Source organism: Mobula birostris, chromosome 5 (genome assembly GCF_030028105.1).
Source record: "Mobula birostris isolate sMobBir1 chromosome 5, sMobBir1.hap1, whole genome shotgun sequence".
In the NCBI taxonomy this organism is placed as follows: Eukaryota; Metazoa; Chordata; class Chondrichthyes; order Myliobatiformes; family Myliobatidae; genus Mobula; species Mobula birostris.
This window is the reverse complement of record NC_092374.1, coordinates 196972739-197044827: the sequence shown is the minus strand read 5'-3', so window position 1 is coordinate 197044827 and position 72089 is coordinate 196972739. Positions and strand designations below refer to the sequence as shown.

At 46.7% G+C, this 72089-nt stretch overlaps 2 protein-coding genes across 2 annotated transcripts in view; both read left to right on the top strand.

Annotated features, from left to right (window-relative positions):
* LOC140198455 (valine--tRNA ligase-like) overlaps positions 1 to 5242 on the top strand; it is a 21778-nt gene extending 16536 nt beyond the window's left edge. Inside the window, exons 11-13 of the mRNA XM_072259539.1 lie at positions 1475 to 1630; positions 2593 to 2799; positions 5186 to 5242. Coding sequence (XP_072115640.1) covers positions 1475 to 1630; positions 2593 to 2799; positions 5186 to 5242 — 420 coding nt within the window. The remainder of the gene's footprint in view (positions 1 to 1474; positions 1631 to 2592; positions 2800 to 5185) is intronic.
* Positions 5243 to 13213: 7971 nt separating this feature from the next.
* On the top strand, positions 13214 to 57594 carry LOC140198454 (uncharacterized). Its single transcript, XM_072259538.1, is given in 14 exon segments — positions 13214 to 13655; positions 13735 to 13757; positions 13759 to 13828; positions 29665 to 29898; positions 31089 to 31111; positions 31199 to 31317; positions 36356 to 36885; positions 40354 to 40604; positions 45742 to 46117; positions 46196 to 46291; positions 46712 to 46945; positions 47658 to 47680; positions 47777 to 47895; positions 55770 to 57594. Coding segments are annotated over 14 exon segments (3042 nt in total). The 5' UTR covers positions 13214 to 13244; the 3' UTR covers positions 56303 to 57594.
* Positions 57595 to 72089: the final 14495 nt, after the last annotated feature.

Here is a 72089-nt window from a genome sequence, read left to right as displayed (position 1 = left end):
TCATTCCTGGAATCATTCTCGTGAATCTTCTCTGAACCCTCTCCAATGTCAGTATATCCTTTATAAAATAAAGAGCCCAAAACTGCACACAATACTCCCAAGTGTGGTCTCACGAGTACCTTACAGAGCCTGAACATCACATCCCTGCTCTTATATTCTATCCCTCTAGAAATGAATGCCAACATTACATTCACCTTCTTCACCACTGACTCAACCTGGAGGTTAACCTTTAGGGTATCTTACACAAGGACTCCCAAGTCCTTTTGCATCTCTGCATTTTGAATTCTCTCCCCATCTAAATAATGGTCTGCCCGTTTATTTCTTCCACCAAAGTGCATGACCGTAGACTTTCCAACATTGTATTTCATTTGCCACTTCTATGCCCATTCCCTTAAACTATCTAAGTCTCCCTGCAGGTTCTCTGTTTCCTCAACACTACCCGCTCCTCCACCTATCTTTGTATCATTGGCAAATTTAGCCACAAATCCATTAATACCGTAGTCCAAAGTATTGACATACATGGTAAAAAGCAGCAGTCCCAGCAGCGACCCCTGTGGAACTCCACTGGTAACCGGCAGCCAGCCAGAATAGGATCCCTTTATTCCCATTCTCTGTTTTCTGCTCACCAGCCAACGTTCCACGCAGGTTAGTAACTTCCCTGTAATTCAATGGGCTCTGCTCTTTCTAAGCAGCCTCATATGCGACACCTTGTCAAAAGGCCTTCTGAAAATCCAAGTACACCATGTACTGCATCTCCTTTGTCTACCCTGCTTGTAATTTCCTCAAAGCATTGCAGTAGGTTTATCAAGCAGGATTTTCCTTTCAGGAAACCATGCTGGCTTTGGCCTACCTTGTCGAAACCTATCGAATGCTGAAAGGCCTTGATAGAGTGGATAGGGAGAGGACGCTTCTTATGGTGGGGGGAGTCTAAGACCAGAAGACGCAGTCTCGGAATGGAGATGAAGAGGAATTTCTTCAGCCAGAGAGTGGTGAATCTGTGGAATTCGTTGCTGCAGGTAGCTGTGGAGGTCAAGACTTTATTTAAGGCAGCAGTTGATAGATTCCTGATTGGTCAGGCATGAAGGGATATGGGGGGTGGGAGGAAGGCAGGAGATTGGTGCTGAGAGGAAAATTGGATCAGGCATGATAAGATGGCGGAGCAGACTCGATGGGCCGAATGGACTAATTCTGCTCCTATATCTTATGGTCTGATATACTTGTATTCCTTAGTCCCTCCGGTCCAGAACACTCGCCAGGACCATGTCATTCACTGTGAAAGTCATATCCTGAGTTTACTTCTGGATGTGGATTAAAGATATAAATTCCTGCAGTGTGGAATCTCGGAATGGGATTGGAGAGCTGGGATTGTTTTGGGAGGTGGCAGAGGCTGGGCAGATAGGGACTCTCTGACTCATTCTTTCTCCTGTCTTGCCCATCCGCCCCTGTGTTCTCCCCCTTCTCCCTCCCTGCACAGCGCTCGTCGCAGGAGAGTCTGATGGACCGCTGGATCCTGAGCCGCCTCAGCCACGCGGTGGAGACCTGCGACCGCAGCTTCAAGCAGTACGACTTCCCGGAGGTCACCACTGCCATCTACAACTTCTGGCTGTATGAGCTGTCTAATGTCTACCTGGTGAGTTCCCAACTGACCCGTCACAATGTCCTCATTAGATATCTGGTTAATGTGGCAGCAAATGTGTTTTATTTCATTACTTTTAATGTTTTACAAAGCAGAATAATGAGTTTTTCAGTGTGGCCCTTGATTGGGGAATAGAAACCGGTGAGCTTTGTTCAGCTTTTGAAATGAACTGAAATAGATCCCTTGCTTTGCTCAGTGGCTCCTGTCCCAGGTCCCAGGTCCCATCTCCGGTCTGGGCCGCAGCTCCAGCTGCACACTCAGGTCCGGATCCAGGTCTGATCCGCGCTCCGCGCTCCAGCTGCACGCCCGGGTCCGGATCCAGGTCTGATCCACGCTCCGGGCTCCAGATGCACGCTCAGGTCCGGATCCAGGTCTGATCCACGCTCCAGGCTCCAGCTGCACGCTGCACTCTGGGGTCCGGGCTCCGGCTGGACACTTCAATCCAGATCCCAGTCATGGTCCATGTTCTGGGCCCTAGCTCCAGATACACATTCCATTCTGGATCCAGGCTCCATTCTACTGTCCGGGCCCTCCTCCACCTGTATGCTGCAGTCCGGGATCCAGTCTACTCTGGGCCGCAGTCCGGTCTACTCTCCAGGCCCCCTGCTCCAGTTGTCCTCTCTACTCCAGATTTGGGCTCCATTTCCTGCTCCAGCTGCAGGTGCTGGCTCCCAGATTCGGTCGAGACCCCATCGCCAGCTGCATGCTCTGGTCTGGTACAGGCTCTGGGTTCGTTCTGTGGCCCACGTTCCAGTCACACTGTCCAGTTCGTTCAGCAGATACTAGATCCGGTCCGGGTTCTGGCTCCAGCCTCAAGCCCCACCCAAGTCCCTGAACCCCAGTTGGGCTTTGTTTGCCGCTGCCCCGTGGTACTTTTTCTCTCCCTTGCTGATTATAAAGTCCTCGTAAGTGCGAGTTGGTCTTGTGCCTGAGAGGTTGATCATATTTTTGTTCAGGAATGTTTGAAGCCTGTGTTCGCGGGCACGGAGGAGAATGCTGCCCGTGTCGCCAGGAATACACTGTACACCTGCCTGGACGTGGCCCTCCGCCTTCTGAGCCCCTTCATGCCTTTCATCACCGAGGAGTTGTACCAAAGGTTGCCAAGGCGACGTGCTCAGGACCCGCCGAGTATCACCGTGACCTCGTACCCCGAGTGTGATGAGGTATGTGTGTGTCGGTGTGTGTATTTGCTCGCTGTAGTTCTCGCAAGTTACCGGTAATCAGAATCAGGTTTATTACCACTGACGTCTATCGTGAAATGTGTTGCTTTGTGGCAGCAATACATACAGAGCGAGACATAAAAATTACTGAGTTACAATAAGAAATATCTATAAAAAATAAATAAATAGTGCGAAAAATGAGCAAAATAGAACACCTAAACACAAAGCACCTGAAAGGTTTAGTGTTCATGAAAATGCCAAGAATCATCGGGAATGCTTCACACAGTGGAATGAAATGGAAAGGGATAAAGCTGGAAACCGTGGAGTTATTCACGCGGTATTTCAGTCACAGATTGAGAAGGAAAAGCAGAAATGGCGTGATATCTTGACGAGAATCCTTCACTGCATAAAGTTCCTTGCGACTCAGAACCTGGCTTTGTGAGGACACAGGGAGTCGCTTCAGCTAGACGATGACTCCAATGTGGGAAATTTCCTTGGCTTACTGAAACTACTGGCCATCTTTGACCCTGACATAAAAGAACACCTCACTCATTTGGAAACTCATCCTGGATCCACGTCTTATCTTTCACCGGGTGTCCAGAATGAATTCATCCACATGGTGGCATCCACTGTTCGCCAGAGTTTACTGAGAAGCACTCGTAAAGCCAAGTACTATGGTCTCACGTTCGACTCGACTCATGTTCAGGCACACCGTGAGCAGATGTCAGAAGTAGTGAGGTATGTGGAAGTTGATTTTGAGAGGAAAACAGTCCGTGTTAGAGAGTCTTTCCTTGGTTTTATCCAGATAAGCCAGAAGGATGCAGAGAGCTTGGTTGAAGACATCTTGAAACAGCTAGAGAAGGATGAAATGGAGCTACAAGATAGTTGGTCACAGTGCTATGACAATGCTGCTGTGATGGCTGGACACAGAAGTGGTGTTCGTCAAAGAATAAGTGAGAATAACAACCTGGCGGTGTTTGTGAATTGCGACAATCACTCACTCAACTTGGTGGGTGTACATGCTGCCAAGCAGGATACAATGACGGTCACATTTTTTGGACGAAGCTGTCCACGTGTTTTTCTCTCATTCAATACAGCGCTGGGAAAAACTCAAAAACACTGTGCCTGTGGTTGTTAAGCCGGAGTCTGAAACCAGGTGGAGTGCAAGGACAGAAGCAGTGAAGCCCGTCAACAAGTACCTTGAGGAGATGCTTCAAGTTCTTCAGAACATGATAGACAATGAAAACAAGACCAGTGAAACAAGAAGTGACACAAGGCAGCTGTACAACCGCATGTTGAGTTACGATTTTCTGATTTTGCTAGGATTTTGGAACAAAGTACTCATTCGCATTGACCGTATTCAAAAGAGGCTGCAGGATCCTAGCATGAGCTTCCATGATGCCGCCCTGGATTTGAAAGCCCGCCGAGGTCATTTTTATGATGAAAGAGAAGTGTTGGTCAGTGAGTCACTCGAAGAAGGAGTCGGTCTCTGTCAAGAATGGAATATTGAAGTTGAAAGACATCAGAGACGAAAGAAACGAATGGCTGATGAGAACTCGAGAGATGCTGGGTTAACAGCTAAGGAGGAAATGTAAACAGTCATGAAGGGAACACTCAACCGTCTTCACAAAGAAATGGACGAAAGGTTCGCTCGTTTGCACGGCACTGACACCAAGTTTGGTTTCCGTCCCGATGTTGAGGGAGTGTGTTACGACGCCAACAGTAATGACCTGAAGAAGAAGTGCGAAAATTTGGGAGAATTGTACAGCTCTGATGTTGACGGACAGCAGCTATATGAAGAAATTTTGGATTGCAGAATGTTGCTATCGAGGCAGGTCAACATGAAAATACCAAGACCTGAAGAGCTTCTTGAATTTATTGTTCAGTATGGAGATGAGAGAATCTTCCCCAGTCTTCGCATTGCTATTCAGATAATGGTAACCATCGCATTTTCCACCGCCAGCTGTGAGAGATAGTTCAGCAAGTTAAAACTAATACTTTCATATTTGAGAGTCTCTATAGGTCAAGGCAGACTCTGTGATCTTGCTCTGCTCAGTGCAGAAAGAGAAGAAACTGAAAAAACTGACTTTGATCACATCATAGACCAATTAGCATCAGTGAAAGCAAGGAAGGTGCAGTTATAATTTTCATGGAGTGCCATAATTTGTTAATTAAAAGGTTAACGAATTTGACTCGTATTTTTGAGCTGATATTATGGTAAAGTTATCTAAAAGATGGGTGTCAGATGTTTGGACAGGGGTGCAATTTCAGTGCTTGCCAGGGACGCTACTTTCCGTAGATACGCCCTTGCAGTCAGCATCCATGGAGAAGAATACACAGTCAACATTTCAGACTGAGACACTACATCAGGATCTTTTCTCTTCCATAGATGCTGCCTGACATACTGAGTTCTCCAGAAATTTGTGCATGTTGCTCGAAATACTGAGGTATGGTTCATGTGTTCATTGTCGGTTTGGAAATCTGATATGACTATAAGATACAAGAGCAGAAAGACAGGGGAAGAAGCTGTTCCTAAAATGTTGAGTGTACGTCTTCAGACTTCTGTGCCTCCTTCCTGATGGTAGTCACGAGAAGAGGTTTACTTATGTCAAACAAACCAAGAGACAGTTTTACGATGAGGGAGGGGAAGTGTAAGTTCAAGTTTATTGTCATTTCAAATGTACACATATACAGCCAAATGAAACAACATTTCTCTGACCAGGGTGCACAGCATAGTACGTGTAACTCACACACAACACTAAAGTAATATTACCACAAATAAATCGACAAATTATAAGATGCATTTATGTCACAAATTAAAAAAGTTAGCTGTATAATGCTACTGGCAAACAAGGGAAAATGTGCAGATGCTGGAAATGTGACAACATGCCCAAAATGCTGGAGGAACACAGCAGATCAGGCAACATATATGGAAATGAGTCTAGACACTAGACACTAGAATACTACAGCACAGTACAGGCCCTTTGGCCCTCGATGTTGTGCCAACCCATATAATTCCTTAAAAAAAGTACTAAGCCCACTCTACCCCTAACCCTCTATTTTTCTTTCATCCATGAGCCTGTCCAAGAGGCTCTTAATTACCCCTAATGTTTTAGCCTCCACCATCCCTGGCAAGTCATTCCAGGCACCCACAAGCCTCTGTGTAAAAAAAAAAAACTTACCCTTGATGTCTCCCCTAAACTTCCCTCCTTTAACTTTGTACATATGCCCTCTGGTGTTTGCTATTCGTGCCCTGGGAAACAGGTACTGGCTATCCACCCTATCTATGCCTCTCATAATCTTGTAGATCTCTATCAAGTCCCCTCTCATCCTTCTACGCTCCAACGGAGAAAAGTCCCAGCTCTGCCAACTTTGCCTCATAAGACTTGTTTTCCAATCCAGGCAACATCCTGGTCAATCTCCTCTGCACCCTCTCCATAGCTTCCACATCCTTCCTATAATAAGGTGATCAGAACTGAACACAATACTCTGCATGTGGTCTCACCAGAGATTTATAGAGTTGCAACATGACCTCTCTACTGTTGAACTCAATCCCCCTATTAATGAAGCCTAACATCCCATAGGCCTTCTTAACTATCCTATCAACCTGTGCAGTGACCTTGAGGGATGTATGAACTTGAACCCCAAGGTCTCTCTGTTCATCCACACTCTCAAGTAACCAACCATTAACCCTGTACTCAGCCTTCTGGTTTGTCCCTCCGAAATGCATCACCTCACACTTATCCGGATTGAACTCCATCTACCACTTTTCTGCCCAACTCTTCATCCTGTCTGTATCCTGTTGTAACCTTCAACAGCCTACAGCTCCTCCAATCTTTGTGTCATCCTCAAACTTACTCACCCATCCTTCTGCCTCTTCATCCAGGTCATTTAAAATAATCACAAAGAGCAGGGGTCCCAGGACAGATCCTAGCTGCACTCCACGAGTCACCGACCTCCAGGCAGAATATTTTCCTTCCACTACTACCCTCTGCTTTCTTCCTTTAAGCCAATTTTTTTATCTAAACAGCCAAGGTTCCACTGATCCCATAATCCCATACCTCACGACTTTCTGGATGAGTTTCTCGTGGGGGACCTTGTCAAATGCCATGCTAAAATCCATGTAGACCACACCTACTGCCCTACCCTCATCAACTTCTTTTGTTACCTCTTCAAAAAACTCAATTAGGCTCGTGAGGCATGACCTTCCCTTCACAAAGCCATGTTGACTATCCTTGAGTAGACTGTACTTCTCCAAGTGCTCGTAGATCCTATTCTTAAGAATCCTTTCCAATAGTTTGCAGACCACTGATGTAAGACTCACCAGTCTATAGTTCCCAGTATTCTCCCTATTACGTTTCTGAAAGAAGGGAACTACATTTGCCATTCTCCAGTCCTCTGGCACCTCCGCTGCAGCCAAAGAGGGTTCAAAGATCATAGCTACTGCTCCAGCGATCTCTTCTGTCACCTCCCACAGCGACCTGTGGTATATCACTTCTGGCCCTGGGGACTTATCAATCTTGATGTTTTTAAGAAGATCCAACACTACTTCTTCCTTAATCTCCACATTGTCCAGCACACAGACCTGTTCTATTTCAACCTCACCCTGATGAAGGTCCTTTTCACTTGTGAATACTGAAGCAAAGTATTCATTTCGGACCTCTGCAACCTCCTCCGCCTCCAGGCACATGTTGCCTTCTTCATCGTTTAGCGGCCCCACCTTCATTCTTGTCATCCTTCTGTTCTTCATATACGCATAGAACACCTTGGGGTTCTCCTTAATCCTACATGCCTAGGCCTTCTCATGCTCCCTTCGAGCTCTCCTAAGTCCTTTCTTAAGCGCCTTCCTGGCTACCCTATATTTATCATGAGCCCCTCCTGCTTCTTATATCTAACATATGCTTCCTTCTTCCTCTTGACGAGTTGCCTCATGTGTTTTGTCAGCCACTGTTCCCTTTTCCTACCATTTTTCCCTTGTCTCAGTGGGACAAACCTATCCTGAACCCAGCACAAGTGATCCCTAAACTTCCTCTGCATTATTCCTGTGTTTTCACCCTTGAACATCTGTTTCCAATTTACTCTCGCTAGTTCCTGCCTCATCCCTTCATAGTTAGCCCTTCCTGAGTTAAGCACTTTCCCATTTTGTCTGTTTTTAACCTTTTCCATAGCTATGCTGAAGCTAAGGGAGTTGTGGTCACTCTCACCAAAATGCTCCCCCACCAAGAGGTCTGCCACTTGACCAGGTTCATTACCTAGAACTACAAACGTAGATCCAGTACGGCCTCTCCTCTCATTGGCTGGTCCACATACTGTGTCAGGAATCCTTCTTGAACACACCGCCACAACATCATAGTTCCACGTACTGGTCCATGCTCTAAGTTCATCCCCTTTATTCCTAATACTCCTAGCATTGAAAAAAACACATTTCAACCCCTCTAACTGGCTACATTTATGGTTTGTCCCCTGCCTGTCCTTCCTCACCAACTCAGGAGACACAGCATCATGCCCTTGTCCTTCTATCCTCATCTCTGCACTCACATTCTTATTCCCACCCCCTGCCAAACTAGTTTAAACCCTCCTCAACAGCTCTAGCAAACCTGCCCACCAGGATATTGGTCCCTGTCCAGTTCAGGTGCAGCCCGTCCTTTTTGTACAGGTCAGACCTTCCCCAGAAGAGATCCCAATGATCCAGAAACCTGAACCCCTGCCCCCTGCACCAACTCTTCAGCCACACATTCATCTGCCATAACTTCCTGTTCCTGTATAGTCCTGCATAGTCCTGCACGCATGCGAACACGTTGACTTTATTAACTTTGCCTCCAACTTTCACCCTGCCCTCAAGTTTACCTGGTCCATTTCCGACACCTCCCTCCCCTTTCTAGATCTTTCTGTCTCTGTCTCTGGAGACAGCTTATCCACTGATGTCTACTATAAGCCTACTGACTCTCACAGCTATCTGGACTATTCCTCTTCTCACCCTGTCTCTTGCAAAAACGCCATCCCCTTCTCGCAATTCCTCCGTCTCCGCCGCATCTGCTCTCAGGATGAGGCTTTTCATTCCAGGACGAGGGAGATGTCTTCCTTTTTTAAAGAAAGGGGCTTCCCTTCCTCCACTATCAACTCTGCTCTTAAACGCATCTCCCCCATTTCACGTACATCTGCTCTCACTCCATCCTCCCGCCACCCCACTAGGAATAGGGTTCCCCTGGTCCTCACCTACCACCCCACCAGCCTCCGGGTCTAACATATTATTCTCCGTAACTTCCGCCACCTCCAACGGGATCCCACCACTAAGCACATCTTTCCCTCCCCCCCCCCCCTGCATTCCGCAGGGATCTCTCCCTACACAACTCCCTTGTCCATTCGTCCCCCCCATCCCTCCCCACTGATCTCCCTCCCGGCACTTATCCGTGTAAGCGGAACAAGTGCTACACATGCCCTTACACTTCCTCCCTTACCACTATTCAGGGCCCCAAACAGTCCTTCCAGGTGAGGCAACACTTCACCTGTGAGTCGACTGGGGTGATATACTGCGTCCGGTGCTCCCGATGTGGCCTTTTATATATTGGCGAGACCCGACGCAGACCGGGAGACCGCTTTGCTGAACATCTACGCTCTGTCCGCCAGAGAAAGCAGGATCTCCCAGTGGCCACACATTTTAATTCCACATCCGATTCCCATTCTGACATGTCTATCCACGGCCTCCTCTACTGCAAAGATGAAGCCACACTCAGGTTGGAGGAACAACACCTTATATTCCGTCTGAGTAGCCTCCAAACTGATGGCATGAACATCGACTTCTCTAACTTCCGCTAGGCCCCACCTCCCCCTCGTACCCCATCTGTAACTTATTTTTGTACACACATTCTTTCTCTCACTCTCCTTTTTCTCCCTCTGTCCCTCTGAATATACCTCTTGCCCATCCTCTGGGTCCCCTCCGCCCTTGTCTTTCTTTCCGGACCTCCTGTCCCATGATCCTCTCGTATCCCCGTTTGCCTATCACCTGTCCAGCTCTTGGCTCCATCCCTCCCCCTCCTGTCTTCTCCTATCATTTTGGATCTCCCCCTCCCCCTCCAACTTTCAAATCCCTTACTCACTCTTCCTTCAGTTAGTCCTGACGAAGGGTCTCGGCCTGAAACGTCGACTGCACCTCTTCCTACAGATGCTGCTTGGCCTGCTGCGTTCACCAGCAACTTTGATGTGTGTTGTCTCTTTGAAAGGGTGGTGCTTATGTGAAGTAATGAAGAGTGATGTGGGGTGGTGATGGGTGGGAGAAGGAATTCAAAGGTATGAGGAAATGCAAGTAATTTTCTTCTCTGAGAATCATCACCTTGTCATGGTGGAGAGACCTGCGAGTTCCTGAGATCTCGACAGTGATGACTTGTGGAGCTCAGCTCCTGGAAGGGCCACCCATGGTGGTACGGTCAGAGGGGAAGGTCCAGACAAGAAGTGACCAAAACAAGAGTTCAGCAGTGGAGCAGGTGGAAGATGATGACACATCACAGTGGAGGAAGTTGGCAGCAGTGGAGGATCCCGAGTTGACTTGCATTCCATGGCACAGGGCCTGACCCTTATCTGTCAAAGGCCGTATGGTGTCTGCCCGTGTATCAGCCTCCTCACATTACCACAATCACCCTAAAATTATGCCCTCTCTTATTATCCACTTCCGCCCTGGGAAAAAGTCTCTGGCTGTCCACTCTATCCATTCCTCTTATTACCTTGTACACCTTGATCAAGTCAATTCTCAGACTCCTTCTCTCCAAAGAGAAAAGTCCCAGCTCACTTAACCTGTCCTCCTAAGAAATGCTCCCCGATCCAGGCAGCGTTCTGGTAAATATTTTCTGCACCCTCTCTGATTTGTCTGATTTTTGGATCTCCCCCTCCCCCTTTCAAATCTCTTACAAGCTCTTCCTTCAGTTAGTCCTGACGAAGGGTCTTGGCCCGAAAGGTGGACTGTACCTCTTCCTAGAGATGCTGCCTGGCCTGCTGCGTTCACCAGCAACTTTTATGTGTGTCGCTCCTAAGAAATGCTCCTTGATCCAAGCAGCATCTGGTTTCATGTATTTCACTGCACTCCTGCCGTAAAATTATCAAATTTCATGACGTATACCGGTGATATTAAACCTGATTCTGATAACTATCTCTGGTGAATGGAATAGAGACCCCGATGATACTCTCAGCGGTCCTCGCAGTCCTTTGACAGATTCCGGAACCAGACGGTGATACGGCTGGTCAGGACACTCAGATTAGGAGCATTGTGTGCAGTTGTCTACAGGAAAGATGTAAATAAGATTGAAATACTACAGAGAAAAATTACAACGAATGTTGCTTTCACAAGCTTCCTTTTACAAACTGTGAGAGCAGAGTGTGAGGACCAATAAGCGGAGCAATTCTGCCACCTGCTGGCCGCACAGGGCGGTGCACCTTCTCCAGTCTCCCAGAGTTGAGCCAGTCTCCCATTTCCCGCTTCCACTCCAGAACCGATGGGACTGAAGAGGCGAATGTGGGAGCTGCAGTGTAGGATTTGTGTAAGTGGATGGGTAACGACTGGCGATGAATCGAGTGGAGAAGGTCTGTTTCTGAGCCGCATTTTGTATTTTAAAAATTAACTCTTCATAATAAAGTATGTAGAAAAGACAAAACATGGTGGAAAATTGTTTTACATTCTTGGTATCATATGGTCAATATATTCACTCATGTTAACACTATACACTGTATAAACCATTACCACTCAGCTTGCCCCGTTACATTACAACATTCCATCAGGCCCCGGGGACTTATCCGTCTTAATGTATTTTAACAACTCCAACACCTCCTCTCCCTTAATAACAACATGCTCCAGAACATCAACCCCACTCATATTGTCCTCTCCATCATCAAGTTCCCTCTCATTGGTGAATACCGAAGAGAAGTATTCATTGAGGGCCTCGCTCACTTCCACAGCCTCCAGGCACATCTTCCCACCTTTATCTCTAATCGGTCCTACCTTCACTCCTGTCAGCCTTTTGTTCTTCACATAATTGAAGAATGCCTTGGGGTTTTCCTTTACCCTACTCGCCAAGGCCTTCTCATGCCCCCTTCTTGCTCTTCTCAGCCCCTTCTTAAGTTCCTTTCTTGCTTCCCTATATTCCTCAATAGACCCATCTGATCCTTGCTTCCTAAACCTCATGTATGCTGCCTTCTTCCACCTGACCAGATTTTCCACCTCACTTGTCACCCATGGTTCCTTCACCCTACCATTCTTTATCTTCCTCACCGGGGCAAATTTATCCCTTACATCCTGCAAGAGATCTCTAAACATCGACCACATGTCCATAGTACATTTCCCTGCAAAAACATCATCCCAATTCACACCCGCAAGTTCTAGCCTTATAGCTTCATAATTTGCCCTTCCCCAATTAAAAAATTTCCTGTCCTCTCTGATTCTATCCTTTTCCATGATAATTATAAAGGCCAGGGAACGGTGGTCACTGTCCCCCAGATGCTCACCCACTGAGAGATCTGTGACCTGACCCGGTTCATTACCTAGTACTAGATCTAGTATGGCATTCCCCCTGGTCGGCCTGTCCACATACTATGACAGGAATCCATCCTGGACACACTTAACAAACTCTGCCCCATCTAAACCCTTGGAACTAATCAGGTGCCAATCAATATTAGGGAAGTTAAAGTCACCTATGATAACAACCCTGTTATTTTTGCATGTTTCCAAAATCTGCCTCCCAATCTGCTCCTCTGTATCTCTGCTGCTACCAGGGGGCCTATAGAATACTCCCAATAGAGTATCTTCTCCCTTTCTGTTCCTGACTTCCACCCATACTGACTCAGAACAGGATCCTGCTACATTACCCACCCTTTCTGTAGCTGTAATAGTATCCCTGACCAGTAATGCCACCCCTCCTCCCCTTTTTCCGCCCTCTCTATCCCTTTTAAAGCACTGAAATCCAGGAATATTGAGAATCCCTTCCTGCCCTGGTGCCAGCCAAGTCTCTGTAATGGCCACTACATCATAATTCCATGTATGTATCCAAGCTCTCAGTTCATCACTTTTGTCGAGATCCTTCATCTGAAAACTGTCTCGCTTTTCAGGAATTGTCCCTTTCAATCCTGTCTTGCAATGAACCAGCCTCTTCTCTCTGTTTCTTTTATACTCCGACCTGTTTACTGTGTTTCTGATCCCACCCTGATGAAGAAATGGCTGCCATTCCTTCCCGTTGAACACTTGCAGCAATATCATGTTCGTTCAACACACACAAAATGCTGGAGGAACTCAGCAGGCCAGGGAGCATCTGTAGAGACGAGTACAGTCGTAATTTCGGGCCGAATCGCTACAGCAGGACCGTTCATCACTGAGAATGGCGCGTGTAGTGGACAGTCTCGGTACTGCAGGGACTCAGCAGCTCCCCGAAAGCGAAAGCATTCTGAACCAGGAAGTACCGGGCGTTAACATGGCTTCGAAACGACAGGACGAGAGTTTAACCGAGGAGGTAATTTGTCCCATCTGCCTGGATTTCTTCACTGAACCTGTAATGCTGGAATGTGGACACAACTTCTGCCGCTCCTGTATCACACAGTGTTGGGAAAGACAGGAGAGAAACTCCTGTCCGGAATGCAGAGAGGAGATTGCAGACCGCACCCTGAAGGTCAATCGGGCCTTGGCAAATCTGTCTGCGAAAGCTCGAAAACTAAACCTGAATCTGAAAGAGAAGGAAAGTAAACTCTACTGCGAGGAACATGAGGAAGAACTGAAGCTGTTTTGTGAGACGGACAAGACACTGATCTGCCTGGTCTGTGCGACTGCGCGGGAACACAAGTCTCACAACTTCATGCCGGTTAAAGAAGCCGTTCAGGTCTACAAGGTAAAAACAAATCACTTTCGCTCGTCTGTTTCTGTTGTACCATGTATTGTGTCCAATCTATTCACTCTTTAATTCCCAGGATCGGGTTAGATCTTCCTTCGACTCTCACAAAAAACAAAGCAGACTTTGAGGAAATGGAGCAGCAACAGAAGGAGAAGATTTCCGGAGTTCGGGTGAGGCTTCCTGAGTTGAATTTCTGATATTGTCCCCTTTAGTGTAGAATAGCTGAATATTGCAGCTCCAGTGACCTGAGTTCAATCTGACATCTGGTACTGTCTGTGTGGAGTTTGCATGTTCTCCCTGTGACCACGACAGTTTCAGTCACATCCCAGGGACAAGTTGGTTAAATGGTTAATTGGTTCCTGGAATTAACCCCATTGACTTCTTCAAAGACGGCACCGGTGAACCTCAGCAATGTTCTGCGGGCTGCTGACAAAACTAAATGTATTTCTTCTAAATTGCCTCTCACTGCAAACTGTAGTCTGTAATTTCCTTTTAAGCAAAGCACCTTTCAAATGTTTTAATTAATTTGCAATTTTTCTGTCTTCTGAAGCACTCTGCCGACATAGCTGTCAAATATGCAATTATGGCACGTTTAAGTGGACGAAGGTTAAATTTCTCACTTTTCACCCTTAAGCCATGACTTCTGGTTGTATTCGCATCCAACCTGAGTGGAAAAAGCCTCCTTGCATTTACCCTATCTATACATCTCATAATTTAATTAGGTGCCTTGCTTAATCTTTCCTGTAGATAGGTGACCAAAATTGCACACAGTACTCCAAATTATGCTACAACAATGTCTTCTACAACTTCAACATAACATCCCATCTCCTGCACTCAAATCATTTATTTATGAAGGTGAACATGCCAAAAGCTTTCATTGGATCTTATCTACCTGGGACACTACTTTCAACGAATTATGGGGTTGTATTCCCAGATCCCTTTGTTCTACCATGCTCCTCAGTGTCCAACATTCACCATGTTGGACCTACCCTGGTTGGTCCAACTGAAGAGTAAAACCAAACACTTGTCTGCATTAGGTTCCATCTGCCATTTTCAGCACGTTTCCCAGCTGATGCAGGCCCCTCTACAACCCATGATAGTCAGTATTTTATTCTGACAGATTTTGTACTCTCAATATTTTCCTTCTGAAAGCCTCCCATTTTCAAAGTACAGCTTTGCTGGAAAACAGACTGTCCGAATCCACACTAGCCTGATCATTCTGATCCCATCAAAACTGGCCTTTATCCAATTCTGAATCTGAACCTGCAGACCAGACACATCTCTTTGCATATTTACTTTGAAAATAATGGCTTTGTGTTCAAATGATCCAAAGTGTTCCCCTGCACAAACTTCTGTCACCTGCCCTGTCTGATTCCCTAACAGCAGATCCAGAATTGCACGCTCTCTTGACAGGACTTCTGCATACTAATGAAAGAAACTCAACTGAATACATTTGACAAACTGTCCTTTTACAGTATGGGATTCCTAGACAATATATGGAAAGTTAAAATCACCTGCTGCAACAACCTTGTGTTTCTTGCAACAAATCTCTTTACAAATTTGTTCCTGTAAATCCCCCCCTCAGACTGTTGGGTGGTCTTTAATATATCCCCATTGACACGGTCATACCTTTCTAATATCTCAGTTCCACCCCTAACACCTCACTAGCTGAGTTCCCTAGTCTGTCCTGACGGAGCACTGCCGTGACATGTTCACTGATTAGGAATGCCACCCGTCCTTTAATCCCTCCCGCTCTGTCACGTCTAAAACAACAGAACTCCGGAATACCGAACTGCCAGTCCTGTCCCTCCCGCAACCGTCTCACTAATGGTGACAAAGTCATAATTCCTGGTGTTGATCCGTGCCCTGAGCTCATCCGCCTTTCTTACGATACTTCTTGCATCAAAATATACGCAGCTCAAGACACTCATCACACAATGTTCAAAATTTTGATTTCTGACTTTGTCTGAGATCTTACCAGACATCTGCCTCCACAAAGTTCCTACTAACTGTTCTGGCACTCTGGTTCCAACCTCCCTGCAACTTTAGTTTAAACCCCACCTTGCAGCATTAAAAGACCTTCCCGCTAGGATATTAGTAACTCACGAGTTCAGGTGCAAACCACCCCTTCTGTACAGGTCCCACCTTCACTGGAAAACAGCCCAATGTCTAAAAATCTTATGCCCTCCCTCTGACACCAACTCCTTAGCCATGTGTTCAACTGTATAATCTTCCTATTTCTGGCCTCACTAGCACGTGGCATGGGGATTCCTGAGGTCACAACCCTGGAGGTCCCACCCTTTCAGTTAGCACCTAACTCCCTGAGCTCCCTTTGCAGAATCTTGTCATTCATCCTACCCATGTCATTGGTACTGACATGAACAACTTCTGGCTGTTCACTCTCCCACAAGGATGCTGAGGACTCTATCTGAGATGTCCCAGGCCCTGGTATCCAAGCAGGAACTTACTATCTGGGAATCTCGTTCTCACCCACAGACCCTCCTGTTGGTTCCCCTAACTAACAAATCCCCTATCACCACAGCATGCTTCTTGTCCTTCCTTCCCTTCTGAGTCACAGAGCCAGACTCAATGCCAGAGACCCGACCACTATGACTTTTCCTCTGTTAGGTCAAGAGCCCACCACCCCCAGCAGCGTCTAAAGTGATATACCCGTTGTTGATAGGGATGGCCACAGGGATACTCTGCACTGGCTCCTTAAAACCTTTCCCCTTCCTGACTGTCACCCAGTTTCCTGTGTCCTGCACCTTGGGTGTAACTACCTCTCTACATGTCCAATCTATCACCCCTTCAGCCTCCCAAATGATCGCAATTAGCAAACAGACCACAGCCTATCCTGATGACTTTCAACTAATGTTTGGGGACTTCAATCAGGCTTGTTTGAAGAAGACTCTGCTTAATTATCATCAGCATATCACTTACAGCCCCAGGGGACCCAATACTCTTGCCCACTGTCACACTATGATGAGGAAAGCTTCCCTACCGCATGCCTAGACTGCATTTCAGGAAATCTGATCACTTGGCCACCCTCCTCCGACCTGCATCCAGGCGGAGGGTGAAGAGCAAGACTCCAGAGATGAGGACAACACTGAGGTAGTTGTGGGAGGCTGAGGAGCGGCTGCAGGTTTGCTAAAGTCGGTAGACTGGGCCGTGTTCAAAGACTCAACAGACAGTCCGAATGAGTAAATCACGGCTATCACAGACTTTATAAAAACAGCTGTATATGAGTTGTCCTCGCAAAATCCGCGATGCTGAGAAAGTCATGAATAGCACGTTCAGTGAGTTGGCCACACCGCAGGTAAAGGCTACACAGGCAGAGAGGGAATGGGTGGCCACTAAACAGCGTAGCAGTTGGCAGGTAGTGCAGGAGTCCCCTGAGGTCATCTCCCTCCTAAACAGATACACTGTTTTGGAAACTGTTGGGGGAGATGTCTCATCAGGGGAAGGCAGCAGCGGCTGAGTTCGTGGTACCATGGGTAGCTCTGTGGCACAGGAGGGAAGGAAAAGGAGTGGGAGAGCTATAGTGATAGGGGATTTGATTGTAAGGGGAATAGAGAGGCATTTCTGTGGCCACAAATGAGGCTCCAGGAGGGTATGTTGCCTCCCTGGTGCAAGGGTCAAGGATGTCTCTGAGCGGTTGCAGGACATTCTGGAGTGGGAGGGTGAACAGCCAGTGGTCATGGTGCACATAGGTACCAACGATATAGGTAGAAAACGGGATGAGGTCTTACAAGGTGAATTTAGGGAGTTAGGAGATAAACTAAGAAGTAGGACCACAAAGGTAATAATCTCTGGATTACTACCAGTGCCACATGCTAGTCAGAGTAGAAATAGCAGGATATATCAGATGAATACATGGCTTGAAAAAAGGTGCAAGGGGGAGGGATTCAAATTTCTGGGGCATTGGAACCAGTTCTGGAGGAGGTGGGACCGGTACAAACAGGACGGACTGCACCTGGGCTGGACTGGAACCAATGTCCTAGGGGAGGCATTTGCCACTGTTGTTCAGTGGGATTTAAACTAATGTGGCAGGGGGATGGGAACAAGTGCAGAGAGACAGGGGTGTAAAATGAGGGTAGAAGCAAAAAGTAGTAAGGTGAAAAGTAAAAGTGGCAGGCTGGCAAATCCAGGGCAAAAATCAAAAAGGACCACTTTTCAGCATAATTGTATAAGGGCTAAGAATGTTGTAAAAGCAAGCTTGAAGGCTTTGTGTGTCAATGCAAGGAGCATTCGTAACAAGGTGGATGAATTGAAAGAGCGGATAGTTATTAAAGAATATGATATAGTTGGGATCACAGAGACTTGGCTCCAGGGTGACCAAGGATAGGAGCTCAACATTCAGGAATATTCAATATTCAGGAGGGATAGACATGAAAGAAAAGGAGGTGGGGTAGCATTGCTGGTTAGAGAGGAGATTAACGCAATAGGAAGGAAGGACATTAGCCGGGAGGATGTGGAATCGACATGGGTAGAGCTGCATAACACTTAAGGGGCAGAAAACGCTGGTGGGAGTTGTGTACAGGCCACCTAACAGTAGTAGTGAGATTGGGGATGGCATTAAAGAGGAAATTAGAAATGCGTGCAATAAAGGAACATCAGTTATAATGGGTGACTTCAATCTACATATAGATTGAGTGAACCAAATTGGTAAGGGTGCTGAGGAAGAAGATCTCTTGGAATGTGTGCAGGATGGTTTTCTGAACCAACATGTCAAGGAACCAACTAGAGAGCAGGCCATTCTAGACTGGGTATTGAGCAATGAGGAAGGGTTAGTTAGCAATCTTATCATGCGAGGCCCCTTGGGTAAGAGTGGAATTCTTTAGTAAGATGGAGAGTGACATAGTTAATTCAGAAACAAAGGTTCTGAACTTAAAGAAGGGTAACTTTGAAGGTATGAGACATGAATTAGCTTAAGATAGACTGGCAAATGAGACTTAAAGGGTTGACCGCAAGCAATGGCAAGCATTTAAAGATTGCATGGATGAACTGCAACAATTGTTCATCCCAGTTTGGCAAAAGAATAAACCAGGGAAGGTAGTGCACCCGTGGCTGATAAGGGAAATTATGAATAGTATCAATTCCAAAGAAGAAACATACAAATTAGCCAGAGAAAGTGGCTCACCTGAGGACTGGGAGAAATTCAGAGTCCAGCAGAGGAGGACAAAGGGCTTAATTAGGAAAGGGGAAAAAGATTATGAGAGAAAGCTGGCAGGGAACATAAAAACTGACTAAAAGCTTTTATAGATATGTGAAAAGAAAAAGATTGGTTAAGACAAATGTAGGTCCCTTACACTCAGAAACAGGTGAATTGATCATGGGGAACAAGGACATGGCAGACCAATTGAATAACTACTTTGGTTCTGTCTTCACCAGGGAGGACATAAATAATCTTTCAGAAATAGTAGGGGACAGAGGGTCCAGTGAGATGGAGGAACTGAGGAAAATACATGTTAGTAGGGAAGTGGTGTTAGGTAAATTGAAGGGATTAAAGGCAGATAAATCCCCAGGGCCAGATGGTCTGCATCCCAGAGTGCTTAAGGATGTAACCCAAGAAATAGTGGATGCATTAGTGATAATCTTTCAAAACTCTTTAGATTCTGGATTAGGTCCTGAGGATTCGAAGGTGGCTAATGTAACCCGGCTTTTTAAAAAAGGAGGGAGAAAGAAACTGGGGAATTATAGACCGGTTAGCCTAACATTGGTGGTGGGGAAAATGCTAGAGTCAGTTATCAAAGATGTGATAACAGCACATTTGGAAAGCGGTGAAATCATCGGACAAAGTCAGCATGGATTTGTGAAAGGAAAATCATGTTTGACGAATCTCATAGAATTTTTTGAGGATGTAACTACTTAGTAGAGTGGATAGGGGAGAACCAGTGGATGTGGTATATTTGGATTTTCAAAAGGCTTTTAACAAGGTCCACACAGGAGGTAAGTGTGTAGACTTAAAGCACACAGTATTGGGGGTATGGTATTGATGTGGATAGAGAATTGGTTGGCAGACAGGAAGCAAAGAGTGGGAATAAACAGGACCTTTTCAGAATGGCAGGCAGTGACTAGCAGGGTACCTCAAGGCTCAGTGCTGGGAGCCCAGTTGTTTACAATATATATTAATGACTTAGACGAGGGAATCAAATGCAGCATCTCCAAGTTTGTGGATGACACAAAGCTGGGCAGCAGTGTTAGCTGTGAGGAGGATGCTAAGAGGATGCAGGGTGACTTGGATATGTTAGGTGAGTGGGCAAATTCATGGCAGATGCAATTTAATGTGGATAAATGTGAGGTTATCCACTTTGGTGGCAAGAACAGGAAAACAGATTATTATCTGAATGGTGGCCGATTACGAAAAGGGGAGGTGCAACGAGACCTGGGTGTCATTGTACACCAGTCATTGAAAGTGGGCAGGCAGGTACAACAGGCGGTGAAAAAGGCGAATGGTATGCTGGCGTTCATAGCAAGAGGATTCGAGTACAGGAGCAGGGAGGTTCTACTGTAGTTGTACAAGGCCTTGGTGAGACCACACCTGGAGTATTGTGTGCAGTTTTGGTCCCCTAATCTGAGGAAAGACATTCTTGCCATTGAGGGAGTACAAAGAAAGTTCACCAGATTGATTTCTGGGATGGCAGGGCATTCATATGAAGAATGACTGGATCGACTAGGCTTATACTTGCTGGAATTTAGAAGACTGAGGGGGGATCTTATTGAAACGTATAATATTCTAAAGGGATTGGACAGGCAAGATGTAGGACGATTGTTCCCGATGTTGGGGAAGTCCAGAATGAGGGGTCACAGTTTAAGGATAAAGGGGAAGCCTTTTAGGACCGAGATGAGGAAAAACTTCTTCACACAGAGAGTGGTGAATCTGTGGAATTCTCTGCCACAGGAAACAGTTGAGGCCAGTTCAATGGCTATATTTAAGAGGGAGTTAGATATGGCCCTTGTGGCTGGAGGGATCGGGGGTATGGAGGGAAGGCTGGTACAGTGTTCTGAGTTGGATGATCAGCCATGATCATACTGAATGGCAGTGCAAGCTCGATGGGCCGAATGGCCTACTTCTGCACCTATTTTCTTTGTTTCTTACTTCACAGCGAGTACCCCCACCTGCTGTTGGTAACCGGTACTTCAGGAAAATACTGCAACTCACCTGGAACAGAATCAGGTTTAACATCACCATCCACCACAAAAGGCGGGATTTCCCGGTGGCCACCCATTTCAATTCCACTTCCCATTCCCATTCCAACATGTAAGTCCATGGTTTCCTCTACTGCTACGATGAGGGCACACTCAGGTCAGAGGAGAAGCACCGAACATTCTGACTGGGTTGCTGCAGCCCGATTACATGAACATACGAGACGGACAATAAAGAAGCTCAATAAACAGTAGAGGACATTACACATACACTTCACACATACTACACTCTCATGCCCTCTGGATGCTGCTACAGGTCCCTGCCCATCAGCACCAATAGAGCCTTATCCATCCTCATCATCAAATTTTGAATATGAAGTATGCATGGCACCTTTGACAGTAGGAAAACAGTTCTACAGTAAAAACAGCTTTATTATGTGTAGTTGTATTTTAAATTACATGCATTAATTGTTAGTTCGAACACCGGCACTGGAAGTGGAGTGTGGTTTGTCACTGCAAAGGTGAGAGGCCTGCAAAAGCTTTTCCCCAAATTCCCACGGAATCAGATGGTGGCTGGAGGATGTTTGCAGTCTTGGGCCGCAAGCCATTGTCTGGATAAAATGAAGGGGTGGGAGGGGCTGAAATCCAAACTTACCCTTCTGAAAATCACCTGGTGGTTTAGTAACACAGCAGGTGGAGTCGCTGCATCAGGGCTCCAGGCCCAGGTTTGATCCCAAACCCCCGTCATTTAGAACAAAGATCGGCAGCCACCCAATTGCTCTTCCCCGCACCTCACATGGCAACTACCAAAAGCTATATCTTCCCCACGTCCTTTTTTGTTGCGTCCCTCTCCCTCTTCTTCCAAACGAGCATAGGTTAACGAGATTGTCACAATGAAACTCCACAGCAGATCATTTAGGTGAAGTCCAGAAACTTAAGACCTCCAGACCAGAGGTGAGAGTGACAGGGAGAAAAGGAGAACAGGAAACCTATTCAATATACGCAATTGATTTACTTGTTTATATATTATGTTTTATTTTATTAATTTATTATTATTATTTCTCTCTCTGTGCTAGATTGTGTATTGCATTGAACTGCTGCTGCTAAGTTAACAAATTTCACGTTACATGCCGGTGATAATAAACCTGATTCTGATTCGGGGGGCGGGGGGCCTAAGATTACTGACAGTTTGTGGTGGGCTGGTTGGGATGTAAATTCCAGGTCTGCATGGCCCCAGTAAATGAGGAGATGGAAAAGGGATAGGGAATGGAGAAATAGAACAGGGAGGGAGGAGGTGGCGTAAACAGACATACAACTGGGGGAAATGATGATATGGCATTCATCTGCCACATCGTCTTATTCTTAGCCTCACTGTCACGTGGCACAGGCAGCAATCCACAAATTACAATCCTGGAGGACCTGTTTTCAGCTTTCTACCTAGCTCCCTGAAATCTCCCTTCAGGACCTCCTCACCTTGTCTACTCCTGTCATTGTTGCCAATATGTAACAAGACGTCTGGCTGCTCACGCTCACCCTTGAGAATGCCCTGGACCCGGACTGAGACATCCCTGACCCTGGCACCTGGGAGACAACATATCAACTGGGTGTCTCTATCACGCCCACAGAATCTCATCTCTGTTCCTCTAACTATGGAATCTCCTCTCAATACTGCAGTCCTCTTCATCCCTCTGCTCTTCTATGGGTGACTAGTTCTCTGTTCCTCCTATCTATCACCTCCTCATTCTCCCATATGACTCGGAGGTCATCGAAGTGCAGCTTCAGTTCTTTAATACGATCTTTCAGGAGTTGTAGCTCGCTGAACCTGGTACAGAAGAGTTTATCTGGGAGACTGAGGTTCGCAGCAGAAAAGGATGAACAAATAAGAACAAAAATATAGAGACACCTCGCCCAAGCCTGATGAGCCAAAGCCACACTAAACACTGGCACACTCAAAAAAATGGCTGCTCGCCACACCACACTCACACAAACAGACACAGTTAGGTTGAGGCACAGAAAACATTACCCACTGCACCCTCCTCACGTTTTCCAGCCTTCCCTCTAACTCTCCGAAACTTGATCCTCCTTCAGACTCTACCCTCCCTCTCAATCTGCATGCAGCCTCGTTAGACCCTCTCTCCTGCATCTCCACAATCTGCTTCTTCCTTCTGCATTCCCCACCCAGAGCACTCATTCTCACCCCACCCTTTGAATGTTGACACACCCTCTCCTCTCTGCATCCTCTCTCACCCCACCTCCATGCACTCCTCAGCTCCAGTCGTTTCCACTCACTCACTCTCCAGCCCTGTGACTCTGACTCAATTTGCCAAATAGCCTCCACCTGGGAGTGAAGGGTCAAAGATCTTCACACACTCCTCCCAGTGTGGATTTTGTTCTGCCTCTCTGATTCTCAGACTCCAGCGCCTCATTGTCTACATCTGGTATAGGGAGTTGTCTATCCCAGCATGTGAAGACAGACTCCGACGGATTGAGCGGATGAGATCAATGGAAGGTCCAACGGTCAAGGAGGCGGTCTCTGCAAGCGTCATGGAACGTGTAGAGCAGGACAAGACACAGAAGACGTCCTGGTCATCCACCGCGCCTAGTCCCGTCTCCAGCCGTCTAGACTCTGTCTTGCCACTGGACCCAGATGGGAATTGGGAAGAAAGAGTGAGGCTGATGCTGCGCAACTCTCCCTCACTTAAATCCAAATCACGCGCTAGTCTCGACACCATCATAATGGTGTCAACGTCCTCATCGACGTTGAGGGCGGACGAACACAAAGTCTTCATCTGGGAATGTGGAACACGGGATTATGACAGGATAACTGTTCCCAAAACAATTTCAATGGATTGTCAGGACTGGCAGCTCAGTGTTGTGGAGTACAGGTGCGAGAGGTGTGATAGAAATGGAGGCCAGAGAGGATGGGGAGTCACAATGTCAGTTCAGGAGAGCAGCAGCGAAGAGTTTAGAGGGATATTCCTGGGGGAATGTGCAATTTGGCTACGTTGGCGAACACTGGAACAATTTTCACAATAGTGCCTGGGAGTTCATCCAGTGAGACTATATTGATTGAAGTTATAAATAACAGGGGCATAATCACTTTGTTGGGGTTTAATAACAGGAACTCAACAGTCAGTGGGAATTATGAGAGCCCAAATGTAGGAAGATTGCAGATACCTGTTGGAAAATTAAAATTGCAATGAGGGGTGATTTCAACAATCTTAGAATTAACTGGAATAGTCATCGTGCTGAGTGATTTGAAAGGTAGAATTTGTAAAATGTGTTCCTGAAATGTTTTGACAAAATATATGCAGATAGTTCGACAAGAGAAGGGGGTACACTTGATCGCCTCACAATAAATGTGGCTGGGAAAGTGGTTAGCATGTCAGTGGGAAAATACTTTGTCCCAGTGAGCATCTTTCAATCAGTTTTAAAGTAATAATGGAAAAAGTGGACCAGTGCTGAACTGCATTTACCTGGAAAGCCATGAAGTCTCAGACTTCCTCTCTGTATCACACACACACACACACACACCATGCAAACTCAGCATTTACCTTTATCCAAGCCTTGTCTTCACTTACACCCAGACTCACCTGAACCTCCCTCAGTCTTGGTTCAGGGTGCCATGGTAGTGTAGTGGTTAGTACAACACTCTACACTACCAGCGACCCAGGTTCATTTCCTGCTGCTGTCTGTAAGGAGTTTGTATCTTCTCCCCATGACTGTGTTGGTTTCCACCGAGTGACCACAACACCCGAAGATATAGGAGCAGAATTAGGCCATTTGGCCCATCAAGTCTGCTCTACAATTTAATCATGGCTGATCCATTTTCCTTCTCAGCTCCAATCTTCTGCCTTCTCCCCGATAAGACCTCAGGTTTCCTCCTACTGACCAAAGATGTACCAGTTGGCAAGGTAATAGGACATTGCAAATTGTCCCATGATTTGACGAGGATTAAATTGGGGGATTGCAGGGCAGCATGGTGCAAAGGGCCAGAAGGGCTGATTCTGTGTTATCTTAATACATAAAATTAAATTTTATGGAACCCCCCACCCCCCCACTGGGGAGTGAGGCGTCAAAGGTATTCACAGTGTGGATTTCTTTCTGCTCCGGTCATCTGCTTCTGGAATTCCCCTGCCCCTTACCTTCTGTGCGCCCTTTCCCAGATCTCATGCCTCCAATACTGGCCCTTTGCTGCACTTGTTCGCTACATGGTACCTTCCTGTGGCCCCTGCATTGGCCTTTCCTTCCCACTCAAATGTGTCACACAATCCTTGCTCAAGTGACACGTCTCCCCTGAGTGACGGATGGACTGAACGAGGATCTGGAACAGAGTGAAGGAGGGGCAGAAAGAAACCCACACTGTGAAGACCTTTGACGCCTCACTCCCCAGTGGGGGGGAGGGTGGGCATTTGGGCTCACAGGGCTCGAGAGTGAGTGAGTGATTGGAAAGCAATGAGGCTGAGGATCACATGGAGAAGGGGTGAGAGAGGAGAGGGGTACACTTCTGTGTGACCCTCAACCTCTGTGATCTGATGTTAATGCTCTGAATTCAGGACTTCTCCAGTCCAACTGAGAAATGTTTGGAAGTTCAGTTCATGGCAGTACTGCTTTCAACCAGACGATGGAGATAGCGTGCGGCCCAAAGGTCAGCTTCACGGTAAGGATCGCCACCTGCTGTTGGTAGCCGGAACTGTACTGCAACTCAGCTAGAACAGAATCAGGTTTAACATCACCCTCCGCCACAAAAGGCGGCTTTTCCCGCTGGCCACTCATTTCAATTCCACTTCCCATTCCCATATGTGGGTCCATGGCTTCCTGTACTGCTACGATGCGAACACACTCAAGTCGGGGGAGAAACACCTGATATTCCGTCTCGGTTGCTTCAACCTGATGACATGAACATTTATTTTTCCAATTTCCAGTAACTCATCCCCTTCCCCCTCTCTTTTTGCATTCCCCATTCTGGTTCCACTGCCACCCCTCCTCCTATCCCCACCGGTCTATCACCTCCCTCTGGAACCCTCATCCTTCCCTTTATTCTGGGTCCATCTCCTCAACATCAGATTCTCTTCAGCTCTTCCCTTTCCCACCTGTCACCACCCAGCTTCTCCCTTCATGCTCCCTCCTCCACCCACTCACCTGGCCTCACCGATCACATGTCATTTGTACTCCTTACCCTCCCCCATCTAATTCTGGCTTCTGCTGCTTTCTTTCGAGTCCCGATGAAGGTTCTCGGCGCAAAATATTGACTGTTTATTCCTTTCATTTAATGCTGCCTGACCCACTGAGTTCCTCCAGCAGTTTGATTGTGATTCTCAGGATTTCCAGCATCTGCAGAATCTATTGTGACAGATAGACCACAAGACAGTAAGACAGAGGAGCAGAATTAGGCGATTCAAACCATCGAGTCTGCTCCACCATTCCTTCGTACTGACTCTGGATCCCACTCAACCCCAAACACCTACCTTCTCACCATATCCCTTGATGTCCTGACTGATCGAGACACGATCAATTTCCGCCTAAAGTATACCCATGGACTGGGCCTCCATGCAGTCTGTACAGGGCAATCCTCAGATTCACTACTCTCTGGCTAAGGAAAATCCTCCTTACCTCTGTTCTAAAAGGTCGCCCTTTAATTTTGAGGCTGTGCCCTCTAGTTCTGGATACCCCCAGCACAGGAAACATCCTTCTCTACATCCATCCTATCTAGTCCTTTCAACATTCGGTAGGTTTCAATGAGATCACCCTGCATTCTTGTAAATTCCAGTGAGTACAGGCACAAAACTGCTGAACACTCCTCATATGTTAACCCCTTCATTCGTGGAATAATCCTTGTGAACCACCTCTGGACTCTCTCCAATGACAACACATCCTTTCTGAGATACGCGGGCCAAAGCTATTGGCAAAACTCCAAGTGTGGCCTGACTAGTGTGTTATAAAGCCTCAACATTATCTCCTTGTTTTTATATTCTGTTCCCCTTGAAAAGAATGCCAACTTTGTATTTGCCTTCTTTACCAAAGACTTAACCTGTAAATTAAGCTTCTGGCAGTCTTGCATGAGGACTCCCAAGTCCCCCTGCACATTTGACGTTTGAATGATCTCCACATTTTGGACCACACTATTGTTATTTTTACAAAAATGCATTTCCATACATTTCCCAACACTCTATTTCACCTGCCGCCTTTTTGTCCATTATTCAAATTTGTCTAAGTCCTTCTGCAATCACATTGCTTCCTCAGCACTACCTGCCCCTCAACCTATCTTCATATCATCCGCAAACTTTGCCACAAGGCCATCAATTCCATTATCTAAATCAATGACAAACAATGTGAAAAGTTGCAGTCCCAGTACTGATCCCTGAAGACACCACTAGTCACTGGCAGCCAAGCAGAAAATGCCCCCTTTATTCCCACGCTGCCTCCTGCCTGTCAGCCATTCCTCTATCCGAGCCAGTATCTTTCCTGTAAGGAAAGATCCTTTTGCTGTTGTTGCTTGTTTGGTTGTTGTAAAGTTGAAGTCAGAAGTTTACATACACCTTAGCCAAATACATTTAAACTCAGATTTTCCACAATTTCTGACATTTAATCCAAGAAAACACTCCCTGTCTTCGGTCAGTTAGGATCACTATTTTAAGAATGTGAAATGTCAGAATAATAGCAGAGAGAATTATTTATTTCAGCTTTTATTTCTTTCATCACTTTCCCAGTGGGTCAGAAGTTTACATACACTTTGTTAGTATTTGGTAGCATTGCCTTTAAATTGTTTAACTTGGGTCGAACATTTTGGTTGGCCTTCCACAGGCTTCTCACAGTAAGTTGCTGGAATTTTGTTCCATTCCTCCAGACAGAACTGGTGTAACTGAGTCAGGTTTGTAGGCCTCCTTGCTCGCACATGCTTTTTCAGTTCTGTCCACAAATTTTCTATCGAATTGAGGTCAGAAAATGATGTCAAGTCTGGTTCATCCTTGGAGCAATTTCCAAATGCCTGAAGGTACCACGTTCATCTGTACAAACAATAGAACACAAGTATAAACACCATGGGACCACGCAGCCATCATACCACTCAGGAGGGAAAGACATTCTGTCTCCTAGAGATGAATGTACTCTGGCATGAAAAGTGCAAATCAATCCCAGAATAACAGCAAAGAACCTTGTGAAGATGCTGGAGGAAAGAAGTAGATAAGTATCTATATCCACAGTAAAACGAGTCCTATATCGACATAACATGAAAGGCTGCTCAGCAAGGAAGAAGCCACTACTCCAAAACCACCATAAAAAAGCCAGACTACAGTTTGCAAGTGCACATGGGGACAAAGATCTTACTTTTTGGAGAAATGTCCTCTGGTCTGATGAAACAAAAATTGAACTATTTGGCCATAATGACGATCATTACGTTTGGAGGGAAAAGGGTGAGGCTTGCAAGCCGAAGAACACCATCCCAACCATGAAGCATGGGGGTGGCAGCATCATGTTGTGGGGGTGCCTTGCTGCAGGAGGGACTGGTGCACTTCACAAAATAGATAGCATCATGAGGAAGGAAAATTATGTGGATATATTGAAGCAACATCTCAAGACATCAGCCAGGAAGTTAAAGCTCGGTCGTAAATGGGTCTTTCAAATGGACACTGACCCCAAGCATACCTCCAACGTTGTGGCAAAATTGCTTAAGGACAACAAAGTCAAGGTATTGGAGTGGCCATCACAAAGCCTTGACCTCAATGTGACAGGAAATTTGTGGGCAGAACTGAAAAAGCGTGTGCGAGCAAGGAGGCCTACAAACCTGACTCAGTTACACCAGTTCTGTCTGGAGGAATGGTACAAAATTCCAGCAATTTACTGTGAGAAGCTTGTGGAAGGCTATCCAAAATGTTTGACCCAAGTTAAACAATTCAAAGGCAATGCTACCAAATACTAACAAAGTGTATGTAAACTTCTGACCCACTGGGAAAGTGATGAAAGAAATAGAAGCTGAAATAAATCATTCTCTCTACTATTATTCTGACATTTCACATTCCATGTGAATATTTGGCATGACGTCCAGAACTGTGACAAATTTCTATAGATGTGTGGTAGAGACTATATTTACAGGTTGCATTGTGGCCTGTCATGTAAATGCCAATGCCTTTGTGCAGTAAAACCTACAAAAAATGTGGATATGACCCAGTCTATCAGGGTAAAGCCCTCCCCACCATTGAGCACATCGACTTGGAGCGTTGTCACAGGAAAACAGCATCCTTCATCATCGACCCAAATCGTCTAGGCAATGATCTGTTCTCGCAGCTGCCATTGGGAACAAGGTACAGGAACTTCAGATCCAGCACCACCAGGTTCAGGAACAATTACAACTGAACCATCAGGCTCCTGAACCAGTGGGATAACTTCATTCACCCCGTCACTGAACTGGACTCACGATCAAAGACTCTTCATTTCACATTCTCTGTATTGTTTATTTATTTATTTATTATGATGGATTTTTTGTCTTTCTTCTTGTATTTGGACATTTGTTGCTTTTTCTTTGCACATTGATGGGTGCAGTCCTTCATTGATTCAATTGTGTTTCTTGTATTTAACGTGACGGCCTGGAAGAAAAGAAATCCCAGGGTTGTACACAGTGACACATCTGTACTTTGATAATAAATTTGCATTGAACTTTGAGCTTGAGATGGGGTATGTGACTCAGGTCGGAGTTAATGGGCACGTGAGGGAGAAATGGGTTCAGGACAACATGAGGAAATGGGATTGATGGGATTGCTCTGCGAACCAAAATACATTCGATGATTTGAACGCACACCTTCCATGTCAGAAGGAAATACAACAAAACAATATAGTAAATTAATCTTCCCCTTTCACTTGACAGAAACAGTCACACATCCTTCAGTCCCACGTCACATCACAGTTTGCTGAACTGCACCAGATTCTCACTGAGAAAGAGCAGCGCATACTCAGAGATCTCAGGGAAGAAGAGGAGAGGATTCTAAATCCAATGGAGAAAAATCTTCGAGAGATTCAAAAGAATTTAAATTCTATTCAGGGGGAGATCTCAAAGTTACAGGAACAGATGGATCAAAAAGAGAATGTGATATTTCTCAAGGTGAGAGATTATATTTCTGTTTGCTTTAGTAAAAGTAGACAAAATAGAGATCAGTACAATTGAAGTAACTGTGACATTTACAATTGGTTATAAACTGATGTAAGACAGAAAGGTGTTTCGAAAGTTCAGGACTTTTGTTGTCCCAAAACTGGATTTCCACAATATTGGTATGTCACTGGACCATTTACAATCTTCTTGTGAATGGGTTACTCTGAACATAACACTGAATTGGTGATTGTTTCCTCAATTCCCATATCAATATCCCTGGAACTCACATTAATATCCAGTTCCAGTCACATGCTGTGAGTGTGGCTGGTACCGTGGGTGTGAGGGTCTCTCTGTCAGTCAGTGAGAGTAAAGGATCAATTCCAGAATGTGACCCACACATCAGATTTATCATCAATAGGTAAATGAACTTTCCATTAGATTAGAGAATTAAGGGAAACCTACACTGTTTCTTTACATTTTCAGAAATACTCCTTGTCATTTACCAAGTGGTTCTGTGTTGTTCATACATGTATAACACTCGCTTCACCTAGCGGCTTAACATAGGTGATTACCCCCTGCCCGGCCAAACTTAAGAAATCTCATTGGGGTGGATGCTGCGCGATGTGTCCCCTGTTATAAATCAGTACCCTGAAATAACAAACAGTACACAGTATGTGATTAAACGATTAAGCTTTATAACTCTTACTATATGGTTAATAGAGAAACAAAATATAAAAGAAAAAGGGCCCAAATCATAAGATTTAATAATAAACAGTCTGTGCACAAAAGTTGGATCTCACGCAATTCTTCCACCATCAGTCCCCTCTGAGCTTCGCCGAGCTTCAGACCCCAGCTCCGAGCCAACCCATCCGGCAGTCTACCAAATCTCTCCATTCGTGTCTTCTCTCTTCAACTGTCTCTCTCCCTCCTCGACAAAAGACCGCGAAAATAACATCTTTCCAGATACACAAGACAAAACAACACTCCCCGATTGGCTAATAGTCCTGTTATCTCCAGCAATAACCCAAACATTGCTGCAACAGAGAAACAATTACTTCAGCAGTGAACATTACAAAGACGCCATTACACATGCGTGTGACTATAAGAATGTGAATTTACAACATGTTGTAATGATTTGGATGAAATTCAGGATGAGGACTGTAAGTCTGAGTCTGTTCAGATTTGTGTTTTATTTATTTCAGGAGGAAACTCGTCGGAAGAGGAGGTAGGATCTGCTCTTTGCTGAATCTCTGTATGGATTTGTAAACTAGTTCAACATTGCAGTTCATAACCAACAATTTTATATTTGCAGAATGAGTGACAATATCCAGTAATTGTCAGTGACAGACGGTTCCCTTCTGGTTGAAAAATTCGATCACCTCTATTTATTGAACTCAGCGTTGAGAGAAACACTTGATGACATTAATCGAGGTAAAACTTACACTGATTCATTTGTCCTTGTTTATGAGATACAATTCATTAGAATTAGAAGCAAAGATTGTCTGTAACAATGGGCTGAAGGGGAATTGTAGTTTTATTCCAGCTTCAATCCCACCTGCCGGGAAACATCAGTGTCACAGGGTCAGCTGGAGATGTCTGACCCCTGAACACACCGACACAGGGGCACAATACAACAATACATATGACTGTTATATGTCCCACTGTATCCTGGTCCCATCCAGACTGTACAAACCCGACAGGACACGAGTGTGAACCCTACATAAGGATTTGTACGTTCTCCCCTTGACCGCATGGGTTTCCTCATTATCAGTCTGAGCCTGGACACACCAACTCTTTCATTTAATATACACATAGAACCCCTTAAAACTGTGCCTTACTTCGACGCCAGAGTGATCACGTATTCACTTTCTGCCCTTAAATTTCCCTCATCCGTACACTCCTCTGTCACTGAAACTCCTCAGGTCAGAGAGCTGTGACCAGGCGTTTCTCAGAGTTCAATCCTCCCTTGTTCACTCTTTGTGACCGGAGCCTCCACGATGTATTTTCTCAGTTCCCTCAGTAACCTGGTCACACTGTGTCTGTGCTGACCATCAGACCAAATTAAGCTAATTCCACCTGCCTGCCCACGTTCCACATCCCTCCATTCCCTGCCTGTTCATCTGTCTGTTGAATCACCTCTTAAACATTGCTGTTGTATCCATTTCCCCAATACTCCTATTTATTTAACCTGGTGTTCAACAGACATGTTTCATGTCTCCACTTTATCCCATTGTGAAGCACTTTGAGTTACATCGTTTGAACGAAAAGTGCTCGGTAAATTAACTCTTCTTCTTATTATTGGACTTCTATTTTTCTCTCAGCTCAAGCTGATAAAGCCTGAGGAACGGGCACAGCCAAGCACACTAATTTCTCAATTGCTAGAAACTTTCAGACTATTGTGGCCTTCCAAAGATTTACAGAAATAATACTGTGCAGGGCTAATTTGTTAATGCTATTATGTGGTGACTTTGGGATGATACCAGTTGTAGACATTACCAATAGTAATAAATGATAATGTATTTATTATTATTATTAATCCAAAGCCAAAAACAAGCAGATTGAGGAACTCAGCAGGTCAGGAAGAGTCTGCAGAGACAAAGAGATGGTCAAAGTTTCAGGTGGAGACCCTGCATCAGAGCCCTGCCTCTCTGGTCTCTTGTGAGACCAAGTGAGACCTCACCAAGGTTTCAATAGCTGCAACAGGACTTGCCAACTTCCACGTTCAATGCCCTGACTGGTGAAGACAAGCTTGTCCTACACCTTCCTGACCACACTCTGCACTTGTGTTGCCCCTTGAGGGAGCTGTGGTCTTGGACCTCACTGCTCCAGGTTAAACTCCATCAGCCATTTCTCCATCCAGATCTCCAACTGAACCTTGTCCTACTGTATCCTTCAACAATCTTCTTGCTATCCACAACTCCTTCAAGTCTGTGCCAATTCAGGTGTGCAGGCCACATATATCACTCACCAACAGAATTACCAGCACTGAACTCTGTGAAATATCTCTGGTCACAGACCTCCAGACAGAACAATACACCTCTACCACAGTCCTCTGTCTTCTGTGGCCAAGCCAATTGTGAATCCAAATACATTCCTCTTTTGTAATATGGATACGTTCCAAGACACTCTATTTCTGTCAGATCACTAGTTGGCCCATTTACCTGCATTTGGCCCGTATCCTTCTAAACATTCCCTGTCATCAGTTCTCTGTCCCAGGCCTCAACTTCTCTTCTGTGCCAGTTCCACAGGGCCCTCAAGTCCTTGTGTTACAGATGATTGATCTAATTTTCTACCACATTGCAGAAACAAATGTGCTGCATGTCCTAAAATGCAGAAAGGGAGATAAATCCCCAGACCTTGATCAAGTGTATTCCAGGACATTGTGGGAAGCTCAGGAAGGAATAGTGGGGCCGTTTTGGAGATGTGTGTTATGATCCGCATCCGACCATGTGAGCTTCCGAGTTTTAGATGCTCCAACTCTCCGGAATTTGGATAGTGAGTGTAGCCCCTTTAAAGAGTCAGGCACACCCCGCTAATTGGCACCAGGATTTTAATATTTAAAGCGCACCTGAACTAATGTTCCCTGCTCGGTCTGTACAAACAGCGTTATCAGTAACGCTCTTTGAACTGGGGTTTTAAATTTTCAGTTTCTAAGTCAGAATATATGGTTTTCATTCAGAAACATGGGTTGGATGGTACTCACATGACTCTGTATGGATGTTCACTGTCTAGGGTTCCCGTGTTTAAATATTTGGGGTTATTGTTGGATGCAAGACTGACTTGGAGAACACATTTTAAGTCCTTGAAGGATAAATGTAAGCAGCTCATTAGCTTTTTGCAGTTTGTGGCTGGGTCTGACTGGGGAGCCTCTAGGGGTGTGTTATTGACAATTTATCGTGCTTGAATACCCACTTGTCTGGGCAACGATTGTATGATTTATAGGGAGGCAGCTCATTCCGTTTTATTTTGTTTGGATGTTCTACAGGTCAAGGCACTTAGAATCTGTAGTGGAGCATTCCAGACCGCACCAAGAGATGCATTTGGGGTTGAAGTAGGAGAGATGCCTCTTGACCAGCAGAGTGAAAAATTGAGCCTTGCATGGGGGACTTTCACAGCAAGGTGTGGGACGTCCCACTGGATGAATTCAGTTTTAATGGATTGCTGGGAATATACTAAGAGAGTTGGTAAATGTTTTGGGTGGATAATTAGGGAAGAGGTGCAGGAGTATGGTCTTGTCAATTTGCAGATTAACCCAACAGTGACCAGGGTTTCAAATTTGGATATTTCCAGATGTGAAAATAGATTTGTCATTACTGGGGATAGACAGGGTCTTGTGGGTGATGAGAGGGCGTCTAGTCATTTATGGCAACAGTATTTTTCCTTTTTGCCTATTTTCACCGATGGTTCTAAAGACCCAGTCAGTAATGGGTGGCTCTGGGATATTTATCCCCTGGTTTAATGTTGAGGTGGGGAAAAGGCTGACAGGTGGATTATCTGTCTATACAGCAGAAGTTATGGCCATTATCATTAGTTTGATATGTTTACAACTTCACTCTGGCAACCTCTGCGATGACACTGGTGCCAAGCTGTATCGGTGCTTGCCCTTCCCTTGGACTCCATCAGTGACATGGAGAGGAGGAACCCACAGCATGGGCAACAGCCGGTTCTTCAGATCTTCCCACCCAGGCTTGCACCCTGGAGAGGACACAGTCCACCAGAGGAGCAAAACCATGTTCCCCTGGGATTGATGGCTGCCTATGAGTTCAGGGGAGGGGCCATTTGGGAAGGATTAAGAGGAATCTCGTGGTTGGCGAGATTGAGGTTGGGACACACAGATTTACACTCCACTTCGGCACTTGTTGGTAAGTGTGGGAATGAGTCGTGTGAATTTTTTAAGGTACCAGAGACAGTGGAACATGAGATCATGGTGTGCCACAGATATTTGGTATAACGTAGGAAGCTGTTTAATCAATTATTGGGTAGATCTGTGGTCCCTAGGCTGCAGGATATTCTGGCACCTGAAGCAGGGATGGATATGTCATGTAGGATCCTGGTGAAGTTTTTCATTAAAAGAGGTTTGTGGGGCAGGACCTGATCCCTGTGACAGCTCCTATCATGCTCCAGTCCAGTAGGTGGCGGTAATGCACCTTCCTGACCGGTGCGAGCTGCCATTAGCACAAAAGTCAGTGGAAGAAGACGGTTCGGTGCTCAGTTGTCAGCTGGACTCTGGATTCTCGTCTCAGTCTCGTATCGTGTATCGATTCTCGTCTCGGATACTCCAGCACCTGGGTCCTTACCGTCCTCGCCTCGGACTCTCGTCACAATATGTGTATCATCAGTAGGTACGGGTGAGGGGCCAGAAGACTGGAGGGTGACTATTGGTAAACATTTATTTAAGATTGACTGTCGGGAAAAGCCTGGGAAGTACAGACCGGTGAGCGTAACGTCAGTGGTGGGTACATTAATGGAGGGGATTCTGAGAGACAGGATCTACATTCATTTGGAAAGGCGAGGACTAATCAGGGACACCCAGTGTGGCTTTCTGCATGGACGGAGAAAATGGATGATGAAAATGCGGTAGACATTGTCTACATGGACTTTATTGAGATATTTGGCAAGGTACTTTATGGTAGAATGTTCCAGAGAGTTAGATCACATGGGCTACACTCCGATCTGACCAATTGGATACAGAATTGCCTGGGTTGTGGCCTGTGTCCAGTGGTGTTCTTCAGGGATGGGTGCTAGGTCCACTGCTTTTCATCATTCATATGAATGATGTGGACGTGGGTGACTTCTTTAGTAGATTTGAGGACTCTAAAATTGTTGGACATTGAGGACTGGAGGGCTTGGGTTATAAGGAGAGGCTGGATAGGCTGGGAATTTTCCCTGGAGCTTTGGAGGCAGCCAGAGGAAGTGTAGAACTGGGTGCTGTTAAAAATTTTTAAAGAGAATTGAACTGGTATTTGGATTGGAAAGGGATAAAGGAATAATGGGCAAATGGGACTAGCTCACTGAAGCAATTTGGTGAGCACGAGTGAATTCGGCCGAAAAGCCTGCCTTCCCTCCTCTTTAAATGCCTCCAGTATTCCCATCCTCATCTGACTCCAGTGTTGCTCCACTCCTTTCTCATAAACGTTTCCACTGGCTTTCTTTCTCTTCCTGAGGTAGTCTGGACCTGAAACATCCACAGTCCATCTCCCTCCACATCTGCTGCTTAAACCACTGAGTTCCAATTTTTTTTTTGTCTTTTGAGCGGGAAAACTCCGCTCTCCATCCTAGGGGAAAATACTTGGGAACGTATTAGTTGTCCATCCGTTGTAGTTGGGTAAAACACCAGGAAAGGGTCCGGTCGCCCACTCGACTGCGCCTGACGCCCAGCGGCCTCTCCCCTGGTCCGGTCCCGGGGCCGCGCTGCCCGAGTCTCCCCCCGATCCCCGGGAACTCTCTAATTCTCTGCTTCTCCCCCCAGTCTCTGTCACCCTGGATGTGGAAACGGCGCATCCGTGGCTCGAGGTGTCTGAGGATCGGAAGAGTGTGAGACGGACCGAGACCTGGATGAATCTCCCTGACACCGGGAAGAGGTTCACATACTGGCCTTGTGTGCTGGGATCGGAGGGATTTACATCGAGGAGACATTACTGGGAGGTGGAGGTGACGGGGAATCGGTGGTGGAGTCTGGGAGTCGTCGCAGAGTCTGTGGAGAGGAAGGAATCGGTCACACCGAGTCCGGAGACCGGATTCTGGATCATCGAGCGGTTTAATGACATGATGAAGGTTTACACCTCCCCAGAGTCCCGTCTCCCTGCCGGTCCCATCCCCGGGAAGGTGGGAGTTTATCTCGGTTACGAGTCCGGGATAGTTTCATTTTACAACGCGGAGACCAAGTCCCATCTCCACACCTTCACTGGGAATAAATTCACGGAGAAACTTTATCCTTCATTCGCGATTGGATATGAAAACGAGTGGCTGAGAATCTGCTCCGGTTTCGCTCCGGGTCTGTAAACGGGTCGGGTCCGGGACCGGCGTTAGGAGTAAGTCAGTGTAAATATAAATGTGCAGAGAGTGAAATAAACACGATGTGAGAATTATCGATCCATTAATTTTAACTCGTTCACCGCATCCGTCAACGGAACAGAAACACTGCGGATTCAGCAGCAGCCGCGGGCGGCGGGTCCTGAGCTCCCCGGCTCCCCCGGGTGCTAAAGTCCACCGGGACTGACGGGAACTGAGACAAATGGTGGTGGTGCTGACTGGAAGAGGGAGGTCAGCATGAATCTTGGAAAGACGGGACATGTAGCGGTGGTACAAAACGCCGGACTGTCAGGGTCCAGGACATCTCGGATCGAGTCGTCAGCATTCTCAAGTGAGAGGGTGAGCAGCCAGAAGCCGTGGTCCATGTCGGTACCAGTGACCTGGGTCGAGCGAGTGACAGCTTCTGCTCAGGGAGTTCTGTACTGAGTTAAAGGGCTGGACCTTCAGGGTTGTGATCTCAGAATTGCTCCCTGTGCCATGTGCTAGTGAGAACTGGGAAGATTATACAGTTTAACACGTGGCTGAGGATTTGGTGTAGGGAGGAGGGTATAAATTTTTGGATCATTGGTCTCTCTTCCAGGGGAGGTGGGACCTGTACCACAGAGACTGTCTGCACCTGAACTGGAAGGGGATTCATATGCTTGTGGGAAAGTTTGTTAATGCTGCATGGTGAGGTTTAAACTGGAGTTGCAGGGGGATGGGAACCAGAGTGCCAGAACAGTTAGTGGAGAAATTGTTGAGACAGATATTGGTAAGACCTCAGAGCAAGTCAGGAATCAAAAGGTTGAGCATGGTGTAACTAGTATCTGAGCTGTGCAAATATCAATAAAAGAAGTACCGTAGGAAAGGGGGATGAGCTCAGGACATGGATCAACACCTGGAATGATGATATTGTGGTGCTCTGGGAGGGGCGTGGTGGACTGCTGCTGTGAAATAAGAAAGGTCTGACCACATTAATGGGATTATATTACAGACCAGCCAACCATCCTGGGGATTAAGAGGAACAGTTTTGAAAAAGATCACAGACCGTAGCAACAAACATAAGATTGTTAAAATAAATTATGCTGTTAAAGACAATTACGCTGGTTTAAATACTGGTGCACGAAACACCAGCTGTCCATCAAGTAGCTCCTCCCTTCCATCACCATAGCAACTCACGAGCTGCCTGATGTCTCTCTCTCTCTGAAACAGCGACACACTCTCTCTCTGTTTAAAGGCACAGTCCATAATGAATAATCCTTAGGATTCCGTCACAGGTAGAACAAAGTGATCTGGGAATACAGGCCCATAATTTGGAAAATGTAGTGTCACAGGTGGATAGGGTCATAAAGAAAGCTTCTGGCACATTGACCTATCGAAATCCTGTATTGAGTACAGGAGATGGGATCTCATGTTGAAGCTGTGTAAGACGATGGAGAGGCCTAATCTAGAGTATTGTGTGCAGTTTTGGTTACCTGCTTACAGGAGAGATGTAAACAAGGTTGAAAGGGTACAGGGAAAAATGACAAGGATGTTGCCGGGTCTGGAGGACCTGAGTTATAAGGAAAGATAGATTAGGTTAGGACTGTACTCGGTAGAATGTGAACAATTGAGAGGAGATTTGATAGGGGTATACAACATTGTGAGTGCTTGTCACTCTCACTTTCAGCTTCCACCACTGGCTAGCAGTTTTGTGAAAAGGAGAGCTGAGTGTGTAAGTCTCTTGACATGCCCTGGTGCTCGTGAACCAGAGCCCCAGATGTGGGTAAATATCCCCACTGCCTTGTGGGCAGCCTCGGGAGAGACGGAAGCTGCGGGGATAAACTCAGACAGCAAATCCAGAGTGGAACCCCTAAGGCAGCTGGACATCATTGAACATCCTTCCGGCAGTTCCTACAACCAAGCTGATGCCAAACAAGCTTCATAAGCTTTCCTTTGGACCACACTAGTGATGGTGAGAGGGGGATCTTGACGACTGGACATCTCAGGATCTCCATTCCTTCTGCCTCGGCTTGTTATGATGATTATCATCACCCATTGTCCTTCGAGACAGATGGATGCCAACACCAATCGATGGGGTGAATGCAAGCAGGCTTTTTCCACTGAGGTGAGTAGGACTATAATCAGAGATCCTGGGTCAGGGTGAAAGGTGAAAAGTTTAAGGGGAACACGAGGGAAACTTCTTCACTCAGAGGGTCATAGGAGTGTGGAGGAGCTGCCAGCACATGGTCTATGTGAGCCCGATTTCAATGTTTAAGAGAAGTTTGGATTGTTACATGGATGGAGGAGTATGGCGGGCTATGGTCCCGGTGCAGGTCAATGGGAATAGGCAGCTTAAATGGTTTTGGCAGGAACTAGATGGGCTCAGGGGCCTGTTACTGTGCTGTACTTGTCTGTGACTCTGTCTATGGAGGGAAGTAGATAGTTGACGTTTTGTCTCGAAGCCCCTCATCCGGACTGAAAGGAAGAGCGGAGACAGTCAGCATGGAAAGGTGGGAGGAAGGGTGGAGTGAGAGCTGGCAACTGATCCAGAGAGGGAGGGGTGGAGTGTGGAAATGTGTCAGAAACTGGGAGGTGAGAGGTGGGAGGGACAAAGAGGATGAAATCTGGTAGGAGAGGGAAGTGGAGCCTGGAATAAAAGGAGGAAGGTGATCAGGAGTGTGTGGGTGATGGGCAGATGGAGAGGATGAGGGAGGAGGGTAAAGAGACAGGGTGATGGGGACAGGTGGATCAGGAGGAGAGAGAAAACTAAAAAGGAAAAAAGACGGGTGGAACGGCTACTGAAAGTCTGAGAATTCCATGTTCACATCACCGGAGGATAAAACAGAATCGAGGTATGCCGATATGAGTTCAGTGGGGCAGGAACAAGCTGAAACAATGGGTCTACCTGGACAGGCAGGTTTGTGGATCTTGGATAAGAGGTAGAAAGGGGAGGTGCAGGAACTATGAGGTTGCAGGCAGTGGATGGGAGATCCCTAGAGCTTATAACGTCGGTGATGGTGTGGGAGACAGTGGCCTGGTACTCCTTAGTGGGGTCCTGTTCGAGGGGTAAGTAAGTTGGAGGTGTCTGAGAATTGTCGCTGGGCCTGAACGGTAGAGGTCAGTATGCCAGACTACTACAGAACCCCACTTATCTGCGGGTTTGAGGGTGAGGTGAGGATTAGTGCTGAGGGAGTGGAGAGCAGAGCGTTCTGAAGGAGTGAGGTTGGAATTGGAGAAAGCATTGGTGAAGTGCTGATGGTTGATGTCCCATCGGCAGTTGGCAATGTAAAGATCCAGAGCAGGCAGAAGACCCGAGCGGGGTGACCAGGGAGAGGAGGAGGGTTGAAGACCGGAGAAGGGGTCATCGGTGCTTGTCCTCCCTCGCCCTTCAGTCTGTCGGATTGCACAGGAGAGAGGTGAGAGCACCAGCCACCCATCAGCAGCTGCTGCGGCGCAGCTCCGGTCTCCCTGCAGCAGGAGACAGGTTTCGGAGGCAGCTGCAGGCAGCAGGCCCCGATCCCCGGCGGGGAAAGGCCGGGCACCCTCCGTATAGCTGGAACATCTCACCTCCACAACGGTAAAGATGCGCAGCCCCGGTCGGTGTTGCAGCGGTTGCCCAAGGTGCAGCTGCCGATTTGCGGCCCGTCCCCGGATCGGACCCACTCGCTCCCGGTGGCAATGGACGGCCCACTGGGCGGGGCTCATTCCTCGGCCGATGAGAGCGGGTCCTGCTGATTGACGGACCGCCTCCGTGAGCTGCAGATTTCAGTCCAAGGGAACACGAAGCTCCTGTCAGTGACTTTGTTTATCGCCTGTGCATGTGAACTTTGCGTTAATGAACTCGGACACAATTCCTCCAGACCAACACCACTGACCACAAGTCACCAGGAAGGGCTCGATGTACACGGTGCAACACACACACAAAATGCTGGAGGAACTCAGCAGGCCAGGCAGCATCGATGGAAAAAAGTACAGACGACATTTCGGGCAGAGACCCTTCGGCAGGTCTGGAGGGAAAAAGCTGAGGAGTCGATTTAAAAAGTGGGGGAAGGGAGAGAAAAACACACGGTGATGGGTGAAACCTGAAGGGGAGGGATGAAGTAAAGAGCTGGGAAGTTGATCGGTGAAAGAGATATAAGACTGGAGAAGGGGGAATCTGACAGAAGAGGACAGAAGGCCACGGAAGAAAGAAAAGGGGGAGGAGCAGCAGAGGGAGGCGATGGGCGGGCAAGGAGATCAGGTGGGAGAGGGAAAAGGGGGATGGGGAATAGTGAAGGAGAGGGGTTGGAGGCATTACCGGAAGTTCGAGAAATCGATGTTGATGCCATCAGACTGGAGGCTACCCAGGCAGAATATAAGGTCGCAAACAACAGGAATTCTGCAGATGCTGGAAATTCAAGCAACACACATCAAAGTTGCTGGTGAACGCAGCAGGCCAGGCAGCATCTCTAGGAAAAGGTGCAGTCGACGTCTGAAACGTCGACTGCACCTTTTCCTAGAGATGCTGCCTGGCCAGAATATAAGGTGTTGTTCCTCCAACCTAATCGTAGACTCATCACGACAGTGGAGGAGGCCCTGGTAATGCCCCCCACATGTCCTTCACCATCCCATCCCCTTTTCCCAGTGGTGGGCAAGTTGTTGGAGAAGATCCTGAGAGGCAGAATTTATGAACATTTGGAGAGACATGATCTGATCAGGGATAGTCTGTCTGGTTTTGTCAAGGGCAGGTCATGCCTTACGAACCTGATTGGATTCTTTGGGATGTAACAAAACACAGTGATGAAGGTGGAGCGGTGGATGTAGTGTATATGGATTTCAGTCAGGCATTCGCTAAGGTTCCCCATGGAAAGCTCATTCAGAAAGTAATGAGGCATGGGATCCAGGGGGACCTTGCTTTGTGGATCATGAATTGGCTTGACCACAGAAGGATTGATTGTGGATAGTTCATATTCTGCATGGAGGGCGGAGCTCAGTGGTGTTCTGCAGGGATCTGTTCTTGGACCCTTCCTTCGTGAATTTTATAAATGACCTGGATGAGGAAGTAGAAGGGTGGTTTTGTAAGTTTGGTGATGACACAAAAGTTGGGGATGTTGTGAATAGTCTGGAAGGTTGTCAGAGGGTACAGCGGGACAGTGATAGATGCAGAACTGGGCTGAGAAGTAGCAGATGGAGTTCAACTCAGATAAGAGTGAAGTGGTTCATTTCCGTACGTCAAATTTGAGGACAGAATATAGTATTAATGGTAAGACTCTTGGCACTGTGGAGGATCAGAGAGATCTTGGGGTCTGTGTCGATGGGACACTCAAAGCTGCTGCGCAGGTTGACAGTGTGGTTAAGAAGGTTCATCAACCGTGGGATTGAGGTCAAGACCTGTGAGGTAATGTTACAGCTGTATCAGACCTTGGTCAGACCCCACTTACAATACTGTGGTCAGTTCTGGTCATCTCATTACAGGAAGGATGTGGATACTATAGAGAGAGCACAGAGGAGATTTACAAGGATGTTGCCTGGATTGGAGAGTGTGTCTTATGAGAATAGGTTGAGTGAATTTACCTGATAGAGCTGTATAAGATGATGAGGGGCATTGATCGTGTGGGTAGTCAGAGGCTTTTCCCAGGGTTGAACTGACTAATGCGAGGGAGGGGGGCATACTTTTACGGTGCTTGGAAGTAGGTACAAGGGGATGTCGGGGTAAGTTTTTCACACAGAGAGTGGTGGGTGCGTGGAACGCATTGCCAGTGAAGGTGGTGGAGCCAGGTACAATAAGATCTTTCAAAAATCATAGTCATAGTCATATTTTATTGATCCTGGGGGAAATTGTTTTTTGTTACAGTTGCACCATAAATAATAAATAGTAATAGAACCATAAATAGTAAATAGTAATATGTAAATTATGCCAGTAAATTATGAAATAAATCCAGGACCAGCCTATCGGCTCAGGGTATCTGACCCTCCAAGGGAGGAGTTGTAAAGTTTGATGGCCACAGGCAGGAATGACTTCCTATGACGCTCTGTGCTGCATCTCGGAGGAATGAGTCTCTGGCTGAATGTACTCCGGTGCCCACCCAGTACATTATGTAGTGGATGGGAGACATTGACCAAGATGGCATGCAACTTAGACAGCATCCTCTTTTCAGGCACCACCGTCAGAGAGTCCAGTTCCATCCCCACAACATCACTGGCCTTACGAATGAGTTTTTTGATTCTGTTGGTGCCTGCTACCCTCAGCCTGCTGCCCCAGCACACAACAGCAAACATGATAGTACTGGTACATGGAGCTTAGGAAAATAGAGTGCTATGCGGTAGGGAAATTCTAGGCAGCTTCTAGAGTATGTTACATGGCTGGCAGTACGTTGTGGGCCGAAGGGCCTGTAATGTGCTGTAGATTTTCTATGTTCTATGTTGTATACTGGATGAACTCAGCAGGTCAGACTGCATCTATGGAAATGACATTTCGGCCGAGATCCTGCTTGAGAACTGGAAAGGAAGAGGGACGTCCCTAGAATAAAATCGGCGGGGGGTGGTGTGGAAACGGAAAGTAAGATAGCTGGAAAGTGATAGGTGAAGCCAGGTAGGTTCGAAAGATAAAGGGTTGGAAAAGAAGGAATCTGATACGAGAGCAGAGTGGACCAAAGGAGGAGGGGATGCAGGGGGAGATGATAGTCAGTTAGGCGAAGGTAAGAGGCCATCGTGGGGAATAGATGGAGAGGTGAGGGGGACGGAATTTTTTTCTGGAAGCAGAAATAAAATTCATGCCATCAGGTTCAAGGATACCCAGACATAAAATATGGTGTTTTTCCTTCGGACAAGAGAAGGCCATGGACTGTCAGGCTGGATTGAGAATGAGAATTGGAATTAAAATGTTTGGCCCCCAGGAAGTTCCATCTTTGGCAGATGGAGCAGAGGTGTTTGACAAAATAGTCCCCAATTTACAACAGGTCTCACCAATGCAGAGGAGGCTGCATTGTGAACAGCAGACCAAATAAATGACCCCAGCAAATGAAGTGTTGCCTCACCTGGAAGGACTTTTTGGGTCCTTGAATGGAGGTGAGGGAGGAGGTGAATAGGTACTTCGGTTGGTTGCAGGGGTAAGTGTCAGGGGTGAGATTAGTGGGGAGGGTGAATGGACAAGGGGGTCATGGAGGGAGTGATCCCTGCAGACAATAGAGAAAGGAGGAGGTAGATACGTTTGGTGGTCGGATCTATTTGGAAATGGAGGAGGTTCCAGAGGATGATGCGTTGGATGCAGACACTTATGTGGTGGTAGGTTAGGACAAGAGGAGCTCTATCACTGTTAAGGTAGAGGGAAGATGGGGTGAGCACAGACCTTCAGGAGATGGAGGAGATGCAGGAAAGGGAAACATCAGTAGTGGAGGAAAGGAAACCCTGTTCTTTGCAGAGGATGACATTCCTGATGTTCTGGAATGGGAAACTGCATTCTGGGAACAGATACAGTGGAAATGTAGGAAGTTACTGAAGTTAATAGCATTTTTACAGGAGACAGGTTGGGAAGAGGCATAGTCAAGGTATCTGTGGGAATCAGTAGGTTTATAAAATATGTCAGTTGACAGTTTGTTTCCAGAGATGGAGGCAGAGAGTAGGGCAAAGGGGAGGGAGGTGTTTGAAATGGACCGAGTGAATTCATGTGCAGGGTGGAAGTTAAAGTTGATGAAATTGATAAACTCAGCATGGGTGCATGAACCAGCACCAATGCAGTCATTAATGTTTCTGAGGAAGATCTGGGGAGCATTACCGGGGAAGGCCTGGAACATGGACTGTTCTACGTAGCCAACAAAGAGACAGGCATTGTTGGGGCTCATACAGATACCTGTGGACCGCCCTCTAATCTGGAGAAAGTGGGAGGAGCGGAAGGAAAATTGGTGAGGGTGAGGGTCCTTCCAGATGGTGAGGAACTGGTTTGTTCTTTTATTGAGAAAGAAACAGAGAGCTGTAAGGCATTCTTGATGGAGGATTGAAGTTATAACTGGACATCCATGATGAAAATGAGACGGCCAGTGCCAGGGAATTGAAAACTGCTGAGGAGATTGAGGCCATGAGAAGTGTCACGGATGTCGGGGGAAACGGACTGACTCGAATGGGATAGAGTGGAGTCGATGTATGAGGACACGAGTTCAGTGGGGCAGGAGCGCCCAAGAGCAGGGTCGGACAAACAGGCCAACAGTCTGTCTCGCTTTTCAGGAATTGTCCCTTTCAGTTCTGCCTTACACTGAACCAAGCTCTGCGCTCCGGGTTCATTTATATTCAGACCTCTTTTATGTGTTGCTGAACCCACCTTGACGTGGAAATTGCCGCGATTCCTTCCCAGTGAACACTTGCAGGAACGTTATGTTCATTTCCGAGACTGCAGCGCCCCTAGAGGACAATCCCGGTACTGCAGGGGTTCAGCAGCTCCCGTAAGTGAAAGGATTCTGAACCCGGAAGTGCCGGGAGTTAACATGGCTTCGAAAGGACAGGTTGAGAGTTTAACCGAGGAGGTTCAGCCCGAAACTTGATGATCTACCAGCACATGGAGATGTCCGTGGGAGAATGCTGCCGACTGGCACACTCTCGGCTGCAGGAGTACGTGCTGAGGGACGCACTGAAACTCGGTGCAGCCACCGCAAGGGCCCGGTGGGAAGGACCACAGTATAGGTTTCTCCACCCGTGGGAGTGGGAGGGGTCGGTGGGCGGGGAGTATACCCCTCAACAATGATATGGTAAGCTGAACTACTGGAGTGCCACTTGGGTGGCTATAAACACGGGTATTTTACTGAGTATAATGGAAACGTATGTAAAGGATGAAAAGTTATTGAATGGTTTATTGTATATATTTATTTTTGAATAAAGTATATTTTGAAATTAAAAAAAAAAAAAAAAAATCTGCCTGGATTTTTTCACCGACCCGGTTATACTGGAGTGTGGTCACTACTTCTGCCGCTCCTGTATCACACGGTGTTGGGAAAGGGAGGAGAGAAGCTCCTGCCCGGAATGTAGGGAGGATATTGCAGACAGCACCCTCAGGGCCAGTCGGGCCTTAGCAAATCTGTCTGAGAAAGCTCGAAAACTAAACCTGAATCCGAAAGAGAAGGAAAATAAACTTAAGTGCGAGAAACATGAGGAAGAACTGAAGCTGTTTTGTGAGACGGACAAGACACTGATCTGCCTGATCTGTAGAGATGGGCGGGAACACAAGTCTCACAACTTCATGCCGGTTAATGAAGCCGTTGAAATCTACAAGGTAAAACTAACCAGGTTTTGATCAGCTGTTTACATAGTTGCATATTTTGGTCTAATGTCTTCACTCTCTGATTCCCAGGGTCGGGTTAAATCTTCCTTAGACTCTCTCACTAAAAAGAAATCAGACTTCGAGGAAATGGAGCAACAACAGAAAGAGAAGATTTCTGGAGTTCGGGTGAGACTGCCAGAGAAGAATTTACAAATTCGCTGTGTAGTTTTTTTTCCCCTTTAATGCAGAGTAGCAGAGTATCGCAGCTCCAGTTACCTGGGATCGATCCTGACCCCTGGAGCTGTTTGCGTGGAGTTTGCATGTTCTCCCCGTAACCAGTACCTTCCTTTAGCCGACATTGCATGGTTGAACGGTAAATTGGCTACTGTAATTAACTTTGTGATTGTGGGTGGTCTGTGAATCAGGTCGGAGTTAGTGGGTCTGAGACGGAGTATATGTTTCAGGGAGACATGGGGGAATGTGATGGAGGATTTTGTTCTGAGAACCAGCATGGACTTTAATGGGCTGAATGGTTACCTTCCACGTATGAAGGAAATACAAAAAATAGACTCAAATAGTAAACTAGCCTTTCCTTTCATTTGACAGGAACAGTCACACAGCCTTCAGTCCCAGATCACATCCCTGTTTGCTGAACTGCGCCAGGTTCTCACTGAGAAAGAGCAGCGTGCACTCCGAGATCTCAGGGAAGAAGAGGAGAGGATTCTGAATCCAATGGAAAAAAATCTTCAAGGGATTCAAGAGATTTTAAATTCTATCCAGGAGAAAATCTCAAAGTTACAGGAGCGGATGGATCAACATGAAAATATCATATTTCTCATGGTGAGAGATTTCAGTTTGGATCTGTAAAAGTGCACCGTCACAAAATGATGTATTTTATCTCAAATACTACAGTTGGAAACTGATTTCCACCATGCGGACATCCTGACTGTTTAGAATTGTGATTGTCCCAAACTGGCCTCCCACAACATCTGTACATCACAGGACAGTCTGCAACCTTCTCGGGAATGAGTTACTCTGATCAGAGCACTGAGCTGGTGATTGTTTCTGTGATTCCCATGTATAATATCCCTTGATACTCAGAGTAACACCCAGTTACAGTCACAGGCTGTGAGTGTGTTTCTGATATTCTCTTCACCACATTTCTTGTGGGATTTATTAACAACCAACTGATGTTTTATCTTTGATTTTTGGTCTCACACAAGGAGAAATATTTTCTCCACTCCCACCCCATCAAATCCATTCGGAATGTTAAATTCCTCCATCTGATCCTCCCTGACATCATATCCAGATAAAAATACACAACCTGTCCAGTCTCTCCTGTAAGTTCCATCCTCCCAGTTATGGTATAATTCTCATAAACATTCCTTGTATTTTCTCCCATGGTTCTGTGTCTCTCTTTCTCCATGTGTGTCAGTGGGAGTGAGTTAAGTGGGAATTTTCAGCAGCTTGTAGTAACTTGGCTCAGATTCCTGCTGTTGGGATGCCGACGGTCAGTCTCAGTCAATTGAGATCTGTGTTTTATTTATTTCAGGAGGAAGCTCACCGGAAGAGGAGGTAGGAGATGTTCTTGACTGAAACTCTGTATGGATTTGTAAAATAGTTCAAATATCACTGATGTTCAGTTTATAACTAGATGTATAATATCTACAGGATCAGTGATGAAGAATGGACATTGTCAGTGACAGATGGTGCCCTTCTGGTTGAAAAATTCTATCACCCCTATTTGTTCGACGTAGCATTGGGAGAAGTGTTTCATGGCATTGAGCGAGGTAAGACATGCAGATTCATTCCGGCACCAACCCCAACTGCTGGGACACATCACTGCCACATGGTCAGCTGGAGATGTCAGACCCTTGAACACAGCAAACCAGGGGCAAAATACAACCAAATCACTGGTCTGTTAGGTGAATCACTACATCCAGATCCCATTTGCGCTGGACAAACAAGCCAATGCACGAGTTTGAATCCTTACATGGTAGCTCTGGAATTAATATTCCATTAATGAGATTAAAGGGGATAAAATCTGGTATAACTGTGGTGACAGGGATTGTCAGAAAAATACACCAGTCCTTCGTGCCACTCACCCTGTCTGGCCTGCCCGTGACCGCAGTCTGATTGATTCAGCTCTGCCCCCTGCTGGCCTCACGAGTCTCACTGTTGTTATCAAACCATCACATTGAAAACTGAGCCCGGACACACCAAGCAGCATTAACACCGGTGAACACAGCATAACTGGTCTGGCAAATCTCCCTCACACACATTCACAAGAAGGTTTAGCAGATTGTAGTCAGATTGCACATTGTTAGTCCCCTCAGTAACCTGGAAACTATTCTCTTCACTCAGAGTGAATGGTTTTTATTTGAACAATTCGCACACATGTCACAATGTCAACGTCCCTGCCATCTTTCACCCTCCTCAGTCCACAGTCACTTCAGACTCCTGTCTCATCACTGTCCTTTTCCTCTGCTCAATCTAACCCCTCATAACCTTATATATTTCTGTCAGATCACCTACCAGTCCATTTACCTGCATTTTGCCCTTATCCTTCTAAACCTCCCTGTCATCGTTTCTCTGTCCCAGGCCTCAACTCCTGTGCCAGTTCCATGGGGCCCTGAATTCTCCTGTGTCACAGAAGGTGATCGACCTCATTTTCTACCACATTGCAGAAGCAAATGTGCTGCAGGTCCGAAAATGCAGAAAGGTAGATAAATCCCCAGGACCTGACCAAGTGTATCCCAGGACATTCTGGGAAGCTCAGGAAGAAATTGTGGGGCCCTTTTGGAGATATGTGTGTCATCGATAGCTGTGGGCGAGGGGCCAGAACACTGGAGGGAGACTACTGTTGAACATTTATTGAAGATAGACTGTTGGAAAAGCCTGGGAAGTACTGACTGGTGAGCCTAACGTCGCTGGAGGGTACATTAATGGAGGGGATTCTGGGAGACTGTTATTTGCAAAGGCGAGGACTAATCAGGGATACCCAGCTTGGTTTTCTGCATGGACGGTACGGTAGCATAGTGGTTAGCACAACGCTTTACAGTACCAGTGACCCGGGTTCATGTCCTGTCGCTGCCTGTAAGGAGTTTGTACGTTCTCCCATGACCACGTGGGTTTCTTCCAGGTGCTCCGGTTTCACAGTCCAAACCCGCACTGGTTGGCAGGTTATTTGGTCATTGTAACTTGTCCCATGGTCAGGCTCGGATTAAATCAGGGGTTGCTGGGTGGTGGGGGTCATTGTAACTTGTCCCATGGTCAGGCTCGGATTAAATCGGGTTTCTGGGTGGTGGGGGTCAAAGGGCCGGAAGGGTCTATTCCGAGCTGTATCTCAATAAATAAATTACAGCTGATGAAATTGCAGTGCACATCGTCTCCATGGAGTTTAGCGAGGGATTTGACAAAGCGGTAGAGAGTTAGATCACATGGGATACAGTACGATCTGGAATAGGATACAGAATTGTCTGGGTGGAGTCCTGTGACCAGCGGTTGTGCTGCAGGGATCGGTGCTGGGTCCACTGTTTTGCATCATTCATATGAATGATTTGGAAAGAATGTAGCTGACGTGTTTAGAGGGTTTGTGAAGGACTTTACAATTGGTGGTTTCATGGACAGTGAAGAGGTTATTTATTTATTTAGATACAGTGTGAAACAGACACATAAAAACATAGAAAATTTACAGCACAACACAGGCCCTTCAGCCCACAAAGTTGTGACAAACATGTCTCTACCTTGGAAATTATTAGGCTTACCCATAGCCCTCTATTTTTCTAAGCTCCATGTACCTATCCAAAAGTGTCTTAAAAGACCCTATCGTATCCACCTCCACCAACGTTTCCGGCAGCCCATTCCACTCACTCACCGCTCTCTGAGTCAAAAACTTACCCCCGACGTCTCCTCTGTACCTACTCCCCAGCACCTTAAACCTGTGTCCTCTTGTGGCAACCATTTCAGCCCTGGGAAAAAGCCTCTGACTGTCCACACGATCAACGCCTCTCATCAGCTTGTACACCTCTATCAGGTCACCTCTCATCCTCCTTCGCTCCAAGGAGAAAAGGCCGGGTTCACTCAACCTATTCTCATAAGGCATGCTCCCCAGTCCAGGCAACGTCCTTGTAAATCTCCTCTGCACCCTTTCTATGGCTTCCACATCCTTCCTGTAAGTGAGGCGATCAGAACTGAGTACAGTACTCCAAGTGGGGTCTGACCAGGGTCCTAGATAGCTGCAACATTACCTCTTCGCTCCTAAATTCAATTCCATGCTTGATGAAGATGATGTCTTTTAAGAGACTTTTGAATACAGAGTACACCTTCTTAACCACAGAGTCAACCTGCGCAGCAACTTTGAGTGTCCTATGGACTCAGACCCCAAGATCCCTCTGATCCTCCACACTGCCGAGAGTCTTACCATTAATACTATATTTTGCCATCATATTTGATCTACCAAAATGAACCACTTCACACTTATCTGAGTTGATCTCCATCTACCACTGTACAGCTCAGATTTGCATCCTATCAATGTCCTGCTGTTACCTCAGACAGCCCTCCACACTACCCACAACACCTCCAACCTTTGTCTCATCAGCAAACTTACTAACCCAACCCTCCACTTCCTCATCCAGGTCATTTATAAAAATCACAAAGAGTAAGGGTCCCAGAACAGATCCCTGAGGCACTCCACTGGTGACCGACCTCCATGCAGAATATGACCTGTCTACAACCACTCTTTGCCTTCTGCGGGCAAGCCAGTTCTGGATCCACTTGAAGGAGCTGTGGTCTTGGACCTCACTGCTCCAGGTTAAACACCGTCAGCAATTTCTCCATCCAGATCTCCAACTGATCCTTGTCCTACTGTATCCTTCAACAATCTTCTTGCTATCCACAACTCCAACAAACTCGTGCCAATTCAAGTGTGCAGGCCACATTTTTCACTCACCAACAGAATTACCAGCACTGAACTCTGTGAAATATCTGTGGTCACAGACCTCCAGACGGAACAACACCCCTCTACCACAGTCCTCTGTCTCCTGTGGCCAAGCCAATTGTGAATCCAATCTACATTCCGCTTTTGTAATATGGATACATTCCAAGACACAGCGACTCATTTGCCTTAATTCCCCATCTCCCTGTCTCCATGGGAAGTACATGAAATGCCTCTCCCACCTCCTATGACTCCAGATATCAACGACCACATTGATCCTGAATGGGCTGAATCCCTGGATCAGGCCTGAGAGTGGAATGTCGGTGATGGGGTGGTGGAGGTGGATTGTGGCAAAGGGGACAAAGATCTTCTGTTTCCATCTGCATTAACAGTTCCTCCACACTCTTCTCACCACTGGCCCATCCGGTTCTGGTTCCATCTGCCATTCTTCTCCTTCCTAATGGTTCTCATTATCACCTCTTTTACCTAGGGGTTCCTTCACACTGTCTCCTTGCTCCATCTCCCTCTCATTTTATCCTCTCTGTCTCCCCTCTCCACTCTCAGTCCTGATGTAGGGGTTTGACCCGAAACGTCGACAGTCCCTTTTCTCCCACAGATACTGCTCGACCCACTGAGTTCCTCCAGCAGATTGTGTGAGTTTCAATAATTCGATATATTTAGGGTGGATTTTGAGAAACTTTTGAAGGATTGAGAGATTGAGGTTTTGGGGAACTGGTACAGAAGAGGAATTGATGCCAGTATCGATCAGTCACTGTCACATTGAATGAAGGGTCTGTTCCTGTGCTGTACTGTTCTATGTTCTCTGTTCAGACGAATGAGAGGAGATATCAGGGAAACACAAAATTCTTCCCGGGTTCAACAGACAGGATGTAGGGAGGATGTTTCCCCCGTCTGAGGAGTCGAGGGTCAGGGGTCACTGTCTCAGGATGGTGAACCCCCAGAGGATGGGGTATCTTCGGAATTCTCTGCACCGGAGGCTGTGGGGTCACAGTCATTCAGTTCATTTAGAGTTACAGAGTCAGCGTCTTACAGCACAGAAACAGGCCCTTCCACCCATCAACTCTGTGCTAACCTATTTACCCATCTATACTCATCCCACTGGCTGGCATTAGGTCAGTCTCCTTCTGTGCCTTGTCTATTGAAGTGTCTGTCTAAGTGTCTCCGAAACACAGTGATTGTATCTGATTCCAACACCTCCTCCACAGGAAATTCCAACATCAGCCACTCACTGTTCAAATAAACTCACCTTTAAACTCCTTCCTCCCACCTCAGACATGTGACCCCTTGTATTTGATCCCCCTGCCGTGGGAAGAAGATTCCAACTGCCTGCTCACTCTCCACCCCTCATAACCTGATCTATTTCTGTCAGATCACCTGTCAGACCATTCACCTGCATTTGGCCCGTATCCTTCTAAACCTTCCCTGTCATCAGTTCTCTGTCCCAGACCTCAACTCCTCTGCTGTGCCAGTTCCACAGGGCCCTCAATTCCCCCGTGTTACAGAGGATGATCGACCTCATTCTCTACCACATTGCAGAAGCAAATGTGCTGCAGGTCCTAAAGTGCATAAAGGTAGATAAATCCTCAGGTCCTGATCAAGTGTATCCCAGGACATTGTGGGAAGCTCAGGAAGAAATTGTTGGCCCCCATTTGCAGATGTTTGTTCTGATCCGCATCCGACCGTGTAAGCTTCCATGGTTTAGACATTCCGACTGTCTGGAATATGGAGAGCTGGTGCAGCCCCTTTAAAAATTCAGACCCACCCTGCTAATTGGCACCAGGATTTTAATATTTAATGAGCACCTGAACTGAGGTTCCGTGCTCAGTCTGTACAAACAGCATTATCAGTAATGCTCTTTGAACTGGGGTTTTAAATTTTCAGTTTCTAAGTCAGAATATATGGTTTTCATTCAGAACATGGGTTGGATAATATTCACATGACTCTGTATGGATGTTCACTGTCTAGGGTTCCCGTGTTTAAATATTTGGGGTTATTGTTGGATGCAAGACTGACTTGGAGGACAGATTTAAAGTTCTTGAAGGATAAATGTAAGCATGTCATTAACTTTATGCAGTTTGTGGCTGGGTATGACTGGGGAGCCTCTAGGGGTGTGTTATTGACAATTTATTGTGCTTTAATACCCTCTTTTCTGGGCAATGGTTGTATGATTTATAGGGAGGCAGCTCATTCCGTTTTATTTTGATGGGATGTTCTACAGGTCAAGGCACTTAGAATCTGCAGTGGAGCATTCCAGACCACACCAAGAGATGCATTTGGGGTTGAACTAGGAGAGATGCCTCTTGACCAACAGAGTGAAAAATTGAGCCTTGCATGGGGGACTTTTGTAGTAAGGTGGGGTACGTCCCATTTGCTTTATTTGGTTTTAATGGATTGCTGGGAATATACTAAGAGAGTTCGTAAATGTTTTGGGTGGATAATTAGGGAAGATGTGCGGGAGTATGGTCTTGTCAATTTGCAGATTCCCGACAGTGGCCTGGCAAGGATTTCAAATTTGGATATTTCCAGATGTGGAAATAGATTTATCATTATTGGGGGATAGACAGAGTCTTGTGGGTGATGAGAGGGTGTCTAGTCATTTATGGCAGCAGTATTTTGCCCTTTTGCCTATTTTCACCGATGGTTCTAAAGACCCAGTCAGTAATGGGTGGCTCTGGGATATTTATCCCCTGGTTTAATGTTGAGTTGGGGAAAAGGCTGACAGGTGGATTATCTGTCTATACAGCAGAAGTTATGGCTATTATCATTAGTTTGATATTGTTTACAACTTCACTCTGGAAGCCTCTGCGACGACACTGGTGCCGAGCTGTATCATTGCTTGCCCTTCCCTTGGACTCCATCAGTGATGTGGAGAGGGGGAACCCACAGCATGGGCAACAGCTGGTTCTTCAAATCTTCTCACCCAGGCTTGCACCCTGGAGAGGACACATTCCACCAGAGGAGCAAAACCATGTTCCCCTGGGATTGACGGCTGCCTATGAGTTCAGGGGAGGGGCCATTTGGGACGGAATAAGAGGGAAGATGTGTGGTTGGTGAGATTGACGTTAGGACACACAGATTTGCACTCCACTTTGGCACTTCTTGGTAAGTGTGGGAATGAGTCGTGTGATTTTTCTTAAGGTATCAGAGACAGTGGAACATGAGATCATGGTGTGCCACAGATATTTGGTATAACATAGGAAGCTGTTTAATCAATTACTGGGCAGATCTGTGGTGCCTAGGCTGCAGGATATTCTGGCACCTGAAGCAGGGATTGATATGTCATGTAGGATCCTGGTGAAGTTTTTCATTAAAAGAGGTTTGTGGGCAGGACCTGATCCCTGTGACAGCTCCTATCATACTCCAGTCCAGTAGGTGGCGGTAATGCACCTTCCTGACCGGTGCGAGCTCCCATTAGCACAAAAGTCAGTGGAAGAAGAAGGTTCGGTGCTCAGTTGTCAGCTGGACTCTGGATTCTCGTCTCAGTCTTGTATCTTGTATCGATTCTCGTCTCGGATACTCCAGCACCTGGGTCCTTACCGTCCTCGCCTCGGACTCTTATCACAATATGTGTATCATCAGTAGGTACGGGTGAGGGGCCAGAAGACTGGAGGGTGACTATTGCTGAACATTTATTGAAGATCGACTGTCGGGGAAAGCCTGGGAAGTAGAGACTGGTGAGCATAACGTCAGTGGTGGGGATTCTGAGCGACAGGATCTATGTCCATTTGGAAGGGCAAGACCTAACAGGGATACCCAATGTGGCTTTCTGCATGGACGGAGAAGACAGATGATGGAAATGCAGTAAACATTGTCTACATGGACTTTAGTGAGATTTTTGACAAGGTACTTTATGGTAGAATATTCCAGAGAGTTAGATCACATGGGCTACACCTCAAATCTGTCCAAATGGATACAGAATTACCTGGCCTTTGTCCAGTGGTGTTCTGCAGGGATGGGTGATGGGTCCACTGTTTTTCATAATTCATATGAATGATTTGGAAGTGGAAGTGGTGACATGTTTCGTAGATTTGTGGAGGACTCTTAAAATTGTTGGACATTGAGGACTGGAGGGCTTGGGTTATAAGGAGAGGCTGGATAGGCTGGGAATTTTCCCTGCAGCTGAGGAGGCTGCCAGAGGAAGTGTAGAGGCGGGTGCTGTTAAATATTTCTAAAGAGAATTGAACTGGTATTTGGGTAGGAAAGGGTTAAAGGAATAATAGGCAAATGGGACTAGCTCGCTGAAACAAGTTGGTCAGCACGAGTGAAATCGGCCGAACAGCCTGCCTTATCTCCTCTTTGAATGCCTCCAGTATTCACTCACCCTGTCCTCATCTGACTCCAGTGTTGCTCCTCCCCTTCCTCATAAACATTTCCACTGGCTATCTCCCTTTTTCTTTTCTCTTCTTGAGGTAGTCTGGACCTGAAACATCCACAGTCCATCTCCCTCCACATCTGCTGCTTAAACGAAAGAGTTCATCCAGAATTTTGTGTGTTTTGATCGGGAAAACTCCGCCCTCCATCCCGGGAAAAATTCTTGGGAACGTATTAGTTGTCCATCGGTTGTAGTTGGGTAAAACCCCGGGAAAGATTCCTGTCGGCCACCTGACTGTGCTTGAGGCCTAGCGGACTCGTCCGGTCCCGGGACCGCGCTGCCCGAGTCTGCCCCCGATCCCCGGGGACTCTCTAATTCTCTGCTTCTCCCCCCAGTCTCTGTCACCCTGGATGTGGAAACGGCGAATCCGTGGCTCGAGGTGTCTGAGGATCGGAAGAGTGTGAGATACACCGGGACCTGGAGGAATCTCCCTGACACCGGGAAGAGGTTCACAGACTGGTTCTGTGTGCTGGGATCGGAGGGATTCACATCGGGGAGACATTACTGGGAGGTGGAGGTGACGGGGAATCGGCGCTGGATGCTGGGAGTCGCCGCAGAGTCTATGGAGAGGAAGGGAAAGTTCACACTGAGTCCGGAGACCGGATTCTGGATCGTCGGGCGGTTTAATGACGAGATGTGGGTTCTCACCTCCCCTGTGTCCCGTCTCCCTGCCGGTCCCATCCCCGGGAGGGTGGGAGTTTATCTCAGTTACGAGTCCGGGACAGTTTCATTTTACAACGCGGAGACCAAGTTCCATCTCCACACCTTCACTGGGAATAAATTCACGGAGAAACTTTATCCTTTCTTCGGGCCTTGGGATGAAAACCAGTGGCTGAGAATCTGCTCCGGTTCCGCTCCGGGTCTGTAAACAGGTCGGGTCCCGGGACCGGCGTCAGGAGTAAGTCAGTGTAAACATAAATGTGCAGAGAGTGAAATAAACACGATGTGAGAATTATCGATCCATTAATTTTAACTCGTTCACCGCATCCGTCAACGGAACAGAAACACTGCGGATTCAGCAGCAGCCGCGGGCGGCGGGTCCTGAGCTCCCCGGCTCCCCCGGGTGCTAAAGTCCACCGGGACTGACCGGGTAACTGGGACAAGTGGTGGTAGTGCTGACTGGAAGAGGGAGGTCAGGGTGAATCTTGGAAAGACGGGACATGTAGCGGTGGTACAAAACGCCGGACTGTCAGGGTCCAGGACATCTCGAATCGAGTCGTCAGCATTCTCAAGTGAGAGGGTGAGCAGCCAGAAGCCGTGGTCCATGTCGGTACCAGTGACATGGGTCGGGCGAGTGACAGCTTCTGCTCAGGGAGTTCTGTACTAAGTTAAAGGGCTGGACCTTCAGGGTTGTGATCTCAGAATTGCTCCCTGTGCCATGTGCTAGTGAGAACTGGGAAGATTATACAGTTTAACACGTGGCTGAGGATTTGGTGTAGGGAGGAGGGTATAAATTTTTGGATCATTGTTCTCTCTTCCAGTGGAGGTGGGACCTGTACCACAGAGACTGTCTGCACCTGAACTGGAAGGGGATTCATATGCTTGTGGGAAAGTTTGTTAATGCTGCATGGTGAGGTTTAAACTGGAGTTTCAGGGGGATGGGAACCAGAGTGCCAGAACAATTAGTGGAGAAGTTGTTGAGACAGATATTGGTAAGACCTCAGAGCAAGTCAGGAATCAAAATGTTGAGCATGGTGTAACTAGTATCTGAGCTGTGTAAATATCAATAAAAGAAGTACCGTAGGAAAGGGGGATGAGCTCAGGACATGGATCAACACCTGGAATGATGATATTGTGGTGCTGTGGGAGGGGTGTGGTCGACAGCTGCTGTGAAATAAGAAAGGTCTGACCATATTAATGGGATTATATTACAGACCAGCCAACCATCCTGGGGATTTAGAGGAACAAATTTGTAAAGAGATCACAGACCGTAGCAACAAACATAAGGTTGTTAAAATAAATTATTTTAACTTTCTACATATTGACTGGGAATCCGGCATATTGACTGGTTACCGGAGGATTGGTGGATAGCCAACGTTGATCCATTGTTTAAAAAAGGCTCCAAACAAAAACCAGGAAATTATTGACGTCAGTTGTGGGAAAGTTATTGGAAGGTATTCTAAGGCAGTGGTCCCCAACCTCCAGGCTGCAGACCGATACCGGGCCACGAAGCATGCAGGGGTGCAGCGGTAGCCGGGACGCACCCAGCACATCTTTAAGAAAAAAGCTGAAATAAACAAGCTAATTAATTAGGTTCTGCCCAGAAGCCAGTCTTCATTAGAGGAACTGCGGTGGAGAGGGTCAATAACTTTAAATTCTTCGGCATTAAGGATTGACGTTTCTCTCTCTGAAAAGTGTAAGATTATCTGTCCTGGGACCAGCACGTAACTGTCACTACAATGAAAGCAGTGCAGCGCCTATACTTTATTAGAAGTTTGTGTAGATTCAAAATGTCACCTCGAGCCTGACAGCCCTGTCTTTTCAGCCTGTCTGGGCTGGCGTTTAAATTGACCAAACAGTGGAACAGCTAAAGGCTCCAGTGCCCTGGAAAGAGGAGTGAACATCATGTAGAGCAAGTGAAATCGGCAATCGCCTCCGATCTGAGCCGACATTTACGTGCCGGGTGGCTTCCTAGTAATTAGCTTGTTTATTTCTGCTTTTTTCTTAAAGATGTGCTGGGTGCACTCCGGCTACCACTGCACCCCTGCATGCTTCACGGCCCAGAGGTTGGGGACCACTGTCTAAGGGACCAGATATATAAATTTGGACAGACATGGACTGATTAAGGATAGTCAGCATAACTTTGTACGTGGTCGATCATGTCTAACCAATCTTGTAGAGTTTTCAATGAAGTTCCCAGGAAAGTGGATGAAGGCAAGGCAGTGGATGTTGACTACGTAGACTTTAGCAAGGCATTTCACAAGATCCTGCATGAGAGGTTGGTCAAGAAGGTTCAGTCGCTCAGCGTTCAAGATGAGCTAGTAAATTGGATTAGACATTGGCTTTGTGGGAGAAGCCAGACAGTGGTAGTAGATGGTTAGATGGTGGCCTCTCTAACTGGAGACCTGTGACTAGTGGTGTGCTGCAGGGATTGGTGTTGGGTCCCTTGATGTTTATCATCGATATCAATGATCTGGATGATAATATGGTCACTGGATCAGTAAATTTGTGAATGACACTGAGATTGGGGGTGTAGTGGACAGTGAGGGCTCTACATCAGCTGGAGAAATGGACTGAATAATGGCAGATGGAATTTAATGTCGACAAGTGTGACAATTTGCACTTGGGTAGGACAACCGGGGTCGGTCTTACCCAGTGAATGGTCAGACACTGAGCAGTGTGGTAGAACAAAGTGATCAGGGAATATAGGCCCATAATTTGTAAGAAGTAACGTCACAGGTAGATAGGGTCATAAAGAAAGCTTTTGGCACATTGACCTATCGAAATCCTGTATTGAGTACAGGAGATGGGATCTCATGTTGAAGCTGTGTATGACAATGGTGAGGCCTAATCTGGAGTATTGTGTACAGTTTTGTTTACCTGCTTACAGGAGAGATGTAAACAAGGTTGAAAGAGTACAGGGAAAAATGACAAAGATGTTGCCGGGTCTGGAGGACCTGAGTTATAAGGAAAGATAGATTAGGTTAGGACTGTACTCGGTAGAATGTGAACAATTGAGAGGAGATTTGATAGGGGTATACAACATTGTGAGTGCTTGTCACTCTCACTTTCAGCTTCCACCACTGGCTAGCAGTTTTGTGAAAAGGAGAGCTGAGTGTGTAAGTCTCTTGACATGCCCTGGTGCTCGTGAACCAGAGCCCCAGATATGGGTAAATATCCCCACTGCCTTGTGGGCAGCCTCGGGAGAGACGGAAGCTGCGGGGATAAACTCAGACAGCAAATCCAGAGTGGAACCCCTAAGGCAGCTGGACATCATTGAACATCCTTCCGGCAGTTCCTACAACCAAGCTGATGCCAAACAAGCTTCATAAGCTTTCCTTTGGACCACACTAGTGATGGTGAGAGGGGGATCTTGACGACTGGACATCTCAGGATCTCCATTCCTTCTGCCTCGGCTTGTTATGATGATTATCATCACCCATTGTCCTTCGAGACAGATGGATGCCAACACCAATTGATGGGCTGAATGCAAGCAGGCTTTTTCCACTGAGGTGAGTAGGACTACAATCAGAGATCCTGGGTTAGGGTGAAAGGTGAAAAGTTTAAGGGGAACACGAGGAAAACTTCTTCACTCAGAGGGTCATGAGAGTGTGGAAGGAGCTGGCAGCACATGGTCCATGTGAGCCCAATTTCAATGTTTAAGAGAAGTTTGGATTGTTACATGGATGGCGGGGAATGGCAGACTATGCTCCCAGTGCAGGTCGATGGGAATAGGCAGTTTAAATGGTTTTGGCAGGAACTAGATGGGCTGAAGGGCCTGTTGCTGTGCTGTACTTCTCTGTGACTCTGTCTGTGGAGGGAAGTAGATAGTTGACGTTTTGTCTCGAAGCCCCTCATCCGGACTGAAAGGAAGAGCGGAGACAGTCAGCATGGAAAGGTGGGAGGAAGGGTGGAGTGAGAGCTGGCAACTGATCCAGAGAGGGAGGGGTGGAGTGTGGAAATGTGTCAGAAACTGAGAGGTGAGAGGTGGGAGGGACAAAGATGATGAAATCTGGTAGGAGAGGGAAGTGGACCCTGGAATAAAGGGAGGAAGGTGGGCAGGAGTGTGTGGGTGATGGGCAGATGGACAGGATGAGGGAGGAGGGTAAAGAGATAGGGTGATAGGGACAGGTGGATCAGGAGGAGAGAGAAAACTAAAAAGGAAAAAAAAGCCGGGTGGAATGGCTACTGAAAGTCTGAGAATTCCATGTTCACATCACCGGAGGTCCATGAGCCAGTACTCGTCAGAGGATCAGGAGTGGAGAGGGTCGATAACTTTAAATTCCCTGGTGTCACTATCTCAGAGGACTTGTCCTGGACCCATCACATAAATTTTATTGTGAAGAAAGCAGGACAGCGCCTTAACATCCTCGAGAGTCTGTGGAGGTTTGGCATGTCATCAAAAACCTTGGCAAACTTCTATAGAGGTGAGGTGGGAAGTGCTGACTGGCCACATTACAGCCTGGTTTGGGAACACCACTGCCTCTGGGTGGAAAATCCTACAAAAGGTAGTGGCTTCAACTCAGTACATCACGGGTAAAACCCTCCCAACCATTGAGCACATCTACATGAAACGTTGCCGTAGAAAAGCAGCATCCATCATCAAAGATCCTCCCCACCCAGGCCATGCTCCTTTCTCACTGTTGCCATCAGGTAGAAGGTACACACGCCTCAGGACTTGTTCAAGAACAGTTACTACCCCTCAACCACCAGACTCTTGAACAAAAGAAGATAACTACACTCATTTAAGGACTCTGTTATATTGTTATTTCATGCCCATTATTTACTGCTATTTATTTATATTTCCAGAGTTTGTTTACTATTTACAGTTCCTGATGTTTACAGTTTACAGTTACTGTTCTGTAATTTGCTAAACATACCCGCAGAAAAGGAATCTCAGGGTGTATGTAGTGACATGAATGTACTCTGATAATAAATTTTACTTTGAATTTTGAACATTGAACCAGTTTGCAGGCTGCCCTGTGGAGCGTGAGGAGCTGTTCCTCTCATTTACGAGACAAATCGAGCCTGGATCCCAACAGGTGTCAACATGGAATCAGTTATTTTATTTTGGATACGCTTTATCCCCGGGAAATGCAAGGAAAAGAGCAGCCGGTTGGTCAGGATCCACGGAGAGAGAAACAGATCCACGTGGACAACATGTTCTAGAATTCATTCAAATGCTGCCGGACACTCTGTGGTTTTCAAGTAGTTTTTGTTCATTCTTAGTTTATTAAACCTCTGATTCAAACAAACAAGCAACAACAGCAAAATGATCTTTCCTTACAGGAGAGATACTGGCTCGGATAGAGGAATGGCTGACAGGCAGGAGGCAGCGTGGGAATAAAGGGGGCATTTTCTGCTTGGCTGCCAGTGACTAGTGGTGTCCTCAGGGATCAGTACTGCGACTGCTACTAGTCACATTGTTTGTCATTGATTTAGAGAATGGAATTGATGGCCTTGTGGCAAAGTTTGCGGATGATACGAAGTTAGGTTGAGGGGTAGGTAGTGCTGAGGAAGCAATGTGATTGCAGAAGGACTTAGACAGATTTGAAGAATTGGCAAAAAAGCAGCAGGTGAAATAAAGTGTTGGGAAACGTATGGAAATGCATTTTTGTTAAAAGAACAATAGTGTGGACCAAAATGTGGAGATGATTCAAACATCAGAGATGCAGAGGGACTTGGGATTCCTCATGCAAGACTGCCAGAATGTTAATTTACAGGTTGAGTCTTTGGTAAAGAAGGCAAATACAAAGTTGGCATTCATTTAAAGGGGAATAGAATATAAAAACAAGGAGATAATACTACCACTATGTCGATTCAGGCCTAGGGGGCTGGCGTTGGGTGCAATGACGGACTTTCCACTTCTCCCTCTCCCTCATCAGTGTGTTCAGTTCATCTACAGTAGCCAAGCCGCTGTCTTCTAGGAGCGTGTTGACCATAGTCTTGGGAGGGTGCCCAGGGTTCATCCTCCCGTACTTGGACTGCCATAAGGAGATAATGCTCAGGCATTATAAGACACTAGTCAGGCCAAACTTGGAGTTTTGCCAATAACTTTGGGCCCCATATCTCAGAAAGGATGTGGAGAGTCCAGATGTCGTTCACAAGGATGATTCCAGGAATAAAGGGGTTAACATATGAGGCGCGTTTAGCAGCTTTGTGCCTGTACTCACTGGAATTTAGAAGAATGCAGGGGGGTCTCATTGAAACCTACTGAATGTTGAAAGGAGTAGATAGGGTGAATGTAGAGAGGATGTTTCCTGTGCTGGGGATATCCAGAACTAGAGGGCACGGCCTCCAACTTGAGGGGCGACCTTTCAGAAGGAGGATTGTTTTAGCCAGAGAGTAGTGAATCTGTGGATTGCTCTGTACAAGCTGCGTGGAGGCCCAGTCCATGGGTATATTTTAGGCAGAAATTGATCGTTTCTTGATGGGTCAGGGCATCAAGGGATATGGTGAGAAGGCAGGTGTTTGGGGTTGAGTGGGATCCGGAATCAGTATGAAGGAATGGTGGAGCAGACTCGAGGGTTTGAATCGCCTAATTCTGCTCCTTTGTCTTACGGTCTTGTGGTCTACCTGTCACAAAACATTCTGCAGATGCTGGAAATCCCAAGAATCACAAACAAACTGCTGGAGGAATTCAGCGGGTCAGGCAGCATTAAGTGAAAGGAATAAACAGTTGATATTTTGTGCCGAGAACCTTCATCAAGACTGAAAGGAAAGCAGCAGAAGCCAAAATTAGATGGGGGAGAGTAAGGATCGGTGAGGTGGGGGAGGGAGCATGAGGGAAGAAGCTGGGAGGTGACAGGTGGTAAAGGTGACGGGCTGAAGAGAATCTGATGTTGAGGAGAGTGGACCCCAGAATAAAGGGAAGGATGAGGGTTCCAGAGGGAGGTGATAGACCGGTGTGGAGAAGAGATGGGGTGGCAGTGGAACCAGGATGGGGAATGCAAAAAGAGAGGGAGAAGGGGATGAGTTACTGGAAGTTGGAAAAATAAATGTTCATGTCATCAGGTTGGAGCAACCGAGATGGAATATCAGGTGATTTTCCCCCGACTTTAGTGTGTTCGCATCATGGCAGTACAGGAAGCAGTGGACTCACATATGGGAATGGGAAGTGGAATTGAAATGGGTGGCCAGTGGGAAATGCCGCCTCTGGTGGCGAAGGGTGATGTTAAACCTGATTCTGTTCCAACTGAGGTGCAGTGCAGCAGACACCAACAGAATCAACAAACTTATTTGTAAGGCCAGTGATGTTGTGGGGATGGAACTGGACTCTCTCACGGTGGTGTCTGAAAAGAGAATGCTGTCTAAGTTGCAGGCTATCTTGGTCAATGTCTCCCATCCACTACATAATGTACTGGGTGGGCACAGGAGTACATTCAGCCAGAGACTCATTCCTCCAAGATGCAGCACAGAGCGTCATAGGAAGTCATTCCAGTCTGTAGCCAGCAAACTTTATAACTCCTCCCTTGGAGGGTCAGACACCCTGAGCCGAGAGGCTGGTCCTTGACTTATTTCAGAATTAGCTGGCATAATTTACATATTACTATTTAACTAGTTATGGTTCTATTACTATTTATTATTTATGATGCAACTGCAACGAAAACCAATTTCCCCCTGGGATCAATAAAGTATGACCATGACTATGAGTGCAGTACTGTATTTTCTGTTCCCGCTTTTCCTGCAGTACCGGCTACCAACAACAGGTGGCGATCCTCGCCGTGAAGCTGATCTTTGGGCCGCTCGCTATCTCCATCGTCTGGTTGAAAGCGGTACTGCCTTGAACTGAACTTCCAAACATTTCTCAGTTGGACTGGAGGAGTCCTGAATTCAGAGCATTAACAACAGATAGCCGAGGTTGAGGGTTACACAGAAGTGTACCCGTTTCCTCTCTCACCTCCTTCCATGTGATCCTCAACCTCAGTGCTTTCCAATCACTCACTCACTCACTCTCGAGCCCTGTGAGCCAAAATGCCCCCCCAATGGGGAGTGAGGCGTCAAAGGTATTCACAGTGTGGATTTCTTTCTGCCCCTTCTTCACTCAGTGTTCCAGATCCTCGTTCAGTCCATCCGTCACTCAGGGGAGTCGTGTCACCCGATCAAGGATTGTGCGACACATTTGAGTGGGAAGGAGAGGCCAATGCAGGGGCCACAGGAAGGTACCATGTAACGAACAAGTGCAGCAAAGGGCCAGTATTGGAGGCATGAGATCTGGGAAAGGGCGCACAGAAGGTAAGGGGCAGGGGAATTCCAGAAGTAGACGATCAGAGGGATTTTAATTTTATTTATTAAGATAACATAGAATTGGACCTTCCGGCCCTTTGCACCATGCTGCCCTGCAACCCCCCAATTTAATCCTCGTCAAATCATGGGACAATTTGCAATGTCCTATTAACTTGCCAACTGGTACGTCTTTGGTCAGTAGGAGGAAACCTGAGGTCTTATCGGGGAGAAGGCAGAAGTTTGGAGCTGAGAAGGAAAATGGATCAGCCATGATTAAATTGTAGAGCAGACTTGATGTGCCAAATGGCCTAAATCTGCTCCTATGTCTTCGGGTCTTGTAGTCACTCAGTGGAAACCGACACAGACATGGGGTGAGCTTACAAATTCCTTGCAGGCAGCAGCAGGAATTGAACCTGGGTCGCTGGTAGTGTAAAGTGTTGTGCCAACCAGTACACTACCATGGCACCCTGGACCAAGGTTGAGGGAGGATCAGGTGAGTCTGGGTGTAAATGAAGACAAGGCTTGGATAAAGATAAATGTCTGAGTTTGCATGGTGTGTGTGTGTGTGTGTGTCAGAAACAGAGAGGAAGTCTGAGACTTCGTGGCTTTCCAGGTAAATGCAGATTCAGCACTGGTCCATTTTTTTCCATAATTATTTTAAAACTGATTGAAAGATGCTCACTGGAACAAAGTACTTTCCCACTGACATGCTAACCACTTGCACACTTATTATGAGGTGGTCAAGTGTACAAACTTCTCTTGTCGAACTGTCTGCATATATTTTGTCAAAAAATTTCAGGAACACATTTTACAAATTCTGCCTTTCAAATCACTCAGCACAATGACTATACCAGTTAATCCTAAGATTGTTGAAATCACCCCTCATTGCAATTTTAATTTTCCAACAGGTATCTGCAATCTCCCTGCATTTGGGCTGTCATAATTCCCACTGACTGTTGGGGCCTGTTATTAAACAGTAATAAAGTGATTATCTCCCTGTTATTTATAACTTCGATCAATATAGTCTCACCGGATGCACTCCCAGGCACTATTGTGAAAATTGTTCCAGTGTTCACCAACGTAGCCAAATTGCACATTCCCCAGGAATATCCCTCTAAACTCTTCAGTGCTGTTCTCCTGAACTGACATTGTGACTCCTCATCCTCTCTGGCCTCCATTTCTATCACAGCTCTCGCACCTGTACTCCACAACACTGAGCTGCCAGTCCTGACAATCCATTGAAATTGTTTTGGGAACAGTTATCCTGTCATAATCCCGTGTTCCACATTCCCAGATGAAGACTTTGTGTTCGTCCGCCCTCAACGTCGATGAGGACCTCGACACCATTATGATGGTGTTGAGACTAGCGTGTGATTTGGATTTAAGTGAGGGAGAGTTGCGCAGCATCAGCTTCACTCTCTCTTCCCAATTCCCATCTGGGTCCAGTGGCAAGACAGAGTCTAGACGGCTGGAGATGGGACTAGGCGCGGTGGATGACCAGGACGTCTTCTGTGTCTTGTCCTGCTCTACACGTTCCACGACGCTTGCAGAGACCGCCTCCTTGACCGTTGGACCTTCCATTGGTCTCATCCGCTCAATCCGCTGGAGTCTGTCTTCACATGCTGGGATAGACAACTCCCTATCCCAGATGTAGACAATGAGGCGCTGGAGTCTGAGAGTCAGAGAGGCAGAACAAAATCCACACTGGGAGGAGTGTGTGAAGACCTTTGACCCTTCACTCCCAGGTGGAGGCTTTTTGGCAAAAGGAGTCAGGGTCACAGGGCTGGACAGTGAGTGAATGGAAACGACTGGAGCTGAGGAGTGCATAGAGGTGGGGTGAGAGAGGATGCAGAGAGGAGGGGGTGTGCCAACACTCAAAGGGTGGAGTGAGAATGAGTGCTCTGGGTGGGGAATGCAGAAGGAAGAAGCAGATTGTGGAGATGCAGGAGAGAGGGTCTAACGAGGCTGCATGCAGATTGAGAGGGAGGGAAGATTCTGAAGGAGGATCAGGTTTCGGAGAGTTAGAGGGAAGGCTGGAAAACGTGAGGAGGAGGGAGTGGGTAATGTTTTCTGTGCCTCAGCATAACTGTGTCTGTTTGTGTGAGTGTGGTGTGGCGAGCAGCCATTCTTTTGAGCGTGACAGTGTTCAGTGTTGCTTTGGCTCATCAGGCTTGGGCGAGGTGTCTCTATATTTTTGTTCTTATTTGTTTACAAGTACAGTTAGGAAAAGGGGAAGTACAATGAGATCTAGGTGTTCTTGTACATCAGTCACTGAAAGCAAGCATGCAAGTACAGCAGGCAGTGAAGAAAGCTAATGGCATGCTGGCCTTCATAACAAGGGGAATTGAGTATAAGAGCAAAGAAGTCCTTCTGCAGCTGTACAGGGCCCTGGTGAGACCACACCTGGAGTACTGTGTGCAGTTTTGGTCTCCAAATTTGAGGAAGGACATTCTTGCTATTGAGGGAGTGCAGCGTAGGTTCACAAGGTTAATTCCTGGGATGGCAGGACTGTCATATGTTGAAAGATTGGAGCAACTGGGCTTGAATACTCTGGAATTTAGAAGGCTGAGAGGGGATCTTATTGAAACATATAAGATTATGAAGGGATTGGACACGCTGGAGGCAGAAAGCATGTTCCCGCTGATGGGTGAGTCCAGAACCAGAGGCCACAGTTTAAGAATAAGGGGTAGGCCATTTAGAACGGAGTTGAGGAAAATCTTTTTCACCCAGAGAGTGGTGGATATATGGAATGCTCTGCCCCAGAAGGCTGTGGAGGCCAAGTCTCTGGATGCTTTCAAAAAAGAGATGGATAGAGCTCTTAAGGATAGCAGAATCAAAGGTTATGGGGATAAGGCAGGAACTGGATACTGATAGCGGATTACCAGCAATGATCACAGTGAATGGCGGCGCTGGCTCGAAGGGCCGAATGGCCTACTCCTGCACCTAATGTCTATTGTCTGTTGTCTATATTCATCCTTTTCTGCTACGAACCTCAGTCTCCCAGATAAACTCGTCTGTACCAGGTTCAGCGAGCTACAACTCCTGAAAGATCGTATTAAAGAACTGAAGCTGCACTTCGATGACCTCCGACTCATATGGGAGAATGAGGAGGTGATAGATAGGAGGAACAGAGAACTAGTCACCCCTAGAAGAGCAGAGGAATGAAGAGGACTGTAGAATTGCGAGGAGATTCCATAGTTAGAGGAACAGGGATGAGATTCTGTGGGCGTGATAGAGACACCCAGATGATATGTTGTCTCCCAGGTGCCAGGGTCAGGGATGTCTCAGTCCAGGTCCAGGGCATTCTCAAGGGTGAGGGTGAGCAGCCAGAAGTCTTGTTACATGTTGGTAACAATGACAGGAGTAGACAAGGTGAGGAGGTCCTGAAGGGAGATTTTAGGGAGCTAGGTAGAAAGCTGAAAACAGGTCCTCCAGGATTGTAATTTGTGGATTGCTGCCTGTGCCACGTGACAGTGAGGCTAAGAATAAGACGATGTGGCAGGTGAATGCCATATCATCATTTCCCCCAGTTGTATGTCTGTTTACGCCACCTCCTCCCTCCCTGTTCTATTTCTCCATTCCCTATCCCTTTTCCATCTCCTCATTTACTGGGGCCATGCAGACCTGGAATCTACCTCCCAACCAGCCCACCACAAACTGTCAGCAATCTTGCCCTCTGCCCCCCCACCACTCAGAATCAGAATCAGGTTTATTACCACCGGCATGTAACGTGAAATTTGTTCACTTTGCAGCAGCAGTTCAATGCAATACACAATCTAGCAGAGAGAGAGAAATAGTAATAATAAATTAATAAAATAAAACGTAATATATAAACAAGTAAATCAATTGCGTATATTGAATAGATTTCCTGTTCTCCTGTTCTCCCTCTCACTCTCACCTCGAGATGGTCTGCAGGTCTTAAGTTTCTGGACTCCACCTAAATGATCTGCTGTGGAGGTTCATTGTGACAATGTCGTTAACCTATGCTTGTTTGGAAGAAGAGGGAGAGGGACGCAACAAAACTTCAGTTGGTAAAGGACATGGGGAAGGTATAGCTTCCAGTAGTTTCCATGTGGGGTGTGAGGAAGAGCAACTGGGTAGCTGCCTATCTTTGCTATAAATGACCGGGGCTCAGGATCGAACCTGCGAACCTGGGCTGCGACTCTACCTGCTGTGTTATTGAACCACCAGGTGATTTTCAGAGGGGTAAGTTTGGATTTCAGCCCCCACCCCACTCCTTCATTTTATCCAGACAACGGCTTGAGGCCCAAGGCTACATACACCCTCCAGCCGCCAACTGCTTCCCTGGGAGTTTGGGGAAAAGCCTTTGCAGGCCTCTCACCTTTGCAGTGACAAGCCGCCTTTCACTTCCATTGCCGGTGTTCGAACTAACAATTAATGCATGTAATTTAAAATACAACTACACATAATAAAGCTGTTTTTACTGTAGAGCTGTTTTTCTACTGTCAAAGAGGAGAGGAGAGCTGTCGTCTTTGGAGACTCTATAGTCAGGGGAGCAGACAGGAGATTTTGTGGGCGTGAGAAGGACACCCGCGTGGTTTGTTGCCTCCCGGGTGCCAGGGTCCGGGATGTCTCTGACCGGGTGCACGACATCCTGGTACGAGAGAGGAAGCAACCAGAAGTCGTGATACATGTTGGGACCAACGACATAGGCAGGAAGAGGGATGAGGTCCTGAAGTGTGAGTTTCGGGAACTAGGCAGAAGGCTGAAGAACAGGATCTCAAGGGTGGCGTTCTCAGGATTGCTGCCAGTGCTACGTGACAGTGATGGTAAGAATTGGAGGAGATGGCAGTTGAATGCATGGCTGAGGAATTGGTGCAGGGAGCAGGGTTTTAGATTTTTGGATCATTGGGATCACTTCTGGGGAAGGTGGGACCTGTACAGATTGGATGGATTGCACCTGAACTCGAGGGGGACCAATATCCTTGCAGGTAAGTTTGCTAGCATGGCTCGGGAGGGTTTAAACTAATTTGCGAGGGGGATGGGAACCAGAGCGATAGAGCAGTGAAAGAAGTGCATGGAGTAAAGCCAGATCTAACATGTAGAGAGGCTTTGAGGAAAGAGAAGCAGAATAAATGGTGTAAAGACAGTAAGGTAGAAGAGCTGAAATGTGTGTACCTCAATGCAAGAAGCATCAGGAACAAAGGTGATGAACTGAGAGCTTGGATACATACATGGAATTATGATGTAGTGGCCATTACAGAGACCTGGCTGGCATGAGGGCAGGAATGGATTCTCAATATTCCTGGATTTCAGTGCTTTAAAAGGGATAGAGAGGGTGGAAAAAGGGGAGGAGGGGTGGCATTACTGGTCAGGGATACTATTACAGCTACAGAAAGGGTGGGTAATTTAGCAAGGTCCTCTTTTGAGTCAGTATGGGTGGAAGTCAGGAACAGGAAGGGAGCAGTTACTCTATTGGGGGTATTCTATAGGCCCCCTGGTAGCAGCAGAGATACAGAGGAGCAGATTGGGAGGCAACTTTTTGGAAAGGTGCAAAGATAACAGGGTTGTTATCATGGGTGACTTTAACTTCCCTAGTATTGATTGGCACCTGATTAGTTCCAAGGGTTTAGATGGGGCAGAGTTTGTGAAGTGTGTCCAGGACGGATTCCTGTCACAGTATGTAGACAGGCCAACTAGGGGGAATGCCATACTAGATCTAGTACTAGGTAATGAACTGGGTCAGGTCACAGATCTCTCAGTGGGTGAGCATCTGGGGGACAGTGACCACTGCTCCCTGGCCTTTAGCATTATCATGGAAAAGGATAGAATCAGAGAGAACAGGAAAATTTTTAATTGGGGAAGGGGAAATTATGAGGCTATAAGGCTAGAACTTGCAGGTGGGAATTGGGATGATATTTTTGCAGGGAAATGTACTATGGACATGTGGTCAATATTTAGGGATCTCTTGCAGGATGTTAGGGATAAATTTGTCCTGGTGAGGAAGATAAAGAATGGTAGGGTGAAGGAACCATGGATGACAAGTGAGGTGGAAAATCTAGTCAGGTGGAAGAAGGCAGCATACATGAGGTTTAGGAAGCAAGGATCAGATGTGTCTATTGAGGAATATAGGGAAGCAAGGAAAGAGCTTAAAAAGGGGCTGAGAAAAGCAAGAAGGGGGCATGAGAAGGCTTTGGCGAGTAGGGTAAAGGAAAACCCCAATGCATTCTTCAATTATGTGAAGAACAAAAGGATGACAGGAGTGAAGGTAGGACTGATTAGAGATAAAGGTGGGAAGATGTGCCTGGAGGCTATGGAAGTGAGCGAGGTCCTCAATGAATACTTCTCTTCGGTATTCACCAATGAGAGGGAACTTGATGATGGTGAGGACAATATGAGTGAGGTTGATGATCTGGAGCATGTTGATATTAAGGGAGAGGAGGAGTTGGATTTGTTAAAGTACATTAGGACAGATAAGTCCCTGGGGCCTGACGGAATATTCCCCTGGCTGCTCCATGAGGTGAGGGAAGAGATTGCTGAGCCTCTGGCTAGGATCTTTATGTCCTTGTTGTCCACGGGAACGGTACCGGAGGATTGGAGGGAGGCAAATGTTTTCCCCTTGTTCAAAAAAGGTGGTAGGGATAGTCTGCGTAATTATAGACCAGTGAGCCTTACGTCTGTGCTGGAAAAGTTGTTGAAAAAGATTCTTAGCGACAGGATCTATAGGCATTTAGAGAATCATGGTCTGATCAGGGACAGTCAGCATGGCTTTGTGAAGGCAGATCACGTCTAACAAGTCTGATAGAGTTCTTTGAAGAGGTGACCAGGCATATAGATGAGGGTAGTGCAGTGGATGTGATCTATATGGATTTTAGTAAGGCATTTGACAAGATTCCACACGGTAGGCTTATTCAGAAAGTCAGAAGGCATGGGATCCAGGGAAGTTTGGCCAGGTGGATTCAGAATTGGCTTGCCTGCAGAAGGGAAAGGGTGGTGGTGGATGGAGTACATTCAGATCGGAGGATTGTGACTAGTGGTGTCCCACAAGAATCTGTTCTGGGACCTCTACTTTTCGTGATTGTTATTAATGACCTGGCTGTGGGGGTAGAAATATAGAAACATAGAAAATAGGTGCAGGAGTAGGCCATTCGGCCCTTCGAGCCTGCACCACCATTCAGTATGATCATGGCTGATCATCCAACTCAGAACCCTGTACCAGCCTTCTCTCCATACCCCCCGATCCCTCTAGCCACAAGGGCCATATCTAACTCCCTCTTAAATATAGCCAATGAACTGGCCTCAACTGTTTCCTGTGGCAGAGAATTCCACAGATTCACCACTCTCTGTGTGAAGAAGTTTTTCCTAATCTCAGTCCTAAAAGGCTTCCCCTTTATCCTCAAACTGTGACCCCTCGTTCTGGACTTTCCCAACATCGGGAACAATCTTCCTGCATCTAGCCTGTCCAATCCCTTTAGGATTTTATACATTTCAATCAGATCCCCCCACAATCTTCTAAATTCCAATAAGTATAAGCCTAGCTCATCCAGTCTTTCATCATATGGAAGTCCTGCCATCCCAGGAATCAATCTGGTGAACCTTCCTTGTACTCCCTCTATGGCAACGATGTCTTTCCTCAGATTTGGGGACCAAAACTGCACACAATACTCCAGGTGTGGTTTCACCAAGGCCTTGTACAACTGCAGTAGTACCTCCCTGCTCCTGTACTCAAATCCTCTCGCTATAAATGCCAGCATACCATTCGCCTTTATCACCGCCTGCTGTACCTGCATGCCCACTTTCAATGACTG